Source organism: Arachis hypogaea, chromosome 5 (genome assembly GCF_003086295.3).
Source record: "Arachis hypogaea cultivar Tifrunner chromosome 5, arahy.Tifrunner.gnm2.J5K5, whole genome shotgun sequence".
Taxonomy (NCBI): Eukaryota; Viridiplantae; Streptophyta; class Magnoliopsida; order Fabales; family Fabaceae; genus Arachis; species Arachis hypogaea.
The window spans coordinates 28983330-29054660 of record NC_092040.1 but is presented as its reverse complement, the minus strand read 5'-3'; the positions used below and the strand labels follow the sequence as shown (position 1 = coordinate 29054660).

The window sequence follows — 71331 nt, the reverse complement described above, 5'->3', positions numbered from 1 at the left end:
GACTTAACCATAACATCATCGATGTAAACTTCCATAAATTTTTCAATAAACTCATAGAAAATAGTATTCTTAGCACGTTGATATGTCGCACCAGTATTCTTCAAACCGAATGGCATAACCACTGATAAACCACTATTTTTGGTTTATCTTGTATTGAATTGAGTGGATTTTATCCATTATTCTCACACTTATTCATAGAATTCACATGTTTACATTTTCCTTTCTAATTTTGTGCTATGATTGAAAACATGCTTCTTTGGTCTTAAATTTGCTAATTTTAATCCTCTCTTATTACCATTCGATATCGTGATATGTGTGTTAAGTGTTTTCAGGTTATATAGGGCAGAAATGGCTTAGAGGATTGAAAGGAAGCATCCAAAAGTGGAAGGAACACAAGAAATTGAGTATTTCAGAAGCTGGTAGTGACGCGTATGCATGGACGATGCGTACGCGTGACCGGTGCAGCAAGCTAGTGAAGCGTACGCGTGACAGAGTCCTACGTGCTGCAATTTACAGAAAATGCTCCGGACAATTTTGGGTCTATTTTGACCCAGTTTCAGGCCCAAAAATACAGATTAAAGGCTACAGAGTGGAGCTGAAACGGGAGAATCATTCACTTTACTTTCATTCACACAATTTTAGGTTTTAGATGTGGGTTTTAGGGTTTCTACTCCAATTTCTTCTTAGATTTAGATTTAATTTCTATTTTTATTTACAATTACTTACAATTTATTTTTCTAGCACATTTGTTCTTCAATTCTACTTGTTATTTCTTTCACTTTGTTATCCTTATGTTTATGCACTCTTAATACTTTGGATCTTTGTTAATGCAATTTATATGTTCATGTTGTTATTGCTTACTTCAGTTGTTATTGTTAGTTTCTTTCAATTGGTAGTTGTTAGATTTTATTATTGTTGCAATTTTACCATGCTTTTATTTTGTGCCTACCAAGTGTTTGATAAAATGCTTGGTTGGATTTTAAATTAGATTTTTGTATTCTTAGCTTAGATTGAGTAATTTGGAGAATCTTGAATTGTCAAAGTCTCTTGTTGGTTGGTGATTGAAAGTTTCTAGTTGGCTTGAGCTTCACTAATTCTAGTATTTGATTAGGACTTGTGAACTCAGGTTGATTTGCTCACCTGACTTTCCTTCAATTGTTAGAGGTTAACTAAGTGAGAGCAATTTGCAATTACCATCACAATTGACAGTGATAATGAGGATAGGAATTCCGATTCTCAACCTTTGCTAGGACTTTTCTTAGTTGTCAGTTTATTTTCTTGTTATTTACATTTCTTGCTTATTAAACTCAAAACCCAAAAAGATACAATCTCATAACCAATAATAAATACATTTCCTTGCAATTCCTTGAGAGACAACCCAAGGTTTAATACTTCTGTTAATTTTATTGGGTTTGCTTAAGTGACAAACAATTTAAACATTGATTGAGGTTTAGTTGTCGGTTTAGAACTATACTTGCAACGCGATATTTTTGTGAAAATCTTTACGAGAAACCTAAACCATACCTTGGCCGATTTTCTCGTATAACTCAAGACAACCCCACAAGGTATGTTCACGAGTTCTACTTCCAAAATCCAGCCTCTACAGTTTCACCAAGCATTCAACATCCACAATTAAGCTCCAATTTACATACACACACACACCTAACACATATTATCGCATATTCATACCCACAATTCAATACCTAACACACTAAATCAAGGAATTAGCTAGGGTTCTACGATTCTCACCTTACTCAAGCACCAATAAAGCAAGATTAAGCATTTTTCTCAAGCTAATTCGAACCTAAACACCAAAATTTAATAATTTTCAACATAATTGCTCATAATTTTTTAAATTGGGAAGGAAGAAATTAGAGCACAGAAGTGTTTTTCTTACCTAACTATTGATTGGGCTTTGTAGAGCTCGACGCTGCAGTCGTGTGATTGCAAACAGTGCGTCGATTGGATCTCGAAGCAAGAAGTTATATGAGATTGAAGTGGAAGTTAGGTTAGGGAGCTCTCCCTTCCCTTTTCTTGCATACTCCACGGGTTCCTCAATGAAGAAGAAGAAGAATGAGTTGATGCTCATTAATTTAATGGGTTAGTTGGGCCCACGGGCCCAGTTTAGGTCCGGTTCGACTGGTTCGGTCCGTTCAGTTCAATTTTGGGCCAAATTCTTTGAAATCAGTGTCAAAATTCTTGTTTTAATTAGCTCTATCCAATTAAACTATAAAATTCACATTTCTAATTTTTTTAATAAAAATTAATTTATTGATTAATTATTCGCTAATTTTACGGGATTTACAAGTAGAGACACCACTATAGTCGGTCACACAGATGTTGGTGGGGATTAAATCATCAAGATTCTTTCCCACCTTCATTAACATCCTCTCTGGAAATAGACTAATCACCGCTCCTCCATCATATAAGACCTTATTGAAGCTGTGATATGTAATGTGCGAAGATGAGATTTTTGTTTCTCAGAAGACCTTTGAAAGTAACCTGGTTAGTCCTCAGAACGAATGAAGGAAAAAACCTCCTCATCTTCAACGTTGTAGTCTTCACCAGGATTCCTGTAACAACCCAATTTTCAATATGTCTATATCATACCAGAAACTGAGTGCTACCAATTTTTCTTCCTAATTATTATCTATTATTTATCATATGAGCCTGATTCGTTGTTAAAAACGTACTTAATTTGCAGGGTATTTTTTTTAAAAACATTTGGATTAATAGACGGAATCATTCGTAATCAATTCACAACTGATAATAGATAAAACAATTATAAACAATCACACATAAAATATATCACAAGCAGTTAACAACATTCAGTGATCCAGCCTTTATTTAAGTATAGACTTTTAGTTAGAAAACCCCTAAATATAGCTAGATAATAAGTATATACATATATATACATACAACATCCCAGACCCTGACCTGTTCAACAAGTCCCTAAGCTGGCACCCAGGCTAGCATAGACTCCATACTCACCTAGTCCCTCTAAACTATTAAAGGGAGGGAAAGTACGTTCTAAGTCTTCAAAACTCAAGTCAGGTAGAACGTCATCAAAAAGTGGAAAATCATCATCTACTACTCCTATGCACGATCAGACATTGCCATATGACGTCTCTCTAGTACCTCATCAAGTAGCCACATAACAGGAATCTCGTACACAAGATTTAGGTTAGAGTTTGCATAAAAATGGTGTGCAGACGATGGCTGGTCTCACAATATATACATATAAACAGATAATAGAGTACACTCTAGCCTCAGAAGACTACCTAGGGTGGAGACCTTTTTGCAAACGATCGTCAGTGAACTACGAAAGGGTACTCATGCTTCCATCTGAAGAGGGAAGGGAGAGAGAAGAGGTAAGAACTAGGGAGTTCTTAATAGGGCCGGGGTTATTAGTTAAGTTCATTAATTCTGTGTTGTTTAGCATATTAATAGCAGAATACAGAAAAGCAGTAAATAGAAGATATAGATAAATAGAGAAGATAGAGAAAACAGATAGCAGAACACAAATAGAAGAATACAAGAAAATAACATAAACACAGAGAATATAATACAAACAAGGAAAGCATACGTTCATACAACAAACATAACAGAAGAAATGCACAACCATGTATAATGCATGTCTAGCCATAGTGCAAGTAATGGGCTCATTTGTCAGTTACATACCCGCTCTCGACGTTACCCGGAGTTCTTTGACCAGGTAAAGCTTCCCTATTGGCAATACCCCCTCGCAAGAGTCCTTTGACTTGCAGGGCGGCACTAGCAACCCACTACAAGAGTCCTTTGACTTGCATGGCAGAGCTAGTTAACTTATATATGCCCAACACACTCACTATAAGAGTCCTTTGACTTACAAGAGTATATGCTAGTTGTGTTTTCTCGATACCTCTGTAAGAGTCTTTTGACTTACAGAATAGCATTGTAGCAAAGTATCCCAGGAAAGCACTCTCAGTGGTCATACCACTATCTATCTGACTGCCTCTTTGCAGCAGATTCTTACATAATCATTCTCATTACTCGTCATCACTTTCACATTCTTATGCAGTACCTCTTTCTTTCTCTGTTCAATCATACTATACAAACTTTACAGCTTTTACTTTTACAACATCTTAGCTCAAACCATTTCTCTTTATCATATTACTCTTTTCTCTTTGTCTTTCTACTCTGATATGATTACTCTTTTCTCTTGATCACTTTACTCTACTCTGGCTATTCTGTTCTCTGTATCTCTTTACTCTGCTTATATTACTCTTTTCTCTGCTTAATGTATGTCTTTAAAGTTTATGTAAATTTCGGTATGAATAGTTAGCCTGTCCCAAGTATAGGTTTATTAAGTCTATACTGAAACAGTTAAACTTTTCATATTATACCTAACCCAGGGCGCAACTCAAGAACTAACTATGTTGCTCTTAGTTCATTTACTAATCTCTGTCTGTTTTTCTGTCATTAAAACTTTACAGACTTTTCTTTGGTGTTTATCTTTTCTTTAACTTTTTATCTTTTATTTATCTTTGCCTCACTAACATGTTATTACCACTCCCTAAGTGTTTTATGAAGATAATTATGAGATTCTGCGCTTAAAGTTGTCTTTCTAAAACTTTTACAGAAAATTACCTTTTCTGCATTATTTTATTATTTTTATTAAAATATTATTTTTAATTAAATATTATTATTTAATATTTTATTATTATTTATTATTTTATTATTAAATTTTCGAAAATTACCCTATTTTAACTTTTAACCTTTAATATTTACTTTTTACCACCCGTAACTTTTAATATTTCTATTTCAACCACCCTAACTTTTGAAAATTACCAAATAACCCCCCAAACACCAAAAATTTTACTTCCTTGCTCTTTTCAAGATCTAAAGCCTGTTCTTCCATGTTCTTCATCACACTCAAAGTGTTCTTCGTGTTCTTCGTAATTCTTCAGATTCTTTCTCTGTTTTCACCTATTTTTCAATCTTTTTAGTAACCGATTTTTACCAAAATTCATAATAAATTCCAGCCACTAAAACCCCATCCTTTCCACATGATTTCAACACAAATTGAACCAAAATTTAAGGGTTGGGGTTTCATTTTCCAGTAGCCCAAACACAAGTTCATAGCTTGAATTTTATCAAATTTCATCAAATTTTCACCAAATTTTCAACAAGAATTACTCATATAAACAATCAATTTCAAGCACAGCCAAACCATATCATAATCACACAACCAATCAAGATTGAATTCGTCAAATCCTACCTGGTTTTGTTGCTCCAAATTCGTTTATACTTTAAGGTGGTCCTTAAGCACTTTTTCCTCCTAAATCACATCAAGAACAACTTTAAATCCAAAAACCCTCTACTAATTGAATCTTACTCATCATGTTAGGAAGAGATTTCTCACCTTAAACTTTCTGGAAATTAACATTTCTTAGCCCTCAAGTCAAGTTAAGCATGATTTCTAAGGAAGAACATCAAGAAAACACATGTTTAAGCATGTTTCCTTGAAAACTGAATTGAAGAGGGAGGGAGACAGCCATATCACCTTATTTCCAGCCTTGATGTGTTATATGGTTATGTAGAGGAAGATGAGAGGATCATTTTGGTAAAATCGGAGTTTTGATTTGAGTTTTAGTTCAGAAGAAATCAAGCTTTGAAGATCAAAGTGTCATGAAAGTTTCTCTCTTTTCTCTCTTCTCATTTTTGGCCAAAGGGAGTAAATGACCAGAATTGGAGTTTCTTGGGGTGTAGGGTGAGTTGTGATTGGTTGGTTTGAAGGTGGATTAAAATAATATTAAAATATCTCAGGTGTATAACTACTAAAACTAGGTGTATCGGAACACTTGTAAAAACATCTCTAAAACTTCTTTTCTGAGCCACTAGCATAAATGAAACTAGTAACATATTTAATATGATAATAGAACATGTATGATGAGGCATTATCATTGTTAAAGTCATCAGGGAGTGCTGGTGCTAAGCTGCACCAATAAACTGTGAACCCGGTTAAACCGATTTCCTATTTCTAAGTAAAACAGACCAGGTAACATTATAATATCATTCTAACAGCTTCTAATACTCATATAATGATAATATTATACTATTATCTCTCTTCTCTCATAAATCGAGTCCGGTTTGTCAAACTGAGACTATTTACGTCAGAATTAAAACTCCTAACCGATACAGTTCAAAAACTAGGTTCTTCGCGATTGCGTTATCGAGCTTGGCTCAAAAGAGATTCTAGCTTAAGAATGACATAATGACTAGGGGTGGCAAAACGGGTCGAGCCCGTTGTGCCGATTCGCTAAACCCGCACCACCAAATTGGCGGGGCGGGGCGGGCCGGTCTGCCGAGCCGAATATTTTTATTTTTCATTTTTTTTAAAATAAAAGAGTGATTACTATTATAAAATTAAAAATTATAGAATTTTTAAACACTTTTTTTCATTTTTTGTTTTTATTCTTCTTTTAGTTATTAACTTTATTTATTTTATTTTATAATTTCATATATATGCTCAAATTATGTGACTTATTTTTTAAAATAAAGATGATTCTATTGACAAATATTATTTTGAATAATTTTATTGAAGTTAAAAATTTAAAAAAACTAGTAAAAAAATTATATTATAATTTGAGTATTTTTTATTTGTATTTGATTTTTTAATTATTATTTTTTGATTAATTTTAATGAATTTTATTTTTCAAAAAAAAAAAGAGTCAAGCGGGCTAGCCCGCCAACCCGCCAATCCACCATAAAGCGGGGCAGGCTAGCATTTTGAACCCATTTTAGTTGGCGAGGTGGGTTGGGGCGGGCCGGCCCGCTTTGCCACCTCTAATAATGACAATGAGGATTGAGATTCTCATGATATATCAGAGGTGTTCCCTTTACTGATCTTCTGGAGAAATCCATACCTTCAGAAAAGATCTCGCGTCCTCAAAAAATGGGGTTGTTACATTCTACCCTCCTAAAAGAAAATTTTGCCCTCAAAATTTTAGCTACGTGCAAGAATCCATCTTCAAGCGATCTATTTCCTTCAAGCCATCCTGACGAAGAGATCGGTCCGTTCCCTACAATATCCAAATCTCAGATAGCCATAGCCATGAAGATCATAACAGCTTTGAAGATAGCTGTGCCTCGCATCGATTCATCGTTCGGAACTCGATTAAACCATGCCTATTCACAGTCATTGAGGTCTTATCCGCACCAAATAATCAACATTAAGGTGATCAATCTTAATATCTCAAGTTAAGCAAGAACATTCCCAAAATGAGCATTCATAGACATTCATGCCCAATGTATCTTAAAGATACCCTAACAGCATGAGACACATAAGCAGAGTATGCAGTAAAGCATAGTCAGTCCACTCCCCAGGCTCTACTGGGAATGAACTGCTCTAATACCAAATTATAATGACCCAATTTTCAATATGTCTAGATCATACCAGAAACTGAGCAATACCAATTTGTCTTCCTAATTATTATCTATTATTTATCATATGAGCCTGATTCATTGTTAGAAACGTAGTTAATTTACGGGGTATTTTTTTTAAAACGTTTGGATTAATAGATGGAATCATTCGTAATCAATTCACAACTGATAATAGATAAAACAGTTATAAACAATCACACATAAATATATCACAAGCAGTTAACAACATTCAGTGATCCAGCTTTTATTTAAGTATAGACTTTTAGTTAGAACACCCCTAGATATAGCTAGATAATAACTATATACATATATATACATACAACATCCCAGGCCCTGACATGTTCAACAAGTCCCTAAGCTGGCACCCAGGCTAGCCTAGACTCCATACTCAGCTAGTCCCTCTAAACTATTAAAGGGAGGGAAAGTACGTTCTAAGTCTTCAAAACTCAAGTAAGGTGGAACGTCATCAAAAGGTGGAAAATCATCATCTACTACTTCTCTACACGATCAAACATTTCCATATGACGTCTCTCTGGTACCTCATCAAGTAGCCACATAACAAGAGTCTCGTACACAGGGTTTAGGTTAGAGTTCACATAAAAATGGGGTGCAGACGATGGCTGGTCTCACAGTATATACATATAAACAGATAATGGAGTACACTCTAGCCTCAGAAGACTATCTAGAGCGGAGTCCTTTTTGCGAACGGTCGTCAATGAACTACGGAAGGGTACTCATGCTTCCATCTGAAGGGGGAAGGGAGAGAGAAGGGGTAAGAACTGGGGAGTTCTTAATAGGGCCGAGGTTATTAGTTAAGTTTATTAATTCTGTGTTATTTAGCAAATTAATAGCAGAATACAAAAAAGCAGTAAATAGAAGATACAGATAAACAGAGAAGATAGAGAAAACAGATAGCATAACACAATGATGAGCGGATAATTTATACGCTTTTTGGCATTGTTTTTAGGTAGTTTTTAGTAAGTTCAAGCTACTTTTAGGGATGTTTTCATTAGTTTTTATGTTAAATTCACATTTCTGGACTTTACTATGAGTTTGTATGTTTTTCTGTGATTTCAGGTAATTTCTGGCTGAAATTGAGGGACTTGAGCAAAACTCTGAAAGAGGCTGACAAAAGGACTGCTGATGCTGTTGGAATCTGACCTCCCTGCACTCGAAATGGATCTTCTGGAGCTACAGAACTCCAATTGGCGCGCTCTCAATTGCGTTGGAAAGTAGACTTCCAGGGCTTTCCAGCAATATATAATAGTCCATCCTTTATTCGGGAATTGACAACGTAACTTGGCGTTGAACGCCAAGTACATGCTGCTGTCTGGAGTTAAACGCCAGAAACACGTCATGATCCGGAGTTGAACGCCCAAAACACGTTATAACTTGGAGTTCAACTCCAATAAACGCCTCAGCTCGTGGATAGATCAAGCTCAGCCCAAACATACACCAAGTGGGCCCCGGAAGTGGATTTATGCATCAATTACTTACTCATGTAAACCCTAGTAGCTAGTTTATTATAAATAGAACTTTTTACTAGCGTATTTGATCATCTGGGGACGATTAGTTCTCAGATCATGGGGGCTGGCCATTCGGCCATGCCTGAACCTTTCACTTATGTATTTTCAACGGTGGAGTTTCTACACACCATAGATTAAGGGTGTGGAGCTCTGCTGTACCTCAAGTTTCAATACAATTACTATTACTTTCTATTCAATTCTCTTTTATTCTTATTCCAAGATATACGTTACACTTAACTTTGATGAATGTGATGATCCGTGACACTCATCATCATTCTCACCTATGAACGCGCGTGACTGACAACCACTTCCGTTCTACTCTAGGCCGGGCGCATATCTCTTAGATTCCCCAACAGAATCTTCGTGGTATAAGCTAGATAGATGGCGGCATTCATGAGGATCCGGAAAGTCTAAACCTTGTCTATGGTATTCCGAGTAGGATTCTGGGATTGAATGACTGTGACGAGCTTCAAACTCCTGAAGGCTGCGCGTGATGACAAACGCAAAAGAATCAAGGGATTCTATTCCAACCTGATTGAGAACCGACAGATGATTAGCCGTGCTGTGACAGAGCATAGGAACATTTTCACTGAGAGGATGGGATGTAGCCATTGACAACGGTGATGCCCTACATACAGCTTGCCATGGAAAGGAGTAAGAAGGATTGGATGAATGCAATAAGAAAGTAAAGATCCAAGAGGAGTACAGCATCTCCATATGCCTATCTGAAATTCCCACTATTGATTTACATAAGTATTTCTATCCCTTTTTATTTTATTTATCTTTATTTATCCAATCTAATCACATTTGACTTTATGAGTCCACTTAACTGGGATTTACAAGATGACCATAGCTTGCTTCATACCAACAATCTCTGTGGGATCGACCCTTACTCGCGTAAGGTTTATTACTTGGACGACCCAGTGCACTTGCTGGTTAGTTGTGCGAAGTTGTGAAGAATGTATGAAAGCCATGGTATTGTGCACCAAGTTTTTGGAGCCATTACCGGGGATTATTCGAGTTGTGTGAAAGTATAAATCACAATTTCGTACACCACACAACCAGAAGAATACAAGAAAATAACACAAACACAGAGAATAGAATACAAACAAGGAAAGCATATGTTCATACAACAAACATAACAGAAGAAATGCACAACCAAGTATGATGCATGTTTGGCCCTAGTGCAAGTAATGAGTTCATTTGTTGGTTACATACCCGCTCTCGACGTTACCCGGAGTCCTTTGACCAGGTAAGGCTTCCCTGTTGGAAATACACCCTTGCAAGAGTCCTTTGATTTGTGAGGCAAACCACTGCAAGAGTCCTTTGACTTGCAGGGCGTCACTAGCAACCCACTGCAAGAGTCCTTTGACTTGCATGGCAGAGCTAGTTAACTTATATCTGCCCAACACACTCACTGTAAGAGTCCTTTGACTTACAGGAGTATATGCTAGTTGTATTTTCTCGATACCTCTGTAATTGTTCTTTGACTTACAGAATAGCATTATAGATAAGTATCCCAAGAAAGCACTCTCAGTGGTCATACCACTATCTATCTGACTATCTCTCTACAGCAGACTCTTACATAATCATTCTCATTGTCATCATTCATTATCATTCTCATTATTCGTCATCACTTTCACATTCTTTTGCAGTACCTCTTTCTTTCTATTTTCAATCATACTATACAAACTTTACAGTTTTTACTTTTACAACATCTTAGCTCAAACCATTTCTCTTTATCAGATTACTCTTTTCTCTTTGTCTTTCTACTCTAATCTGATTACTCTTTTCTCTTGATCTCTTTACTCTACTCTGGTTATTCTATTCTCTGTATCTTTTTACTCTACTTTGATTACTCTTTTCTCTGCTTAACGTATGTCTTCAAAGCTTATGTAAATTTCGGTATGAATAGTTAGCCTGTCCCAAGTATAGGTTCATTAAGTTTATACTGAAACAGTTAAACTTTTGATATTATACCTAACCCTGGGCGCAACTCAAGAACTAACTATGTTGCTCCTAGTTCGTTTACTAATCTCTGTCTGTTTTTCTGTCATTAAAACTTTACAGACTTTTCTTTGGTGTTTATCTTTTCTTTAACTTTTTATCTTTTATTTATCTTTGCCTCACTAACATGTTATTACCACTCCCTAAGTGTTTTATGAAGATAATTATGAGATTCTGCGCTTAAAGTTGTCTTTCTAAAACTTTTACTGAAAACTTCCTTTTCCATATTATTTTATTATTATTCATTATTTTATTATTAAATTTTCAAAAATTACCCCACTTTAACTTTTAACCTTTAATATTTACTTTTTACCACCCGTAACTTTTAATATTTTTATTTCAACCACCCTAACTTTTAAAAATTACCAAATAACCCCCCAAACACCAAAAATTTTACTTCCTTGCTCTTGTCAAGATCTAAAGCATGTTCTTCCATGTTCTTCATCACACTCAAAGTGTTCTTCGTGTTTTTCGTAAATTCTTCAGATTCTTTCTCTGTTTTCACCCGTTTTTCAATCTTTTCAGCATCCGATTTTTACCGAAATTCATAATAAATTCCCAGCCACTAAAACCCCATCCTTTTCACATGATTTCAACACAAATTGAACCAAAATTTAAGGGTTGGGGTTTCATTTTCCAGCAGCCACAAGAACACAAGTTCATAGCTTGAATTTCATCAAATTTCATCAAATTTTCACCAAAATTTCAACAAGAATTACTCATATAAACAATCAATTTCAAGGACAGCCAAACCATATCATAATCACACATCTCAAATACAATCAACCAAGATTAAATTTGTCAAATCCTACCTGGTTTTGCTGCTCTAAATTCGTTTATACTTTCAGGTGGTCCTTATGCACTTTTTCCTCCTAAATCACATCAAGAACAACTTTAAATCCAAAAACCATCTACTAATTAAATCTTACTCATCATGTTAGGAAGGAATTTCTCACCTTAAACTTTCTGGAAATTAATGTTTCTTGGCCCTCAAGTCAAGTTAAGCATGATTTCTAAGGAAGAACATCAAGAAAACACATGTTTAAGCATGTTTCCTTGAAAACCGAATTGAAGAGGGAGGGATATCTCACCTTATTTCCAGCCTTGATGTGTTATATGGTTATGTAGAGGAAGATGAGAGGATCATTTTGATAAAATCGAAGTTTTGATTTGAGTTTTAGTTCAGAAGAAATCAAGCTTTGAAGATCAATGTGTCATGAAAGTTTCTCTCTTTTCTCTCTTCTCATTTTTGGCCAAAGGGAGTAAATGACCAGCATTGGAGTGTCTTGGGGGTGTAGGGTGAGTTGTGATTGGTTGAATTGAAGGTGGATTAAAATAATATTAAAATATCTCAGGTGTATAACTACTAAAATTAGGTGTATCGGAACACTTGTAAAAACATCTCTAAAACTTCTTTTTTGAGCCACTAGCATAAATGACACTAGTAACATATTTAATATGAGAATAAAAAATGTATGATGAGGCATTAGCATTGCTAAAGTCATCAGGGAGTGCTGGTGCTAAGCTGCACCAATAAACTGTGAACCTGGTTAAACCAATTTCCTGTTTCTAACTAAAACAGACCAGGTAACATTATAATATCATTCTAGTAGCTTCTAATACTCATATAAGGATAATATTATACTATTATCTATCTTCTCTCATGAATCGAGTCCGTTTCGTCAAACTGAGACTATTTACAAAAATCAGAATCAAAACTCCTAACCGATACGGTTCAAAAACTAGGTTCTTCGCGATTGCGTTATCGAGCTTGCCTCAGAAAAGGTTCTAGCTTAAATATGACATAATGAAAATGAGGATTAAGATGCTTTATGATATATCAAAGGTGTTCCCTTTACTGATCTTCCGGAGAAATCCGTACCTTCAGAAAAGATCTCGCGTACTCGAAAAACTGGGTTGTTACAATTCCCCTCATACTCACCCAAGTATTTAGTTGGAATTATCGAAATGGTGCTCACCATTTCATCATCACTCTCTTCGAAGTATTCCTCATTCAGATCAGCATCTTTCTCCTTAGTAACTTCTGAAGTGACTATCATAGCTTTACCCTTATCCAGTTTAACAGGGGATGAAATTCCATTCGAATACGTTTCCCCATCAGCAGGGAATACCACCTTTGAATGCACAGAAGGAGTTACCCCCTTGACTTTTTCATTTTGAGACGCCCTTAGAGTTTGACGTCCACCCCCTTCCTCTTTGATATCCTCTTGCTCGACCTCGAAAATAAGGATAATGACCATGAGGAGGACCTCGATGGCCCCATTGTGGATTACGCCTGTATTGGGCATCTCTATTACGAAATTCTTGGCAATTCCGTATCCATTGGTCACCTAAAGCCTGTGAACGGCTCAAAGGTGCAGTAGGGGTTCTTTGAGGGCCACTAGAAATTTGCTCCTCTATCCTTCGATTTGGTTGCCTTTGTCAAACATGTTCTTCTTTGTGAGCCAATTCTTTCTTCATTCTTTCTTTTTCAAAGATTGCTGCAACCTTAGTATCGAAGACTGCATTACATCGAGGACACAGAGATACGTCCCGATCTTTCAATTTTTGCTACATTAGGAATTCCAACAGCCCATCACCTACTCCAGGATAAACCGCTCTAACATGGGAGTCGAAATCTCCCAAGGCAGTGTCAAAATCATAAGAAAAAACCAACCATATTTACACTAGAGTATGGTTCAGCAAAACTGGCCCCCGCATCGAATGGATCAGAATCAACCTTCATCTCTTTCTTTCCACATCATCGAATTTTAACCACCCTTCCATGATTGCTTCTTGTATCAAGACCCTGAAACAGACACAATTATTAGTCGAATGACTAGTTGCTTGATGAAACTTACAGTAAGGTTTTTCTTTTAAATCTTTTATCGAAAGCAAAGTTTTGCCTTTAGGTAACACTAACTGTTTATGTTTAAGCAACACATCGAATATTTTATCCGATTTTGAAATATCAAAACTATATTTTTTCCCACTCTTATGTTCGAATCACTCAATTGATCAATATTCGAGATCTTCTTAAGTAGAGAACAAACATAAGGCGGTCCTTTCTTTAATTCAACCAAATCGACTTCCGCTTCCAAATCGGATTCCTTACTCGAGGATTCCATTGCTACATATGATACCCTCTCGACTTGCTTTTCAACTTTCTCTCGTCATTCTTATGTTTTTCTTTTTCTTTCCTAAGAATTTTTACCTGGCACACCCTTTCAGCCAAATGGGCCAGATCAGGTATATGAATATTAAGCAACTTTCGACGCATATAAAAACCCAAACCCAGAGTTGCTATTTTCACTACTTCACTCTCAGGGAGAGACACATAGCACCGACTCCTGGCATTTTTGAAACGAATCATATAATCATCAATTGACTTTTCATCATCATGTTTCAAAGCCACCAGATCAGTAACTGCTACATTTAACTCCCCTCTATAAAATTAAGCATGGAAAGCACTTTCTAACTGTGCGCAAGTCGACATCGAATTAGGCTTAATGTTTGAAAACCAAGTAAATGCATTCTTCATTAACGAAGAAGGAAAGAACTTTATTTTCAAATTTTTATCATTAGCCAGGTTTTCGATTTCAACTAAATATCGGGCAATATGTTCGGTGGTTGATTCGCCAACATCTCTAGCAAATTTTGTAATTATCTTAGGATTCTTTACTTCTCTAGGCATTTCTGCCATTTGAACAACAACAGAGAAAGTAGAAACAAAATAGAGTCAATTCATGAAACCCACATTGAATCCAACCCTATTAAGCACATCCTCAATTATTCTTGTGACTTGATAGCGCTTACCAACTTGATTGACTCGCAATCGAGCCAACACATCATCAACATTTTGGCCCTGATGAATCATTTGAGGATTTTCCCTGCCCATGAGTACATTGTCATTCTCATTCTTAAACACATTTTCAATGCCCTCATGGTTTTCTTCCATGCGTTGCCTATCTCCCACATCATAATCGATAATTCGAGCAATCCACTCAACTTGCCTGGAAAGACGCTCAAACTTTGTCTCATAGTCTGCCATCGTGGGATTTAAGATTGTAGTCATTTGTCGGTCAACAAAGTAACCAAATCAAGATTACTCTCTTCTATATGTTGTTGAAATACTGTTATCAAATTAGAAGCATTCGATGTAGATACCACATTATAATCTCGAGAATACTCAGGATGTTGTTGTCGAAGTTGAATATTATTTATCCCAACTGTACCTCCAAAATAAATTGAAGGATCAAAACCACCTATTGGTGGTGTATAACCTGGAGGAAGGCCATAAGTAGGCCAACCAGTGGTTACTGGGGATTGAGTTTGTAATGTGTTACCATGTGGGAATGTATTATGCCCGTTATTCCCTGTTTAGGAACTGGTAACCACCACACTTTCACTCACCACATTTTCTTCTGGACGTAAAGTAACATTCGAAGATTATGCAACTACTAGTGCACTATCAATTGTGGATGAACCACCATTAACATTAGAAATCTCATCTGCCATACACTATGGCAACATACAATCATTTGACACACTTAAATTTTCAATCTGTCCCACCGGGTGTGCCAATTTGTTTTGTCGATTTTTAGCAAATCGATGATGGTTTGATATCTAGTGGTTTGGGAGTGAAATCTACTCTTTGTGAGTACCGGTTTTCTTAAAAGTGCATCAAAGGACCTTTCGATTGAACGAAAATAAAAAAAATTTGAAAGACAAAGCAATTTCGAAAATAAATTGATTAAAATTGAAATAAATTACATTGAATTTAAATGAAAGCTGTAAATTGCCTTTGATAAGATCAAAGGACTTTGAATTCAAAAACAAAGTGCTGAAAAATTAAATTAAACAAGAAAATTAAACATTGCTTGAAAGATAAATTTGCAGGAAAAGTAAAGATTAATTACTAAAAATATAAATGAAGATTAAAAACATGGAAGAAATCCTATAGAAAAATAACTCAAACGCAAACTCAAAAAATTTATGGGATGTGAGTGTACTTGAGTATTTTTTCTGAAGTAAAGTTCCAACCCTTTTTCCTTCTAGTCTTCTCATATTTAAAAGAGTCTTCAACTAATCAGATTAAGGTGTAACATCTACGTTCGTTAACTTTTAAACAACAGTTTCCGCTCTTTTTGCTTAACAAAATAACTGCTAGGAATAACCTTTGACTTCCTAAACTCTTTGCTTCGAACATATCAGTCAGCACCCTTGACTTAACTTCTCGACCAACTCTTGCTTTAAATTTCCTGTCATAAATTTTCTCGATATAGATCTTCATTTTAAAACTCAAGCTTACTAAATCTCGAATTCAACATTTTTTAAAATATAATATTTTTTATTAACACTATTATAATGGTACAAATTTAAAATGTCAAAATTAAACATAGGACTACTAAAATTAATCGATTGTGCTTGATTTATTGATTAAGTAAAGAAACAAAAAGCTACTAGTGGTATGCATGCTACCCTAGCTTATATAGTTTACCCCTATATCATCTCATTATGAAAATTGAAATGATGCACATTTGAGATCATTTATTCTCGATACATTTTTCTGAATGCTCATCATTAGATATTTGGTCCATTAGTTGAATTTTTTTTATATTTTGTAATAATAATGGCATCAATGTGACATCATAAGTTATTCTCGATTATGGAATATAAAATAATTTATTCCAACATTATGTACTCTAAATACTCTTTTGGTTTTAGGATTTTAGAGTTAATCAAGTGGAACCGCGCGCAACTAGGTGGGTCTCCTCCCATTTTAGGCTGAAATTAGATTAATTAAGTCACGATCTTGCTGTACATTAAGCTTATTATATATACCTGATTCTTGTACATTTCAATTATAATAAAAATATTAAAAACCTCCTCATCATTCAATGCATTTAATCAATTAACCCATTAACTTTTCTGTTTTATATTCATATTTTATCTCGTATTTTTACTATTTTGTCTTTGTTTTGAGTGAACCAATATGTCTCAAGCACCACTCCTATCAATTCATTATAATGAAACATTTTAAGAGTCGAAATGAATCTATTATATTTAATTTTGCTCGATCAATATTTACTTTTGGTTTAGTCCTCCTCGTAATGTGTAATGTTTTTAATTTTGTTATTAAATAGAACTAAAAGTTGTAAAGATATTATAAGTGCCTGCTTTGTGGCCCAACATCTATTTTAACAAAAAAAAAAAAACTTTTTTAAAAAAAATAAGTCAAATGATACTTATAAATTATAAAAAGCCATTAGATTTAAAACTAAAATAGTAAAATAGAAAATTTTTACATTGAGTTATAATTTGAGAGGGGCAGTGAGACATAATATTCAATTACAAAAAATTTTATAAGACAAAAAAGAGACAAATTTTAATGTCTTTTACTTTTAATTTTACACAAAAAATATTGCAACATAGATAAATATCCTCTCTTCTTTTTTAGATATATTTGAAAGTTTTTTAAATCTAAAAATATTTTCATAGATAAAAAATTCTCTTCATTGTATCTTTATCTTAGATCGGTAATAATATATCTAAAATACCTATAAAATGAACCGATACATCTTTAAAAGAAAGACAGAAAAAGAACAAGAACATCAACTAAAGAAAAAGAAAAAGGAAAAAAGGAGAAAGGCGAGTGAAAGAAAAAAAAGGGGACAATGAAAAGATGTGGATGGCGAAAGACTGGTAGTGATGAGAGATATGACTGGTGAATAGTGAACCAAGCTGTAAAAAAAGATGATGATCAATAGTAAAAAAGAGGAAGGCGGGGGGAGGGGGAAGAGAAAGAGATTAAAGAGGAGAGAAGAGAGAAGATAGGAGAGGAGAACCACATCCAAAACTCAGGCGACGATGACAGCCTTCAACAAAGTTTGGTGTTTGCTTGCTCTTCATGGGAGAAAGAGGTTTTTTCAACCAAAGAGAAAGACAACTTTTATCACCCAACATCTTTATTATGACATCTTTTATGGGTAAAATATGCTTTTTGGGTCTAACGTTTTTCAAATTTTTTAAAATTGTTCCTAACGTTTAATTTGATTCAATTTTATCCTTATCGTTTCAAATAAGTTTCAATTTTATTCCTGCCGTCAATTTTTTAAGTGTTAATAGTTAATAAATATTTTTCTTCCAATTTTACCTTATTCAAAATTCTAATTTTAACCCCAATCTACTTAAAAATTCTAATCTAATGCCAATCCCATCAATTCTACCCTCCATTATCTCATCTTCCTCTTTAATTATCATCAACATCTCTCTTCCATTAACAACCACCACCACCAATACATTTTCACCGCCACTTTCACCATCAACACAACCCAACTTCTAAATTTAAAATCATCATCATGAACTTCATTTATCATTGGCACACACAAATAGAGAGAAGAACGAAGCTAAGAACAGAAGAAGAGAAGAATCAAAGGAAGAAGAGAGGGAGGAGAGGGCACTGGTGGAGGACGTCATTACTGCCGCTACTGTTCTAACACATGCTAAAAGGGGAGAGAGAGAGAGAGAGAGAGAGAGAGAGAGAGAGAGAGAGAGAGAGAGAGAGAGAGAGAGAGAGAGAGAGAGAGAGAGAGGAGCTCACCGGTAAGGTGCTAGAACAGCCATTGCAGGTGTCTCTGGAAACATCGTTGGAGCTGCTTGTAGCCACTACCTCTTTGTGTCATTTGTCTCTTTCTCCGATCCTCTCAGACTCGCCGGTGGTTCAATGGCAGCGACAGCCCTTGGCCGGCAGTTCTTTCTTCATTTCCTTCCTCCTCTCTCTTTGTGTGATGCTGACAATGGTTATGATGCGATTAAATGAAAGAAGAAGATGAAGTTGAACAAGGAAAAAAGATTAAATTTTTAAATTGGCGTTAGACAATGAATGGGTTTTAGTCATGGGTTAGGTTGGATTTTTTAGAATTTAGGTAGGTTTGGTCTAGTCCAACTCGAATAATGTCCAAAAAAAATTAAGGTTAAACTTAGAATTTTGAATAAGAATAAAATTGAAAGAAAAATATTTATTAACTATTGACTTTTAAAAAATTGACGATAAATGTAAAATTAAAATTTATTTAAAACATTAAGAATAAAGTTAAATCAAATTAAACGTTAAAGGACAATTTTAAAAAATTTCGAAAAGGTTAGAGATAAAACCCATACTTTATCCATTTTTTTTCTAAACCCAATAAACTTCCATTTGCAATTTGATTTATTTTCTTTTTCTTTTTCATACGGTTAATTTTTCAAGTTGCTTTTTCTTCTCCTATTCTTCCCTTACTCAACTATATTATCAAATTCTTTAAAATTTTTAACTTAAAATTATTAAAACCATAATCATTATATACTAATCAATAAAACACTAGTAAGAATGGCGTAATTATATTTGCAAACCCTTTCTCCCATTTCAAAGTGGTTAGGCTGGCTCATTGAAGAATCCATCTAAAAAATTTTCATTGACATTGGTGATTGATGCACAACTACCCTAGCCTACTAAAAGCTAAATCCAGCTAGATACTCTCTGAGTGTAACTTTGATGGTTTCACTTGATATGGTTTAAACAATTCACCAAGTACTAAATTGTTTGGATTGCATGTACAGATAATATCATGAATTATTGTCGTGGTCTACAACTGTGTTTACCTCATTGTAGAACTGGCCATATTTTATATTTGCATGTTTTAAATTAAAAATCAGCTGTGTGGCAAGTTGCAACCAACTAATAGACCATTTTTATTTTTCCAATTTAAGGTAATTAATCACCCTCTTCCCTCGATTTTTCCTCAAGTTAAATTGGGTTAATTAATTAATTAATAATTAAACTAATTACAACATAGGCATATAATGATATAAACAATATCTCCACCTGGGAATATGGAATAAATAGTTATAATCCGTTAAAACAGTTAAACTAAATTAAGCTGTATGTAGAAGAAATGCTTAATTTGGTCACCAACTAACAAAACAAAAATATGTAAATAAGAAAAAATATATGAAAAGGTATAAAGAGAAAAGGGGTTGTATGTTGTTCCTTCATTCTCCATCCATTCAACGCATATTCCCTTCTTTACCCTCTCATAAACTTTCTCTAAACCTCGATCAGTGTTTATTTTGGTTCCGTCCACCATGAACACGATCTTCAACAGGTTCCGTAATTTAGACGCGTACCCAAAAGTCCACAAAGAATTTTATAACCGCACAATCACCGGCGGTGTCATCACTGTTGTATCGACCATCGTCATTGTTTTTCTTTTCATTTCCGAACTAAGTTTATACCTTCATACTTGTTAGGATTTGGTTGAATTAGTCCCACATTGCTTAGGATAGCAAATGGAGTGGGTGGCCTAGGCTATAAATATGAGGCTAAGTTCTCCATTTGTTTTTGCACCAGTCAGAAACACTTTAAGCTTGTATCTGATTTTTCTTTTCCTCTGTACTCTTTGATTAGAGAGTGTTGTGAGGTGTAGTTAGATATTTGCTTTGAAAGAGTGTGGGTGTACTGGGGTGCCGGTGAGAGAAAGAAGTCTATGTGTTGTAACAATTTTCACATAGTGATATTCTCTGGTTGTCATTTGACAACGGCCGTGGTTTTTTCTCCGGTAATTGGAGTTTCCACGTTAAATTCTTGTGTTGTGATTGTGTCTATTTTATTTCTCTGTCAAAGGTGTTTTCTCAAGGGGGAATTGTGTCTTATTCCCAACAAGTGGTATCAGAGCTTCGGTTCGGTGGGATTTATTCTTAGTATGCTCTGTGGTTGCAGCCTAGTCTGACCTTCCACATCAGAAAAGAATTTTGTCCTGTGGCTTGAGGTTGATCTTTGGTTGCTGTTGTTGTTGCTGGAAGGCAGTGTGACTCTGTGAGAGTGCAGTTTGGAAAAGGTTCTGGCTAAGGAAAGACTTGGTATTTAAGTGTGTCCATTGTGACCCACCTCTCTTTCCTGGGGACCCTTCCTAGTGCACGGTCTACAGTTGAGTTATAATATTCCAGTATACGGTTGCAACAATGTCAGGATATTCAAGTGCTGTGAAGCTTGAAATAGAGAAATTTGATGGAAGAATCAATTTTGGCTTGTGGCAAGTACAAGTCAAGGATGTGTTGATACAATCAGGTTTGCACAAGGCGTTGAAGGAGAAGATCTCTGGTTGCTCTCTCTATGAGAGAAGATGATGTTCTCTAGTAGACAAGAAGTATCCTCATGGTATTACCGCACTGCCATGGATAAGGATAAGTTGTGGCAATCAGGTCCACAATTGCACACGGGCATTGGTTGGCGTTGAGATGCAAGGTGTGTGGCGGAGTTAGGTCGATGGCTGAAGAACTTCCAGGAAAAGCCAATTTGGAAGTTGCACCATGAATTTTCAGCAAGGTTTCGATCTGTACCAAGGCGAAATTCTTGGAGTGGTCTAATTCCAAGTGAGTATACTTTCATGGTGGAGTATGATAGTTCTCTGAACTATGATTGTCGGTATAGACAATGGCAGCAAAGAATTGTCGGTGTTGACAATGGAAGCTGAAGATGTGTGACTATTTCAATCAAGGTGGAGATTGTTAGGATTTGGTTGAATTAGTCCCACATTGCTTAGGATAGCAAATGGAGTGGGTGGCCTAGGCTATAAATATGAGGCTAAGTTCTCCATTTGTTTTTGCACCAGTCAGAAACACTTTAAGCTTGTATCTGATTTTTCTTTTCCTCTGTACTCTTTGATTAGAGAGTGTTGTGAGGTGTAGTTAGATATTTGCTTTGAAAGAGTGTGGGTGTACTGGGGTGCCGGTGAGAGAAAGAAGTCTATGTGTTGTAACAATTTTCACATAGTGATATTCTCTGGTTGTCATTTGACAACGGCCGTGGTTTTTTCTCCGGTAATTGGAGTTTCCACGTTAAATTCTTGTGTTGTGATTGTGTCTATTTTATTTCTCTGTCAAAGGTGTTTTCTCAAGGGGGAATTGTGTCTTATTCCCAACAATACTAACACAGAGACTAAGCTTTTGGTGGATACTTCTAGAGGAGAAACCCTAGACATCAATTTTGACGTCACTTTTCCTTATGTTAGATGTTCGTTGCTCAGTTTAGACGCAATGGATATTACTGGCGAGCAGCATCGTAATATAAGACATAATATCCTGAAAAAAAGAATTGATGCTCATGGTAACGTGGTAGCAATGATGCAAGACGGAATTGGCGCCCCGAAAATCCAGATGCCTTTACAAATACATGGTGGCAGATTAGGGTACGACGAAGAGTATTGCGGTTCTTGTTATGGTGCTGATGGCAATTGTTGTAATTCTTGTGAAGAAGTTCAAGAAGCGTATAACAAAAAGGAATGGGCGTTGCCGGAGAACTTGGACTTGTTTGATCAGTGTCAAAGAGAAGGGTATGTTCAGAGGATAAAGGATGAAGAAGGTGAAGGATGCAATATTCATGGATCTCTTCAAATTAATAAGGTTGCTGGAGATTTTCATTTTGCAATTGGGAAAAGTATTCTTAACCATTCAACTTCTTCGTTTCTTGTTGATTTGCTTGCTTTACGAGATAATAATCATTTTAACATAAGTCATCAAATCAACAAATTCAGTTTTGGAGCCCAATATCCTGGATTAGTAAACCCTCTTGATGATGATGATGCAAAATGGGTGCAAGGACCTGTTCATGGACATGGAATATACCAATATTTCATCAAGGTGGTTCCGACAATATACGAATATGTTACAGGTCATGTTATCTATTCAAATCAGTATTCTGTGACAGAACATTTCACGAATACAACAGAGCAAGGTTCAGTTCCTGGAGTATTCTTTTCTTATGACATATCTCCAATTAAGGTTATTTTCAAAGAGAGCCATACTCCTCTTTTGCATTTCTTGACCAACATTTGTGCAATTATTGGAGGGGTGTTCACTGTTGCTGGAATATTAGATTCATCCATATATTATGGTCAGAGAAAAATCATGAAGAAGGTGGAGCTTGGCAAATATAGATAACAGATCAGATCCATGTGTTAACATAATATTTAGCATAATTATTGTTTCTGTATATTGGGAAATTACCACTTTTATAAACATAAGAATTGTTAGATTGAATGTTTTGTATCTGATAAATTTTGTATATACATCTTCTTTTTAACACCATACCCTTATTATATTATACATTCTGCTATCCAGAAAATTCTTTCCTTCAAAATATTCTACATAACTATGATGATATTTTGGTTTTTCCTATCTGACAGACTCAAATAATTTACATATCTAATAGCACTTTATTGAGAAACCAAATGAAGATAATGGAGGATTCATGGTATTAATTATTCAAGGATCAGAGACATGAGGCGTGGACCAGGATAGAGTGTTTGGTAGGGAGCCAAGATTGTATGTGAATTCATATGCTGCCAACCGACACAGTAGCATTACCATTGTTAAGTATAAAATGTTCTAATAGTTTTGGATGGGTATAAGCAAATAGTATGGTGAAAACTCATGTAAGGTGGATTTCACGTGAAATTGATATCTAAGAGTCGTTAGATGAAAATTTAGTCAAATCAGTCAAATAATTTAACGGCTCTCAGCTATCAATTCTACGTGAAGTCGACTGTAACTGAGTTTTCACCAAATAGTATTAAGTATAAATTGCAGGCGCATGCATTTACCAAAATATCACATAGAGAGGAATATATATTTTGTTTTTACACCTACTTATGCCAAAAATACCTCATAAAGATCTTTATTTAAAAATATATTTATTTATTTAGGTACATTTTAAATAAAAATAATAATTTTATAATATATTAAAATCAAATCTTATAATCTATTATTTAATGGTCAAAATAAAATATCTATACATAAAAATAACTATAAAATTTTTATTGGAATATCTATCATTTTTTTTGTCTCACAATCTCTTAATCTATCAAGTTAAGTATTATAATTTGTTTAAATTCAATTTTAAAATAAAAATTTATCATTAACGAATAAATTATTATATACAAAAAATAAAATTTGAACTTCAATACTTAAGCATATAAGTGATGAATGGCATGTGAAAAAATGAAAATAAACAAATATACATGATGAATTTTGAATTGATTGGTATATAAAATTATAACGGTCAAATGTGACGATCCGTTTTATTTAAGTAAATGGGTTAAAATTGGTTGATCCGTTTTAAATTATTTTATTTATAAGTCATAATTTTTTTAACTTTGAACTATTTATGACCAGTCTAATAGATTAAATAAGTTGGTCCATTTATCATTTTATTTATTTTTTTAAAAATATTTTAATAAAAAATATTATTTTTATGTCAAAAATTTAAATAAAGAATTTTTTTTAGTTAATAGATCAAATTTTTTAATCAAAACAAAAAAAATTGGCCAAAACTATCCGAAAATACTACTGTTTTTGAAATATATATATATATATATATATATATATATATATATATATATATATAAATTAAATGAACTGTCTTTTTGACCTATCATTTATTTTTTAGTTTTTTTTTTTTTGGTAGTCATTTATTTTTTAGTTAATCCAACTTAACCGATTTAAAAGTAAAATTTGCCCGTTTCAACAAATAAATGGGCTTGCAGTTTAGCCTATTTTAGTATTTTAGCATCCTATATAGAGTGCATGAAGTGCTTGACCTTGAGATATTACAGGCAGCACCGAGAAAGGAAGTAAGGAACGCATAATTAAGTCAATATGCATAAAATTTCCAAGGGGATGATGATTGTTATAGCGTGGGTAATAATAGTAGGAGAACTTGCCTATTACCCAAATCAAATTTTATAGTCACGAAATTAAAATATAATTACTAGTACTTTTATTAAAAGTTATAATAATGTGTCTAGATGATTAAAATTAATATAGGATCCACCTTTTCTTTACCTTCAAAAAAAAAAAAAAAGACAAGAGGGTCGTTCTCACAATAATATTTTGATAAAATATCTAATATTCCAGTATCATTTTTAAGAGTTTAATTTTTATACATAATGATATTATAATCTTTTAATTTGAATAAGAGTAGCAGAATTTATACACCCAATTTAGTATTTAATTATTTGATCAAGCAAATAATCTAAGAGTAAACAAAATAGGAAAAAATAATATTATGTTAACACAATTTAATTTATAGTGATAGATTTTTTTTTTGTGATATTTATAGTGATAGATTGAATAGTTATACATTTGTACACCAATTCTATGGTATACAAATAACATTTTCCTTCAAATAAATGATTTTATTTGAAAGACTTTCAAGTTGGTGGATGTTTGAACATTTTTGCTAATGTTTCAATTTATGATAAAATGTATTTTCATACACTAATCATGCATAAAAGTTAGATTTTTCCTGTTAATTCTCTAGTACCATATTTGTTTTTAAAACTCGTTAGTTGACTTTATTGAAATTGATAATTAAAAATTATTAGATAATAATTTATTTATTTAAATATATTAAATTATTTAATAATTTTTAATTATTAGTTTCATATAAAAATTCATGTGACATCTAACTGTCCGGCTTTTTGTTTTCTTGGTGTGCCATTTGTTTTTGGTATTCAAACCAGGTCAAAGCCTTAATACTTCAGGAGTCAGGACCCATATCATTTATGGTATGCCAGAAAAATATAAGAATATCTTGAGCCCAATATAAAAAAGAAAAGAAAAACATAAAAGTAGGAAAAATGGCGTCGCCCGGACTCGAACCGGAGACCTTCAGTGTGTTAGACTGACGTGATAACCAACTACACCACGACACCTTGTTGTTCGAGTTATTACAAATTCAATTTTAAATTAATAATAGTATATGTAATTTAAAAATGTTAAATTAGTTACACTCTTTTGTTTGGGTAACGATAAACTGAAGCAGCATGGAGGAGGAGCTGAAAATCGGAGAAGGAAGAAGCTATGCTCCGTTCAGCTTTGCTTTCGGCCCCCTACAATTTTTTGCCGGTTCGAGTGAGAACCGGCACGTGCCATTCCTTCGCTCTCGCACGTGCCTCTCAGGCTATCAGCTCCCCACTCTTTTCGCGCTTCGGTCTCCACTTTCATCGGTTCCGACAACCCCGTGTGATTTTACGCGCCGCGCGTCGTTCCCCTGTCACATCTTCGAGGAGGCGACGGCGTCGTGGCACGAAAACGAACGACGATAAATTCGATTACTACGACGACGACGAAGACTTTGAGGACGATGATGTAGTTTTGGGCGTCGATAATGAGTACTACGACGACGATGATGTTGAAGATGAAGACGAAGATGAAGAAAGTGGTGATGAAGAGGGAATGATGCCGTTTGAGAAGATGAGGAAGTGGTTGAAGCACAAACCCAGAGGGTTCGGTGAGGGGAAAGTGTATGATACTTCCGTTGAGGACAAGCTGCTCGACGAAATGCGTCAGAGCAGAGAAGCACAAGCTGCTAACTTGAAGAAGCTCAAAAGCGGTGTCGTTAACTTCAAAAACAGTGAAAAAAAGAAGAAAGGTTTAGTTACATTTGAAAACTGTTCGAATTTTATTCCAGAGTGATTGCTTTTGTTCTATTGTTCACTTGTTTGTGTTTCATGTTACTATGTTTGGTGAAATAATACATTCGTTTTAACCTTTAAGCAAATTTTGATGGTTTCTTAATTTTTTCTTCTTATCCTGAATTCTGTAATCTTTGTTGATTCAGAAGTGCAGATTTTATGGAGCCTGAAAAGAGAATATGAGAACTTGGTAATGGTCAATGGAAATTGCTAGTGGTCTAGTGTTGTTTATATGTTGTTGTTGTTGTTGTTGTTTGTTTGTTTGTGTTTGGCCTTTGGACGAAACAGGCCATTGTTTACTTCTTGTTTCTGCGGTGTCTACAATTTGGCATTTGACTATTACTGTTGTCATGAAATTTTGAAGATGCCCAAGTTGTTCCGATTGGTGGTCGAGTGCGCTTGGTGAATCTGCCGAAAAAGAAGAACATTCATAGGGATTTGAAATCTGCATTTGAAGGGATTCCAGGCATAGTGAATATCGTCCCGGCAGTTATTGGAAACAAGAAGACACGGGACCCTATTTGCAAGGGTTTTGCTTTTGTTGATTTCAAGTGTGAAGTAGATGCAGTTAGGTAGGTGTGTTCTAGAACTCTAGTCTATACACAGTGCATGGAGTTCTTGCAATGAGAGATATTATGGTGATAATTTCTTTGTGGTGCTGGGGTTGTTATTTGAGAATTTGGACTTTTAACCCAGCTTAAAAGTTTTTTCCCTTTTAGAAACTCTTATTTTGTTTATCACAGTGAAAATATGTAAAACTTTAAAAGATTGTTTTCTTCTCTTGGTTAACAAATTCAAGCTTCATTTCTTTTACTCGGGTGAAGTGGAATGATTTCAGATGTGTATTTCTAGGAATTAAGGATCTAGTCATAATGGTTGTTGATTTCTTGTACCATTATCAATGCCAGAAAGTGTAGCTGGCTCACAGTGATTTTAATTGTTTTTCCTGTGGTAGCATATTTTACTCAAATGATCATTCCTTCAGGTTTATAGAGCTATATTCTGGACAAAGTATTGCTTTTGGCAAGATTCAGAAGCCAATAAAATGTGAATTTGTAAATGCACATTCTTCCTCTCCTGTTTCTCTGAAATCAAGTGCAAATCTTAACACTACTCCACTTCTCATGGTCTCTGGTGTTGAAGAGGACTCAAATGAGGTTTCGAACGTGAAGGATTCTGCCCTTAGTTCTTGGGATGGGACCACTTCGGATGATTCAGATGAAGCAGACAATCAAATATACAGAGAAGGAGAAGAAGAGAGTTCTGGAGAGGAACCTGATTCTGCCACTGTGTTCAAAGGAGATTATGATGAGAGTGAAGAGGATGAAGAAGAGGGTTCTGTAGGGGATCAGGTTGCTGCCACAGCTTTCATGACAGATTATGATGATAGCGTAGAAGAAGAAGAAGAAGAAGAAGAAGAAGAAGAAGAAGAAGAGGGTTATGTAGAGGATCTGCATGCTGCCACGGCTTTCATGGCAGATTCTGATGATAGTGTAGAAGAAGAAGATGAAGAGGGTTCTATAGAGGATCAGGATGCCGCCACTGCTTTCATTGATGACGATGATGATGATAGTGTGGAAATGCAGATCAATTCCGAAATTGGCTCACTTTTCTTAGAGCAGATAGACAGAAACCCTACAGCTGAACCAAATTCATCTGCTGATGTTGGACAAGAGAGCGCGCAGAAGAAGAAGCGAGCTAAGAAACGGAAAGGCAAGAAGGTTCCGAAGTTAGATGTTCCTGGATCCGCAAAGAGGTAATTATCTCATTATCTGTGTGCATTTTTTATTTTACACACGTTTATCAGATGATGATTCTCATTCTTGCTTTTCATTCTAAAATGTTTATTCCATTGACACTGGTGCAGGTTAAAGATCAAGGAAAAGGCTGTACTAAGTGATGTTTTCGCCAAGTATGGATCAAAAGCTGCCGTAGCTGCTTCCAAGGAAAGTTAGTACTATGCCAAATTCGGGAGATTTGCAAGGCTAAACCCATTATCCAGCATGTTGGAAATTGAGAATCAGAACTAAAAAGCCACATTGCATGCAAATGGACTTTCTAGCTGGCCATAAATGCCAGTTTTTGGATCAGCGTACAATTAAACAGTTCTGTAGTAACATAGGGGCAGCATTATTTCTATGAATGCCAAATCATTCTTTATTAATATCATTTCTCTCTTCACATGAGTAGGAATCCAGATGTTCATCGGAAGCTTTGATATCGCAAACTGCCATATCAAAACGACGACTGATCTATTGGCCACTTGGAAAATCATACTACTAAATCTGATTGAAATCACACGTCTCAACAATAAAAACTGAGCATGCATCTATTGAAATAAGAATGAACTTCTAATTTAATTTGTACAAAAAATAAACTTAGAATTAATTAATTAAAATGAGAGTATTTTAAGTATAAAATATTATTAAAATTTTAATTTCTGTCTTCAAAAATTTTAATTTTTGTGTCTATTTTTTAGAAGTATTGAAATATTGAAATTTTAGAGATAAAAGACTAAAATTTAGTACCAATTTCTGAATAAACAAATATAATACTCAGTTTCATTCTCTAAGTCTCCGTTTCAATACCTTAAATGATTCTAATTCTTAAATAAGAATATAGTTGATAAATAAATGATTCCAATTCTTAAATGAGATTATTTAGTGAATGAAGTTTAGTTTAGTTGGATTAATAGTACCGTGCCATTTGTCATATTACTAAAAAAAATTGTTTGATTTTTTCGTTAACAATATTTCCTAAGACTAAGAATCTAAGATATTAAGAATTAAATCGATCTTCTCCTTTATCAACAGAAGAAAAATTTGCATCGGTTTTTCTCTTCTTTAAATAAGGTATTAATATAAATTAAAATTATAATTGTAAATGCTGGAGTAGCTCAGTTGGTTAGAGCGTGTGGCTGTTAACCACAAGGTCAAAGGTTCAAGCCCTTCTTCTAGCGTATTTTATTTTCTATGCGTATGGTCCATTTCTAGCGTATTTTATTTTCTATGCGTATGGTCCATTCGAAAAGAGACTTATGGAGCAAGAAAACCACTGTTTATGTTCTGGCCCCCTTCAGAACGCTTTCGAGGCAGTGACTGAGTGACACGCACACTTTCACATTCTCCCAATTCCCAAACCCTTGCATTCTCCAACCTCCACTGCTGAAAAGAAATATCTAGCAACAAAAAAAATGAACATTGTCCTTAAACGAGGGCTCCGAAGCTTATCAACTACTAAAAGCACTGCTGAACCTTCCTTCGTACTCTCACGTTCCTCACTTTGCTTTCTATCTTTCAAACCCTCCTCCAACTCCGTCGTCCCCAGCGCGGCAGCCAAGATCGCCGACTCTGACGATGACGATGAATCCGGAGATGATGTCACTCGTTCGCGCGGCTCTTCATCTTCCATTGTCGAACCACCTGTCACCCCAACCCTCCTTCAGCCGAGAGTCGTGGTTTACGACGGAGTTTGCCATCTCTGTCACGGAGGTTTATTCCCCTTTCTTGCCTTCTCTACTTTGATCATACTCATTTCCGTTTTTCAATATATATTTTATTTTATCTTTCAAATTTCTGAAGTATTTTTTTTATCTGATTCTGGATATTAGCGGTCTGGTTGAACAGAAATGAAATTTTATTAGTAGAAGCTGCGGGAAGAACTTTGTTGTATAAATTATGATGGTTTATAAACGCGTTTTTTGTTTATTTTATTTTATTTTTAAAAAATTAAAATTGTGTGTCTTTAATGCTCAATGGTTTTTTATTGTGTGCTCTGTTTTGTGGACCCTTGAGCCTTTTGTTTCTATACAGCCTTGTGCTCCAAGGGGAATTAGGAAACAACAATACTGGAGGGAATTCTCTTATCTTGGGGATTTCGTGAATACCAATGCATATCTAATTGGCATCCATGGTTTGGATTTTTTTTTTCAGATCAATAGGGATTGGACAGTTGCTTTCCCTTGTTTGTTGTTCCCCGAAATTTGTATCTTTAAAGTTTAGACTGCTAGTGTCCAACATTATCATTATAAACCCGAGCGGTGAGTTTTCCAGTAGGTTATTGTTACTTTGCAAATGCAATGGTGAAACTGTAGTATAATTTATCTAATCTCTTATAATTTATTTAATCTCTTGAGGATAATAATCTTATATGAATCACAAGTCACGCATGGGGGAGTTAAGTGTTGTTCATAGTGATTTGAGCACTACAGTATTAAAAATTGAACCTGGACTAATGAGTAATTTTTCTAAAATCTGGCTTTACTTGCTGGCCTGTCCCCCACGTTTTACTTTGTATGTGAAGAAAGAAAAGTCAATTTTGCAAGCCTTGTTTACCTCATTGTTCCACGTTTGATGTGTAGTCTAGTGTTTTGGTCTCTTATATCTTGAATTGACAGGAGTGAAATGGGTAATCAGGGCAGACAAGGACAAAAAGATAAAATTCTGTTGTGTTCAGTCTGAAGCCGCGGAGCCCTATTTGAGAGCATGTGGTCTTGAAAGAGAGGATGTACTCCGCCGCTTTTTATTTGTTGAATACCTCAACGCATATTCTCAGGGATCTACTGGTCAGAATTCTCTTATTCATTCTGTTTTAGCTTCACTGATATCCATTTTGTCCTTTCGGTTGTCTTAAATTATCTGGATGACATTATTTTTGGCCATGCCTATGTATGCATAATATTTTTAACATAAATCCAGCAGATTGCTAACTTAGAAGGGACCATTATGCGATTTGTCTTGGATGTTGGTCTTAGATCATGGATAGTAAATTTTTCTTGGCAAATCTTGCTTTCATTAATTTTTGTGTTGAATTGACTGGGTAATAAATGTGTTTCTATTATTAGAAAAGGTGATTAATGCATGTCTCCCACTAATGGTAGGACGGAGAGGACTAATTCACTTAGATGCACAGCTGTTGCTCACTGCCATATATGCCATCTTAAAATCAAAAGTAAAATACTCTGAGTTGTGCTGATGATTATGCTAATGGATCCAAAATTACAAACTATTTTCTTGGAATCATGATGGAGTTCTGGTTTTGTTTGAATAGTTAGGCAATTTAGGCTGTGAAAGAGTAGACCTTGCTTTATTTTTTATTTGAATATGCTATATACTCGAATAAATATTCTGTCTAGATCAGTTGTTACTCGGGGGAAGTCTCAGTGAATAGAAGAATTATTTGTGTCAATAAATTCGTCCTGTTAAACATATTGAGACTGTTTTCCACCATCCCCCTGCCCCTCCCTCCCTCCCTCTTGTTTTTGGTAAATACTTTTGTCTTCTGTGTAGGCTCCTATTTAGTGAATGTCTTCTTTCTCATTATGCTTACTGTTCAGATTAATAGTTTTCAATAGAGAAGATTAATAAGAGAATATATTGGTATGTTGTGATGTAAAGGATAAAATACTAACAGTGATCTATGAGAATACTAGACATAAGTCTTCAGACTGATTAATGTCAATATATATCTAATATTAAGGATATCTAATATCCTCATGATATTTAAGATAAAAGTATAAAACCATTACACAATTTACACAGGTGTTGAGGTATAGTTCATCTCTGATTCATGGGTGATACTTCTCATTCTAAGTTTTTTACTCGCTTAAAACAAGCTCATTAATTATGCTGTCCAATTGTGTGCCATTTCAAAGTTCCATTTGATTCTCAACATGTAAATTTCAAAGTTACAATCATGACAAATCTCTAAATCTAAACCCAGTTGCCTTGTCAATGACATTTGCATGATGCTTGGGATAAATATCAGAACATACATTTAGCTAGACATTAATCACAAATGAGCAATTGTAAAATATATTATCACCATTCTCTCTTGGTTTCCATGTGTGTGATCGTGTCCATCATTGTGACTCATGACTCTGCAGCTGCATTGAGAGTACTATCATACTTGCCTCTACCTTACTCTGCTTTGAGCGGACTCTGGGTGATTCCAACTCCAATCAGGGATGCGGCCTATGATTATGTGGCGAAAAAGCGGTATGAATGGTTTGGGAAGGCTGAAGATTGTTTGGTTTTGCAAGAGAAAGAGCTGCTTGAGCGTTTCATAGATAGGGAAGAAATGATGGGCCGGGATCAACACTTGTAGTTCTAGTTGGCTAGTTGTTGCTGCCAAAATGTATCAGCCATGCTCACTTTTCTGATATCTTCTCTTCAAGAGAGGTAAATTGTAAATTCCATTTGCCTGAATGAATGGTATCCTTTCCTTCATTCAGAAAACAATTTGCTTTTCAACGTAGTTAGGATTTGGACACGACATTCTTAAGATTTAGGTTATTGGCAGTTTAGAGTGTTGATATGTCAATCCTATAGGTGCAATCTAGATAATAATCTCAAAATAAATAAATAATAAAGAAAAAGAAAAATGTTATTTATGCCCTGAATCTAGTTCGCTCTCTATATGTATACGGCAAGAATTACACAACTACCATTTTTCTTTTTTTCTTACCCCAAAATAAAATGTAGTTAATATAACATAATTAGTTTTTAATAGCGAACAGTTATTTTAATAATGAACAATACCCCGAATCTAGATTTGCTTTCTCAACTTTATAGATTGCTAAAATGTTGGAGCTTACAAAGATTTAGTACCATGACTTTGAAGTTTGAACGCTTACTAAATTGTTGCAGGGTAGATCTATTAACGTGCAAGTCCTAAATTGTTACGCCCTGTAATGATTTATATAAATTAAAACAAAACAAATATGTAACTAAAAAACAATTAATAGGACATTCATGTGAGGTCAATTTTATCCAGTTCTCTCATAAATAGGAGATTAATTATCCTTTATGTTTTGTTCAATTGTTATTGGAAGAAATTATTTGGAGATAATATTCAAAATGGTCCATGACATTCTTAACTGTATTAAATATGTCCCCTACTTTTTAAAAGATCAAATGTATCCTCTACTCTTGGAAATACTAGTCTCTCTTCGTCCAAAAGTTACCGTCCAAGAGTTATCATCCGTATTAACATTACTAATGTGTATTCATAAGTGTCAAGTAGCACGTTGATATGGATAGACAATAAATTTAACTTAAATTAGTGTCTAAAATTTGTTTAAAAAACTCAAATTGGTCCATTCTCGATTTTAAAACCCTAACCCCCAAATCTTCATTTTTATCATTTGTTTTGATATGTTTTTTGTCCCCTCTTCTTCATTGTTTAAATTAAAATTTGATGAGTGCAATTATGAACGATAGCAATGATAAATGTGACGAAGAAAATGCTGGAAAGAGTGTATATTTTGTAACCCCATATAGCATACATCTGATTACACTAAAGGGCACAAGACCAATAAAAAAGACTATGAATGCCGATTGAAACTAGAGATGCAGTGGCCAGTATCCAATGGACAAGCTGTTGAAAGAGAAGCAATTATTAGCAGGTTACATTAAGTTTTCCATCATAGGCACATTAAGACTTAAAGAACCTTTGGAGGAATAAAAAAATGAGATTTGACATCAAAGCTTCTCCTACCAAGACACTTAAAGTGGATGAATATATGGCTTGCATGTCAAATATAGGTTCTTCAAAAAGCATTTCTTAACATTGACTTCAAATTTCACAATTCGAACCTCTTATCCAACCAATTGGGAGAGAATCAATAGATTCCTTTTCGGGAGCAATTCATCCTTTCCAAACGATATCAGCAAAGATAATTTATCTGCACAGTTGTTGTATTCTGGAATAAATTCCGAATCAGAGGTGTCATTTCAAGATGTCATCTGGTATCCATGTATCGCCCATCTTTGGAAATGTATTAAATGCATGCCCCTGGTAATCAACATGCAAGCAGAACAATTATCCTGACCATGAATATAGCAAGAATCACAATAATGGAGCCAAATGGGAGAGTAGTTGTGGCACCATAAGATATTACAATAATGTTGAGGATAGAGGCTAGGACAATGGTCCTGTGTAAAGAATCGCTGCTAAACTAACACTCCTTTCCTGGAATCATAATCAAATCACACAATAGACATGGAATGTTGATAGAAAAATATAATGAAACATCATTTACTTTTCATGTTAATTGCACATAGGATTACCCGTCCATTTCCAACAAACTGGCCATAAAAGGATGCTGATGAGTATCCGGCAAAAACATTTGAAAGGGCATATAGTAGGACAAGTAATTCAACAGTCCTCCACGGCTGTAGGAATAGAGGGTTCCAATAAATGCTAGAAATAGCAAGACAAAAAGCCTGCAAAACGAGTCGACATCTGACAAATGACGCAGCAAAATATATAGATAAAAAATAAAAAAATTGTATAATTTTTTTTAGAATTACAACTTTTCTCTATTACAAGGAGATTATAATAACACTCTCTTTTGACAAAAGAATAATACATCTCTTTTTTGTAATCTAGGAAAAAATCTCTCAAAGAAAAAACTCTATGTAACTCAATGCTACTATTATTCTCATTGGATGAATTGATTGAAATGAATTAAAAAAAAGCTCAATTTATAGATGAGTCTTGTAACATCCTACTATACAGAGCCTTAGGCTTAAGTCGTAAAGTAGATGTGGCAAGGTATTACGATCTCTAAAAGAAAAAATATTTAGATAGATATAATTGAAAGAATTTGTAACTAGGAGTCTTAAAAAAAAGTTTAAGCAAAAAATCGCAAGAGAAAAGCGCATCGCACTCGTAAAAGGATAGATAGATAAAAAGAAAGGATAAAGCTTATATACATAAAGAGTAGAATACCAAAAGATACAAAATATTAAGCTTCAAACTCGACCTGTGAAGGCAAGACCGGCCGGAGTATAAATACATATATACACCACCCAAAATATCCCAAAACAAAAAATTGACAATTTGTTTCTTCAAGTCAACCTCTAAGAAGGACAAACATAAAATATATACAGAGGAGAATCTAGTTATATATACATAGCAAAATACAGCATCCCAAAAATCAAACTTCGCTTGCAGAAGAAGTTCCAAACGTTCAGCGAGGTGCCTTTTAATCTGTATCTGAAAAATAACAATATATGTATGGAATGAGAATCGGGGGTTCTCAGCATGGTAAAGGTGCCAATATAGGAGTTTTCAACATGGTAAAAGGAACATAAGGGAGTACATTATGAAAATATCTCATCTTGCTTCTAAATTGAAAACACTAAAGTTAGAGTTGTCTGAGTATTTACTCATGCATTTCATTTTGATCTCTCTTCCTACACACTTTGGTCAATTCAAAGTGAGTTATAACACTCTAAAGGACATTTGGTCCCTAAACGAACTTATATCTCACTGTGTGCAAGAAGAAGAGATGATACAACGAGATAAGACTAAAGGGCTCATATGGTTTCATCTTCTTAGTATAAAAAAACGCGTGATAGTATGATACTACTGCGGATGTGCCTTCTCAGTAGAAAAAGGCTAAGAAACAGGATCAAGTTTCAACCTATTTCTTCTATAAGAAGGTGAGACACATGAAAAAAGATTGTACCAAAGAAGGATATGATTTTTACTTTCATTTGTTCTAAAACTAGTTTAAGTTATGCACCTATTGATACTTGGTGGGTAGATTCTGCTGCTACTACTCATGTAAGTGTTACTATGCAGGGTTACCTTTGGAGCTGACTACCAAGTGATGCTGAAAGATACATCTATGTGGCAGACGACAATATAGTTGCAGTCGAATCTATAGGAACCTTTAGATTCTGTTTCACAAGTGGATTTTACTTTGATTTATTTGAGACATTTTATGTACTGTGATTTAGACGAAATTTTATTTCTGTTTTTTGTTTGGACAAATCAGGTTATTTTTTGTTCATTCGAAAATAATAAAGTCAGTCTCTTTTATAATTCAAATAATATATATTTGCTTTGATCGTTTGATGGATAATCTATATAGGCTTGATTTGAATTCCTATAATAATAAAATACTGCAAAACAGGTACAAAACGAAAACTAAATGAAAACTCGGCATCATTATGGCACAAATGCCTAGGTCATATCTCTAAATAGGAAAGTCTGCATTGAGTGCATAAAAGAGAAAAGGACAAACGAAAAAAAATTAGGTACCGAAAAAGCTAAAGATGTCTTAGAACCAATATATACCGATATATGTGGCTCATTTCCTATTGTCTCTTGGAATGGATAACCGAATTTTATTACGTTCATAGATAATTACTCTCGTTATGAATATCTATATTAAATTTATGAAAAGTTCCGAGTCTTATGTTATCAACTCTTTCAAAGCTGAAGTTTAACTTCAACTTAGGAAAAAATTTAAAGCTGTCAAATCTGATCGTGGTGGTGAATATTACAAAAGATATGATGGTTTAGGTGAATAACGTCCCAGGCCTTTTGCGCTTTTTCTAGAGGAGTACGGTATTGCAGAGTGAAGGAACCGAACTCTTAAGGACATGATGAGAAGTTTGATTAGTCATTTTTCCTTACTTGAATCATTTTGGGGAGATGTCTTAAAGACCGTAGTGTACATCCTTAATAGGATGTTAGACAAAGCAGTTAACAAAATCCTTTATGAAATTTGGATCGAAAAATGGCCTAGCATAAAGTATTTACACATTTGAGGATGTCTAGCTAAGGCCCGATCTTATAGGCCGCATGAAAGAAAATTGGACTCAAGAACAATTAGTTGCGACTTTATTGGTTACGATGAGCGTTCATGAGGGTGCAAATTTTACAATCATTCATCAAAGTCTATTTTTGAAACAGAAAATGTAAGATTTCTTAAAGATGTTGAGTTTGGTGAAAAAGAAAATATTAGAAATATTGCTTTTGATGAGGACTCTGTAACTGATAATGATAAAGTCTTTATACCTATTACTGTTCAAGATGTAGTTACAATACAAGAGCACAATGAGAATCTTATTATAGACCCAATTACAGTACAAGTGAACAATGAGAATATTATTGTTGTTCAAGATACTGCTACAGTACAGGAGAATAATGAGAATCCTCCTCAATCCCAACCTATACAGCAAGCTCAACAACCACAAGAAGTGTCATTAAGGATATCTAACAGAAAAAGGAGAAGTGCAATTTCGGATGAATATGTAGTCTATCTCCAAGAACATGAGGATAACATTGATTTGACAGAAAATGACCCAATCAAATTTTTTTCAAACCATGCAAAGTTCTAACTCTGAAAAGTAGATCGATGCCATGAAAGAAGAGATGAAGTCTATGAAAGACAATGATGTTTGGAATCTCATATAATAACCTGAAGGTGTGAAACCAATTGGTTGTAAATGCATATTTAAAACCAAAAGAGATTCTAAGAAAAATGTCAACAGATATAAAACTCGTCTAGTCGCTAAAAGCTTTACTCGAAAGGAAGGCATAGATTATAAATAGACTTTCTCTCAGATATCATCGAAAGATTCTTTTAAAATCATAATGGCACTAGTAGCTCATTTTGACTTAGAGCTACACCAGATGGATGTAAAGACAACGTTTATCAATGGTGACATTGATAAAACGATGTATATGATACAACTGAAAAATTTTGTATCAGACGATTCAAAATCTATGGTTTGTAAGTTAATGAAATCCAACTATGGTCTCAAACAAGCTTCCCGTCAATGGTATTACAAGTTTCACCAAGTCATTACCTCATACGGTTTTGAGGTAAATATCATAAATGAATGTGTAAACCGCAAGTTCAGTGGGAGTAAATACATATTTTTGGTCTTATATGTTGATGACATTCTACTTCCTAGTAATGATATAGGCTTGTTGCATGAAACTAAGAAATTTCTATCGAACAAATTTAAAATAAAAGATCTTGATGCCTCTTTTGTATTAGAAATTGAGATACTAAGAGATCACTATCAAGGTATTCTTGGATTATCACAAAAAAACTATATCGAAAAGCTTCTAAGTAAATATGGCATAGAAAGTTGTAGACTAATAGACACACCTATAACTAAAGGAGACAAGTTTAGTCTCAAGCAATGTCCCAAAAATTATCTTGAGATGACAGCAATGTATGATAATCCTTATGCATCAATACTAGAGAACTTAATATATGCTCAAGTCTACACACGTCCCGATATATCATTCATAGTAGAAGTGTTGGATAGATACTTGAGCAATCCTGACATGGATCATTGGATAGCTGTTAAATGTGTAATGCGTTATCTAAAGAGAACAAAGGATTACATGCTTACTTATCAGAGATCAGAAAATTTGGAGATCATTAGGTACTCTGATTTCTATTTTACGGGATGCCAAGATAGTAGACGCTCTACTTCAGGTTGTGTCTTCATGTTGACTGGAGGAGCTATTGCATGGAAGTCTAACAAACAGACTCTAGTAGCTTCTTCAACAATGGAGGCAGAGTACGTTGCTTGCTTTGAGGCATCCAAACGTGGCATATAGTTGCGAAAACTTTGTCATTGAGCTTCGTATAGTAGATGATATTGAAAGACCATTGAAGATCTTTTGTGACAATAATTCAGCAGTACTATACTCCAACAACAAGAGCTCGACGAAATCGAAGCATATAGACATCAAGTTCTTAATTGTTAAGGAGAAAGTTTTAAAAAAAACAAATTTTCATAGAACATATAGGAATAGAGTATATGCTAGTAGACCCATTAACTAAGGGATTGACCCCTCAGGTCTTTCATGAGCACACTACTCGAACGGGTGTCAATATATGTGATGTCTTGATTTAGTAGGAGTTTATTTTATGCTATATGCCCTATAACAGATATTGAATTATCTTTTTACAGAATTAAGTTAGTGGTTTATTTCATGTTATGTACAACATTTATTTTACAATATTTGTTTTGTATTTGATCTCAATAAAGTTTTAAAGTTGGACCAATTAGAAATAGACATACACGAGATCACTTAGCATGTAATTTCCATATTACTCATCCAAATTTGATCTATGTCGTTGAATATATTAGTATAGTGATCGTCGTGATTCAGTCATGATACTAATTAATGTGATAAAAGCTACGGTAATTTCATAACTAATATATGAGACGAACCAGATTGTTAAAGTAATAAGAGAAATAGCATTCAGATGTGTGCATAAAGCTTATAAGATGTGATTATCTCAAAAAAGAATATATGTATAGCGCATGTGGGAGATTGTTGGGAAATTATTTAATTTTCTAATTTATTTGTGGGCAATATATATTAATTATAATCACAAATTATACTATTTCAAATTAAATAACTTATATAATGGTGATTTCATTTATTATTATAAATGCTAAATTGAATAAGTCATAATTACTTTCGATTAAATACAATGCTGAGAGAGGTAGAAAGGCAAGCCCTTGCATTTCTAGGCGAGGCCTCTCTAATGCCTACACTTCCCCTTAGGGAAAGGAGTGAGGATGATTGGTAGGTCCGCTTACAACGAAGCTACCTACCTGATGGAATAAGTCAAGCTAGAAGGAAAGTATTTTAGATCAGTTGTGAACTGGAATTAAATGAGAATAAAATCATATATTATCTTTATTTGGACTTTAGATACTATTTTTATTTGGGTTTTAGGGTTTAATACCAAAATCACTTTCGCAGAGAAGTTGCAATTCAACCGTGATACTGGGAATACAAAAGGTTTTGATTGAAGAAGAGTAAAACAACTCTTCTATTAATTTCTATGAATAAAGGTACACTTTCGCATTGTAACATATACTTTTAACGGTTTAATATGGATGATCTAGATTATAAAGCAATTAATTCTAACAAAACAGATATCCCATTGATCCTTCTTATCCCAGGATACTTCTTGATAGTGGAATGAATTTCCAAGTAATTCTCTAATAAATTCTTAAAGTAACATGGTCAAAAATCACAAATTTGAAACAAGCATCCATAAACTATAATATCATTAAACTATAATATCATTGGAGATGATAAATTCGTTTATAAAGTACAGTGAAGAAGAGTATTCTCATCCAATTGAAACATGTAGCATACTGAATGTAACATTAACAAAACAAAGGTGTGTAGACTAATGCCTTTTAAATCCATATTGTTACGAGGTTGCTGTTCATTCGAGAATTAAGATCATCTGACTACTGTCTTTGCCATCATTCCCATGATACAAGCAAATGACAACTCCTTCATCACAGTCCATGGAAATTCAGCAAGTTTATTGTGTGAGTAACTTTGAATCACATGCCACAATTTTAACTCTTCCAACATTCTCTTGACAGTCATCAATCTTAATCACTGCATCTTGTAACATGAAGGTCCAAACGTTGTCACAAAATCTGTATGTGTGGAGATGTCCCTGTGAAATTGGACAGACAAAAAGAAAAGGAAAACAAACAAGTCAGATTTTTCTTACAAAGCAAAAGAGGAAAGGAAGGGAAGAGTTATTATACCATTCTCACAAAGAAAATAAGTACGTACAAATCTATAAAAAAGGAATATGATGATTGGCTACCCCAAGGTTGCTTTGAGAATAGCTACTCAAATCTTCGGGTTTTTTTTTTTTTTTTAATTGGATAGAAAAGGAAGAACTTTATTAAGAGAGAAAGAATTTGCAAATGAAAATGGTTACCATGTAACAAAGCATGCCAATCCTTTTGCATGTTAGTTAATGAAACACCTTTGAGCAAACTATATGTTGAACACTAAAAGGAAGCGAAAAAAGTATTCCTCCCAAATAAAGTCAACAAACGGAAGGAATTGTTGAAAAATCTAGAGTTCCTGTGTTGAACCGGATTATTAACATGAAAGATCAACCCACAATCAAATTAAAATCAAAATTTAAAGACACATCAAACCTTGCCTTTTCAACATGCATTCAGCAACAGGCTCTAATAAAGTTAAAACACTGCATCAATTGATAAACTTTCAATCACATGCTTTCATTACGTCACCTTATATTCCATTAAAGTAGAAGAGTGATTGGAGAGCACTCTTCAAGCAAAAAGTTTTACTTTTTATACACAGAAAATAACAAATCTCCAGACAACCGATGTTGAAAACAGATCAACTATGAGTAGAAAAAATTATGCCAATTTGATAGGTTTAGACAGTTTTCTTTTCTCACCAAAAAGCCACTAAGAAAAACAACAAAGGGCAACTAAGAGCGACAAAGAAAGCTCTTCTTTCAGACTGCATATCAAAATATAATGTCTGCAAGCTTGGACTACATTTTATTTCAAATACAAAATGAAAATGCAACAGAAAAATGTCAATAACTGTACTTCTACCTTATCCAGATTATCAAGGACTCGACAATCAATATATATGCAAATTATCAATGACTCAAGATCTCTGTAATATAGATTCAATTTAAATCTAAATGTTTTCCCTCTCTTTATGCTAAACTACTAATATTCATATATCTTCATATGTCATAGGCATTCCTTGAGTTTCGGGGCTAGGATAACAAGTTGTCAAAGGGAATAAAAATCTTCATAACCCGAACTATCAATTAGCACTATCTTACAACTAGACCTCTTTGACCCGTTTGAGGAAAGACAATAAAATTAACACTTTTAATTATGAAAGCACTTATCATAGAGTATATTAAGTTTCACACATTTATTGGTTGCTAATTATACTTGAAGATTTCAAACATCAGAAGTAGTTAAGGGGTACAAATGGCATCATGACGAATAGTACAAAAATGGTTTATAAAAAAACTTTAAATAATTTTTGTCAAATGGTGTTCCTTTCATTTGCATTTCACTCATGATTCTATCACTCCATGTTTTCCATAAGCCGCATTATTCTCAAAAAAACCTTTGAAGTTGCTTCTCTGAGCCAAATAGTGTTATTCCTCAAACATTTGTTATTTACTATAAAAATCCAGCAATCAACAATCATTACTAGTTATAAAACTCATCAGGTTACCAAGCTTAACTAGCAGTACTCTCTGGTTACCTTATCGTGTTAACTACTATTAAACAGTTCTTGACAAGTCTACACCAACAATAACAATAGAAACAAGCAAGTCCATGTCAAATCTAATTTAACCTAAAAAACAATACTTCATGTTCATCAAATCTAAAGAGCATATTTTTTTGGTACCTTAATGGAGACCTTGCTCTTAACTTGCGTTTCCAATGCTTCAGCCATGGACTACAAAATCCACACGCCATTAAAATAAAAATAAAAAAACACTAAACACATAATATCATGAAGTTTTCAAAATTGAGGCCAAAAAAAAAAAAGAAGACTCAGAAAGATATTAAGAAAGAACCGAATCAAAGAGCATATATAGAAAACAAATTTTACCTTATCAAACTGAACAAGAACCTGAATAGCCAGCTCTGGGCTAAGGGTTCCGTTTTGAACCATCTCGTCCAAAGTCTCCGTCAGGCACATTCCTATTGTTGATCTACGGTACAACTCGAACGTCGCCATTATCGGACGATAACTGCAAAAATTCATGTTAAAAAAAAGGTGCATGTTAAAGAAGAAAACAGAGAATATAACAGAAAAGAAACATAACTAAAAGTAAAAAGGAGAAAAAACAGAGAGAAAAGATTGAAGTGATGGAAGGAAAGAAGAAAGATGCAGAAGTTGGAATACATGGTGAGAAATCGGGAAATGAATTTGGAAGAGTTGAGTGAAGCTTATTGTCGTTATAGTTTGTTGAGCTCTGCTTCAATTCTTCTTCCTTCTGTTAATCGGTTTTTCTTCGATTTGATTTGGGGCTTTTATATACCCTAGGATTCGGAGCTGGAGGTAGAAATGGGAAAGCATGAGGTCAATGTGCAATGACGGTTTTGCCCTCAATCTTTTCATCAGTTAATACCAAATCAGTTAATTTCAAAACACAGGGGCAGCCTTGTACCAAAACATATTTTAACAGTTTTTTTTTACAAATTTTGAATGGTATAGAAGAATTAAATTCTAGTAAAAATTGAGTTTTAGTTAGAATTAGATTAAATTTTAATATGTAGAATAAATTAATAAAATTATAGAATTGAATTGAAATTTAATACTTAAAATATTAATTAAATGAATTAAAATTTTATAATAAATAATTTTATTTTTTATTAATATAATATTATATTTAAATAATAAATATAATTATTTATTAAATTATGCAAAATAATTAAAATTTCGTATTTTTTAACTAAATTTTTTTCCAACTAAAACTTATTCACTTCTTTAAAAAAAGCAAAAATTAGATTAATCTAATAATATTAAATTAAAAAATATTGTTATTAATTAAAAAAATAAATAATATTCTATGGTTAATTTTAACGACAAACCAACAACAAAAAATAAATATAAGCTATCAAAAACTAACATGTTGAGTGGTCTAATGATATAATAAATAAAAAAAAATTAGTTATTAACAATAAATTATAGCAACTAATTAATGTTATTAAAATAAAACAAAATTATGCTATTTTTTGAAGTTAAACTCCAAAGTGGTCCGTGAGATTCACAAAATGCACCAATTTAGTCCCTGACTTTCTAATTGTACTAATTAAGTCCTCCAGATTGAAAAAAATGCATCAACGTGGTCCCCCTCATATTTTCGGTCATATTCTTTGCCGGCGGGAGTGACGTGGCGAATGAGTGCCACGCTAGAGTGTCTAACGGTTAGTTGATGTGGCAATTGAAAGTTTAAATCCCAATTTGGTCCCTGATCCCTTTTTAAACCCCAACTCAGAAGTAGCGCAGCACTTCTTCGTCTTCATCGTCATCTTCTTCTTCTTCCTTTTTCCCCACACTCTTCAAACGCATCCTCCATCCCCTTCTCCACCTCCACCTCTTGTTCCTCTTCATTCCCACCTAAACTAAACCGCACTCACTCTTCTCTTTTTTCTTATTATTTTTTTAATGATGTCTGAATCTCTTCTCTGCGTCTTAACCGAGGACCTCCTCGTCTGAGTCCTTCACCACCTCCACTCTGACGCCGACCGAAAATCATGGCGACTCATCTACAAGCACCTGAACCGGGTTGAATCCCACACCCAAACAACCATTCGGATCCTCCGGATCGAGTTCCTGCTCGCTCTGCTCCACAAATTCCGTAAACATTCAAGAACTTGACCTCTTCCTCTGCTCGCGGATCGATGACGGAGCTGTCAAGGTTATGCTGAGTTAGGGATTGCCTGGTTGGACTCGGGGGCTTAAGATGTTGGTGCTGAGTCGAGCCACCAGTTTGGGCCACTCAAGTCTGGAACAGCTGGTTCGTACGTGTCCCTTGTTGGAGGCCGTTGACGTGTCGCATTGTTGGGCTTTCGGTGACAGAGTGGCTGCGGCCATTTCGTGCGGCACGAGGTTGAGGGAGGTGAACATGGACGAGTGCTTGGGTGTCACTAATATTGGGTTGGCCAGGATTGTTGTTGGCTGCAGCAGATTAGAGCACCTCAGCTTGAAGTGGTGCTTTGAGATTTCTAATCTTGGCGTTGACCTTCTTTACAATGAGTATGAGAATGAGCAGGGAAGAAGAAGATGATGATGATGAAAATGAAGAAGTGCTGTGCTACTTCTAAGTTAGGGTTTAAAAATGGATCAGAGACCAAATTGGGGCTTAAACTTTCAATTGCCACATCAACCGACCACTTTGGGGTTTAACTCCTATTTTTTGCTAGTGTCATGATGACATAACTTCATGAAATGTTCAGACATAGCAAACTGACAAATGCTTGGTGTTATTAATCTAAGTTAAACACATAAAATTTATACGTATAGATTTTTTTTAGATCTACATAGTAGACCTTCCAAAAAAAAGTATATATTATATTAAGTGAGTTGAAGAAAAGAAAAGAGAATGAAGGTGGTGAGAGAAGAGAGAGTGTGTGTTGAAAGATGGGAGGCGTTGAGCGAAAGGGAGTGAGGAAAGTTAAAAAGAAGTAATTAGATTATAAGGATATTTTAATTTAAACATTTTAAATTTTAAGTGAAATCCCAATGGAATGGAATTTCAAATCAAACTTATTTAGGTTGAAATTGATTTTGAAAGAAAAAAATGAAATTGAATTGATTCTATCTAAACTAATTTAATTATTTTTGTTTCAAATACTGAAATTGAATTCTAAGAAATTTTCAAATATCCTGTAAAATCATAACAATAGAAATGTTTGAAAGCAATGAATGGGGTGATCGAAAGTGAGCATAAGCTGGAGAGGAGAAACACGTTGAGGAAGCCGGCGATGTTGGTGAAAGTAATAAGGGGGAGAGAGTGGGAACGGGTGCATCAAGGGTTAAAGAGGGTTTGAAAGGGTTTAAAATTTCGTTTAGGGATAAGGTTGTAGGGGGTTCTAACCCAAAACCTTTGGTAGTGGATAAGACTTTAGATGGGGACGACCTTGCGGTTGTAAAAGGAGGACAGAGTGATTTAGATCCTTCTCGTGTGATTTTCAACGATGAAGAGCAACGGGCATTGTCAGAACCTTATGATGGCTCATTTGTTATTAAGGTCCTAAAAAGGCATGTTAACTAGACTGCGATGATCCATAGGCTTAGAAAGTATATGACATGTTCGTGGTGGATATGAACTCATGAATACCAGGTATGGTTATTTTTTTTAATGAAGTGTGATTTGCTTCAAGACACGGAGAAGATTTTGTTAGGGGGTCCTTGGAAGTTAAGAGACCATTATCTGGCTGTTAAACTATGGACTACATCGTTTCACCCTCGCAAAGAGACTTTTGGTTTAATTAACCTTAATATTGGTGCATATCTCCAAATTAAACATATGGTATTATCATGAGAGAGCCATGAAAAGAATTGTATGGCCATAGATATTCCTATGAAGGTTGATTTGGCAACTAAGGAAGCAGAACGTATGAAGTTTGAACGTGTCTGTGTGTAAATTGACTTGGGTCGTCCGTTAGTATCAGAGGTAATTATTGATGATCACAAATACCAAATTGAAAACAAAAATATGAATCTCCTATGCAATTGTTGCAAGTGCTTCGGATATGATCGTGTGTCTTGTCCGAGAGTTACTAATAGTGGATCACAGGTCTCACATGAAGGTTAGGATTCTCAACCAGCAGTGGTGATTCAGGCCAAGGAAGATAAAAATTAAAAAAAAATTTTGAAAATCAAAATGAGAAGGAGAAATTCTCAGAAATTGATTTAGAAAATCAATTTGTTCTTGAAAAAGAAAAAACTTCTAAAGTGGAGAGCATTGGAAAGATGAATTTTCCCATGAACGTTGCATGGGAGTAAAGTAGTGAAAGCAGATTCATGCATGAGATTTTGTATGGGATTAATAAAGAAATGAAAGCTAATAATGATGATGATTAGACCCAAATGCTTTGAAAGAAAAAAACAAAAAATAGAGTTGGAAGAACATAGTACATGTAAATTCTGATAAATTAGTAAATAATTAACTAATAAATTAATTATTAATCAAATAAATTATAAAATAGAATTTTATGATTTAGTGAGGTAGAACTAATTAAAATAAGAATTTTGACACTAATTTTAAAGAATTTGTCCCAAATTTAGACCGAACAGACTTAACCGACTGAACTGAAGCCAAGTGGGTCCAAGCTCACTCACCTAACCCTTATATAAGGCTTGCCAACAGCCTTCTTTCTTCTTCATTCTCCATTTTACGCTGCAAGAAGAAGCAAAACCTAAAGCTTTACTCCCTTTCAAATTTCAATCCATCATAACTTTCAATCCGGAGCTCCGATTGACGAGCTGTTAGCGACCACGCGTTTTCTCAAAATTTTCTACAAAACTCACTGAACAATTTGGTAAGAAACTTTGTTGTTGTACCCAGCTTTTCTTTCCTATTCAGATTTTGTTTTGGGTTAATGGGTATTGAGGATTTTGATGTTTTGATGTATTAGATTGAATTAACTTGAGGAAATTGATGGGTTTTGTCAAAATAATTCATGGGTAAGGTAAAAAAAACTCTAAACCCTTGTGGTTATCCAATTATGTGAATCCTAGTTATTAATTTGGTGAATTTCATGGAATTAGATTGAGTTTATGCTAAATTGGAGATTTAATCGGTGAATTGGAATGCTTGAAATCAAGCTTTGGTGGCTGGACCTTGTAGCACTTGATTCGGAACCTTGGAGGTTTGAATTGAGGAGTTTGAGTTTGGGGAAAAATTCGCCAAGGTATAGTTTTGGTTTCTTGTATTTAATATATAATGTCTTGTGAAAACTTAGGCTAGTTGACCGTAGGTTAGGTTAAACCCGGATGACTTGTTAAAGTTTAATGAATTCGTAAAACTATGGAGTTGAATATGTTAATGTGTTGCTGAATTATTGAGTAATGATGAGGTTTGAGTTTGATTGTAAATGATGATGATGTTATATTGATGATTTATGAGTATTGTTGCTTTGGTTATGATTGTGTGGGTTAGAGTTGATGAAATTGAGTGTTGAAGTATTGTGGAATGAAAGAAATGGTTATGGAATTGTTTTCAGTGTATTTAATATTGTTTTGGGTTGTGAAACTTGGTTTGGAAATGAAAATTTAAAAACTAAAGGTTTTGAACTTTTTTGGTAAAAGCATATTTTTAATGAATTTCGGCGGTCCATAACCTGAGTCTCGGATATTGAATTTGAGTGAATTTTGATTCAAATTGAAGATAGTTTTAAAAGCTTTAAGATGGTATAAACTTTGTGAAAAACGGAATTTCATAGAGGAAGTTATGGACGTCGAAAGTTATGTGTAAAAACTAAATTTTCGAAGTTGTAGGAAAAACTAGAAACTCTGTTTAAGGTCTATTAGTTAGGTTTTAGGTTACGGAGTAAGGACTAGTGAGTGGGAGAAGATAGAATTAGTGTCAAATGAGTTGAGGAAGGGGATGCTTGATTTGATAGGAAAGCTGAGAGTAATGAGGATTTGTAGTTTAAAGAGATATACCGGCTAGTAGGCAGTGGTGTTGTCCACTTGCACCGGGTATGGGATAAGGAAGAAGAATTATGATAAATGAATTTAATTATGGAATTTGAATGAATGTATGTTTGAGATCTTAGGCAGTAGCAAGAATGGTGGTTCGTCCCGCTTGCTTCAGGTTAGTGATTATGACGCCTAGGTAGTAGCAGTAGTAGTGAATTATTCTGCTTGTTCCAGGTTGAGTTTTAAAACACCCGCTTGGGTAGTAGCCGCAGTAGTGGTTATTCCACTGGCTCTGGGTTAAGCGGGTAGTAATAAGGGAGTTGTAGCTCAAACCCACTTGCTCTGCAATGGGTGTTTCAATCCATAGTTAGCTATCAGGACGTATCGGGTTGGCTATATAACTGACAGATGATATTATCAACCATATGGCAGGCATTCATCATATGCATTTGTCTATTTTGCTTGGGTTTGCATTTCTTGGGATTGCCTAATTGATAATCAATGCTTACCTGCTATATTTACTACCTGCTGTAATTGTATTCTACTTGTGTTTGCCATTGTCTATTTGCTTGTCTGCGAGGTTCCACTAGAGTTGGAGGTTTTGGAGAAAAGTAGACGACGGAGGGTTTCCGTTAGAGTTTAGTTAAGAGTTAGAACCTTAGATGACCTACCCTATTTAAGGTCTACAATTTATTACCTTTAAGTTTATAATCTGAGTGTCCGTATTCTAGGATTGCCTCTGACTTTCCCGGAACTTTATTTATTATATATGTGGGCACCTTAACCATACTGAAAACCCTCGATTCTCATCCCATACAATATTGTTATTTTTCAGATGCAGGTAGAGATTTACCTCGAGAGCGTCTGGAGTTTCCTCTGTAAGCGAGGTTGGTTATTTTGGGATTACTGTATTTTATTTTATGCTTTGTATATATGTATATAGATTCTCCACCTTTATATTTTGTATTTTGTCCCTATTAGAACTTGACTTGGAGAAACAGGTGTTTTATCTTATATTTGGAGTTACTCTTTTAGGTTATATATATGTATATGTATATATTTATTTTGTCTGGTTCTAGTTTCGCGAGTCGAGTTAGAAGCCTTGTTATATGTATCTTTGGAATTCTTCTCTCATATTTATCGCTTACACGAGTGACACAATTTTCTGTTTAACACTTTACTTAATTTTTTTTTCACAGGCTTCTAGTTAAATTTTTTTTCAACTATTATTATATATTTTTTTACTTTTAGAATTTGTAATACCTTGTCACCTCAATTTTATGACTTAAGTATAAGATTTTATGTGATAAAGTATTACAGTACATATAATGAGCCACAGCATAAAAAACCTAATAAAAATAAAACAAAAACTCCTACAGGTTTTTATATTAGAAAAAATGTCAACGCTGATCCAAATTACTTAAAGTAAGGAAGTAAGGTTTTTTTAAAGGGACCTGTGATAGTATTTTATATAAAGGAAGGGACTGTAAGACTATATATATATATATGTTTTGATTTATTATGGAACATATTAAAAGTGAATCAAACGTATTGTTTGATTTTTTAATAAGAAAATTTTTGTAAGGTAAAAATAAGCAAACAGTAACTAAGTAGTGAAAATTATGGTCAATAATTTGATTAATAAATAATTTTATTATCAGCTAAACAATTAATCATCAAACTTTTGACGATATCACAGATTGTTAAAAGTAAAAAATTACGTGCATCAACTAAAAGTTTATATGAAGTACCTACAACTAATAGATATGTATTATTACAACCATATGATATTTTTAAAACCAAACCACTATCCGCAAAACACCCTTACCATGAAAAACCTATACCTATGAAAATAATAGCCTTAGAGAAAAAAATGGTACCTATAAAAATAATGGCCTTAGAGAAAAAATGGTTTAAAATAGATCGAAAGACCCTTTATAAAACAGTATTCCCAAATACCTTTCATTATCCACCCGTGAATATCCAAAAGACCCAAATTTTCTATGAGTTCATTCTAGTTGAAGCAAGATCAATTGAACTAACCCACAATAAAGACCCAACCACCAAAAACGTAATATACTCGAAAATCAAAATCATCAAGGTAATAACTCTGTAAAAATAAAAAAAAATCTCTCTTTGACTGCAAAAGTTTTACTAAAAAATTTGAGCCATAAAATTATTCCTATTATGATTATATAAATGCATAGTAGTTTATCCTGTACTTATCTTCGAACCCACATTCATGGTTCATATGGTTCTACAAGAAAATTTTTCTACAATTTTTTAAGTGGTTCAAAGTATGGTTACGAAAATTCGGACCAATAGAAGCTATTTTTTTTTTGAAGAAGGCTAACCTGACTTATGAATACTTTAAAAATAAGACCTTATTTTCAGATGGATACAAACTAATCTCCTTCATACCCACTATGAGGATGTGCTGGATAATGACGAAAATATGACTCAGCAGTATATAAAGACATTCTTAGTGTATAATATTTATTTCAAAACATAAAAATAAAATAGTAGAATAAATTTGATCACAACCTAATCAGTAAAAAGATCATTAATAATTGGATGACTATATCTCAAAAAAAATCAGACCCCAAGCCATAGTTCAGGGTTTGATAAAATGTCATATGAAAAAGAGACTCATTTTCTAACATACAAAAAATAAATGATGGCTGCTCTTGCAACGAATACCTTAAAAAAATTAAAAATCTTTAAAAGTAATAAAATCAGTCCCATCAAAAGAAGATGAAAAAGTTTAGTCTAATCCAGAATTATACATATTAGATACTCAAGACCCATTTGAACGTTAAAAAAATATTGTAATAAAAGAGGTAATCCCTCTACAAATAGAGAGGGAGAGAAAATATTAAAGCATTTGCTTTTACACACACAATCTCTTATGTTAAATAATATATAAAGTTTTTGTTGTAGTTTTTGTATTTTTAACAATCATCTTTATATTTTTTTGAAGTTTCTGTATTGCAATACAAGTTTGTTTTTCATTTATATTGTGAGTATTATTAGATAATAATTATCATAATTAGTTCAATAAATATTACTATGTTGTTAATATTGCTTTTGTTTAATTTATACCTTATTAATATAAATTTTTACTTGATTAAGAGTATATATATATATATATATATATATATATATATATAAAGAGAATATGGGACAAGCCCATTATTCTCTTTACTTTTCGTTCCAATTCTGAGGCTGCGTTTGTTTATTTATGAGAACAGTATATGATAAGACACTGAGAATAAGATATAAAAGACAGAGACAATAAAATATTGTGTTCTTATATTCTGTTTAGTGATAAACTAGAACAAATTATGAAAATCTAATTTATTTTTATTTTTTTCATTAAAAAAATTTAAGATGAAAAATATAATAATAAAAAATATAATTATGAAAAATTAACAAGAATAATTAAAAAAATAAAAATAAATTATTCAGAACTCTATCCTGATTGGTTGGGAAATCTTGTCTTTCTTGACTCACAAGTTATTCAGAACTGCCCGAAGCTGACGTTTATTCCAGCAAGCATCCGATCCCTTTGCAATTTGACATCTTTGTCAATCGGCGTTTGCCCAAAGCTATCTAATAGCTCTTGTTCTGAAAATTGATCACATTCGGTTATGTTACTCTGATTGGCTTTATCCATACTTTCGGATCAATAGAGAAGGTGATATAGTGGATCCTGTCTATTACTTTTTCTTTCTTTCCAATCATGGTTTGAAAATTCAGATCTTTTAGAGTTATCTAATTAGAGAAGATTTCAAGGATTTTGAAACAAAATTAAGCATTTTCGTATGGCTGCTCAAAACTCTACTATTCCTGTTTTATTCTCTCTATTCTATTTCATCCCATTATCCATTATGAAATTGTTCATGTGTGACTCATTGATTTTCTCCCTCACATGTTCTACTTCAGGACTAAAAATAACAAGGATGAAGCCAAAAACTCTTACCTTCACTCTTCTCAGCAATTGGTAGTCTATTCCATTTAAACTTGACATCTTTGATGTCTGCAACTGAAAACTATGTTATGTTTTATTTTCAAGAGTTTAAAGGACCAGAGATTCAATTGTTGGATCTTGAAATTGAAATGCTTGCTACAGGTAGTGCCTGAAGACTCCAATGACTTTTCTTCCGGCTGCATTTAAAATCAATTTTAGGATAAATTTCACAAAAATGATGTCACTATACATTGTTAAGAGATTTGTGTTGCTCCAAATTTTGCATGATTCCTTAATTTCCGTCTTGTTTTTTTGCTCTCTTTTTCCAAGTCAATGTTTGAAAAAGTGCATTTTGAGGGACCCTTACCATTGCTAGAAAGATTTGAAGGGCTAAGAAAGAAGCAAATACAAATGTAGCTTTAACTCGGACTCCATTATATTAGTTCCCATCTTTTCGTTTCTTTTATTATGTTTTCTGCCCTTAGAAAAAGCCTTGCAATTGAGTGGCCGTAGCTTATTCTGTTTGGCTCTTGAAATGCTCCAATTCTATTGTTCCGGTTTTTTATTAAATGGTTGTTTTCCATTCTGTTGCCGTTGCAGTTTTAAAATAATAAAATGTGATCTTAAACAAGAGAATGTGTACTGTTCAGCCATCTTTTGTTAGAAATTTGAGTCATGTAATTTCCTTGGATGATACTAAACCTGTGTTTTTTATCTGACTTTAAACCAAGGATTTGGACATGCTTGTGTTTGTGTGTGTGTGTGTTTGCATTGTTTTGAATTCCTGCAGATTCTAACCAGCTCTGGAAGAACCAGTATTAGTATTAGTGTATTACCAAGATATAACTTGTTCAAATACCAATTAAGATGAAGCACAATCCCTTTATGATATGATAAAAAAGTTCACGTCACAAGTTCACTATTACGAGTAGAATAAACATCCTAATTGGTCCCTAATAAATTCCAGATCAGACACTTTAATCTTTCAATATTTGTATTACTTTAAAAGTCTCCGATAATTACTCTCATCAAACATATTAATCTCTTTATTGCTTTCGAATAAAAGTTTTAATATACGAGCAAGATAAATAAATTTTTAATAAATTTTATTATAAAATAATTAAGTTACAAAAATATATCATTATTAGACATATTAGTCTCCCTTCAAAATAGAAAAATCAATCCGTTGAGTAACTTTCAAAGACTTCTAAAGTAATAAAAATTTGTTGGAGATCAAAATGTCTAATCCAAAATTCAACCAATTTAGACATTTACTCTATTTTTTAAACAAAAGTATTGGCTAAATGGTTATAGTAAGGCCCCATGATTCTTGCAACATTTTTTATCCAACAGAAAACTGTCATAATACTATTTCTTTACAAAATGAAAATGATTTTCGGGTAAATAATTATTAATAATCCGAGAAGAAAAAATTGAAATAATTGTCGAAATGAAAGATACGTAACACCAATTTGGTCCTACAAAAGTTTAGTGACATCTATATGGGTGCGCACTCAAGTGATTCTACATCTACTGTCATGTAATTTACATCTTAATCTGAATCTGATACAAGTCATCCTAACTAATCAATGGCTCAAAGCCTCAGACTCAATTTAAAGTTCTGAAAACAATCTAGCTGCTTCTAATGATCATTTCTCATTCACAAGAGAACTTTTCCAACAACTTCTGTAGCATCGTGACCAGTATTTAGCATTCCAAGGAGGGAGCTTGTGAAACACCCTATATCTTCACCAGAAGGGTGACAACATCAAAGATAGCAAGAGTCCTGAAAATGCATCCCAAACCCCCATCAAACATGAAGATAATTAAAGGCAAAAAAGGAGGATATGAATTGCATATAACAGTATGCCTAATACAGCTTTTGTTAGATGAGCATACCGCCCTAAAACTGTAACATAGTAACACTAATAGTGTCTTGATAGATGCAATGTCAAATGCCATGAATCATGATACCTTCACAAACTATTCACCATTGTATGCTTTTTTTTATATGTGTGGCATTTTTTTTCCGATATACATATATCTCATTTACATACAAACAAGTTCTATTTTGTTGGTAATAATAAAAACGTAAATTCCCACCCCCCCCCCCCCAAAAAAAAAAAAAAGAAACTTACATTGGTAAATATATATTTATTTTATTTATTTAAAAAAATAATCCAGACCAACCAATCACTGGCTTAGACAATATTACATACAACATCCATATGTTTATTAAACTATACAATAAACTCTCTTATACCTTAAGTTTATATGACACTTGGTACCCCTATAACACTAACCACTCTTATAAACAGAACATTAACTTCCTCAAAGGGAAGCTCAAACCATAAGAATAAAAAGTTAAGGAGCAATGTATCTAATATCATCTAACCTCAGGGATAATCATTTTAAGACTCTTGGTGGAAAGAAAAATGGGAGAAATTACCTCCAATAGCCAACATGGTTTGAACCTTCAATGCTGTTGTTCCACTCCAAGCATATCCTAATCATTAAACAAAATCAGGTTGAGAAATTCTTAATAAAGGTAGAGCAAAATGAAATTGTAAGTTCTAACCTCTTGCAAAACAATTAGTGGTAGTGTTGACACCATTCCTGCAAATACAAGCAAAAGACTTGTCCAAACTTTGAAACCCACACAACCCTCCACTGTCTTCACAGTTCCTACAATCATCAGTGTCATAGGAATAATTATACACCAATGATATCCCAAACTTCCATTTCATAGGGTCTCCTTGATCCACAAACTCATACACTGAGGCATAAGAGGAGCATTGAAGCTTAGGAAGATCCAAACCTAAACCTGCATTGGCCTCATAATCATAGACACAACAAGTGTTGATTGGTGCATGTTGTGGCAAACCAATGCCATTCACTCCTTTACAAGAATACAACCCTCTACAAACTCTTGTACCTGAGCCTGTGTCGCACAAATCTTCCTTTGGGTCAAAAACTGGAGAAGTTGTGGAGCAACCAAGGAGAACAAAGATGTTCTCTTTGCCAAGGCTAAAAGGGCTTCCACTATCAATGCCAAAGCTACCAGAGTTTTGCATTGAGGAACAGTTTGACATAAAAGGGTCATTGACCATGATGGTGTTACTAGGGTAGTCTATGGAGGAAATGGTGTAGGTGCCAGTCCTAGTTGAGAACAAAAGGGTTCCATGGTTGCAGCTTATGAAGCTTGAAAATGCAGGGTGGCCACAACCATAACCAGTTCCAAAGGGGTATTTGACTGGTATTGTGCCACATGTGGTTTGACATGTGGTGTTGTTGACAGAGATTATTGGTAAGGCAGCATTAGCATAGGAATTTTGAAGGAAGAAAAGAAAGAGAGAAATGGTTAGAGAAAGTGACATTGGTGAGGGTTTTGAAGGGTTGAAGTAAGGTTTTGGTGTTGGTAAAGTGATGTGAACAAGGGTCTTCTTTGGAGTGGTTTTGTTGCTTTTTCTTTTTCTTGGTCTTTTTGACTTTTAGTTGTTCCAATGGATGCTCTAAGGTACTGTTTGTTTTGAATGTAGATAACAACTATCAAGAACAGTGTCCAGTTTTTTTATTCTTAAAAAGAAGGGACTGAAGGGTAGGTTAAGTAATAAATTAGGTGGGAAATAGCTAGCAAGCTATCAAGTATGGACACTTTTTTTTTTATTTATTTCAGACACGACATTTATCCACACTCTTTGACACGCGTGTCTAACTATATTTTAATATAAAAAAAAATTTTGGAGGTTAATTTTTTTTATATGAAAAAAATACTGGTGTTTTTATTGAAAATTGGAGATGTGTGAATTTTTTAGGTGAGAAGTCAATACATGAGGGGCGTGTTGCAACACGTGGGGAGCGTGTTGGATATGTGGCAGCATTCTGACCAACACGTGGGAGCGTGTTGCACCACGTGGGGGTGTGTTGGACAATATCCACAATACTGTAAAACACTTCAAATATCAATATTCAACTAAAACACCATCTCTCTTTTCATATTAAAAATAATTTATGCATTTTTAGACACTTTTATATATACCTAAATATCATCACATGTCAAGGTATCCAACTTTATTGTTAATGTATATTCTTGAAATGAATTTAAAAATAATATATATAATTAAAAAAACATTAAAAATAATTAAAAAATTTATTTATATCTTAATATTAATAAAATATCAAAATATCATTATAATTTATCTAAAAAATACTTTATATTTTATATATATATTGTACTCTCATATTTCATAATAATTTTAAATTCGCGTGTCGACGTGTCTCATGTGGTGTCATGTCCCGTGTCCATGTATCATAGCAAATAAATACAAATGTTACTCAAGAACTAACATATAAAAAAGTTTTTAAATGTATCCAAAATATTTCAGTTATTTTAACTATTGATTTTAATTAATATATATTATATATATTTTTTATAATTGAGATCAACAGTTAAAATTGATTTTAATTAATATATATTATATATATTTTTTATAATTGAGATCACCAGTTAAAATGTATATCTCATACAGTTAAAATTCTTCCTAACATATATTTCAAGGGCAGAGCCGCAGACATATTTTTAATTTATTTATTTATTTTGAAATAAAATTTTAAATAATATTAAGGGTAAAGTATATTTTTTGTCCCTAAAGTTTGGCAAAAGTTTCAAAAACACCCTTAAGTTTTATTTTGTTTCAATTTTGTCCCAGAAGTTTTCGATTTGCATCAAATATACCCCCAACGGCTAAATTTTTTCAAAAAAATTAAGACCAATCTAATAATAATGCATGAAAATGATGCTTGATTTGCTTGTGTTGAAAGTTGTTCTTATGAAATTGTTGTTGAATTAGTCTTAAATTTTTTGAAAAATTAGCCGCTAAGGGTATATTTGATGCAAATCGAAAACTTCTAGGACAAAATTAAAACAAAATAAAACTTAGGAATATTTTTAAAACTTTTGTCAAACTTCAGGGACAAAAAATATACTTTACCCTAATATTAAATAAAAAATTGATTTTTCCTAAGAAGAGAAGGCTTTTATTAACTAAATTACTAATACAACTATCCGTCTATCACCCATGCACACAAAATCTAAAGAGTTATGACTTATGTATGTGATGTTTTATTTTTCCAAGAGGATAATAACCCTTGGATATAGGAGGATCCCGGAGACCCCTACCGAAGAGAAATCCGATGGTGAATGTGTGTCCTTTTTTGGTGATTTTAAAAAATAACACAAAATGGTAAATAATCCCCCCCTTCTTCTCTTCTCCCCCGCGGGGAAGGGGCCTCGTGACAAAACTAAAAAGTAAAAAGAACTAACCTTCAAACTCAGAATGCATTAACATTTCAAGAAACACATCATCACATTGAACTACTTTATACACAAAATATATAGTTTATATATATTTACAATTTTAGACATCCCCTCCCTTGCTACCCCCAACAAGACAAAATGGCCCCAATACAGACACCAAAAAAGAAGGCCTCCTGGATGGATAGATAATTAGATATTAGATACATCATATTCTGTAAGATTGGAATAAAGGGTGCATGGAAATCAGGAAGGAGACCACTTTCCAACAGCAAGCCATTGAATGTTTAAAGATTTCTTTCATGTGGTTCAAGCCAAGGAAAGCCCAAGAAATCAAACACCTCCTTCTCCGTATCAAATTTCAAACTTGCAATACCTTTTGCACCCTGCAAAACAAATTTGCATCAGAAGTCAACCTTGCAAATGAGGATGCAATTGTTAGAACCGAAAAGGGGTGAAGGAATCGAAGCCATACCCGTTTGCCTCCAGAACCTTGAGTAGCTGGAAACAAGCCTGTATCATCAAGCCGAAATCCTTTAGATTCAGCAAGCAGTCTCAACCTGCATCAAGCACGAGGGGAAAAAGCACATTATTCGTATGATATAGAAACACAATCTGCACAAAAACGCCAAAACTTCAGAAATGGAAAGTTATCTGCAAGGAGAAGCATGCATACCTCCTATTTAATACGTCGTTTCCTGTCCAAGCTATTAGTCCAAAAGCATATATGTCTCTTGGGTAGACCTGCCAAAACATTAAAATCAATAGTGTAAACTTGAGACGTTTAAAGTTTGCATACACTTATAGTTGGCTAAGCAACAAAGCATAACCAGCAACAGGATAGAAGACAATACCCCATGTTTAATTTGTAACTACTAAATATTTAACAAAAATTTAGAAATTGAAGACAATACTAAAGTTTGAATAGTCATTCTAGACCAAAAAAAAAAAAAGCCATGGCATGGCATGGCAGCAGCACATATGCAACAACAAATAACAGAATGACAAATTCTGGAAAAACCACAATGTTTTGACACTCATGAGCCTCCATCAGAGAATACACGAAAAGATGCCATAAATTACCTTTAAATCAATTCTGTGTCGCAACTCCCGTCCAGGATAAGTGCAAAAGCCAAAGTAAGTGTCAACACCAGAGTCAGTACCCTGTTCACATAGTGAAATGTTAACAAAGAAACTGAGTAACAGACATAAAGAAACATGTAACATATATGAAAACAGAAAATTATCAGATTTATTTTTATGTAGATCTAGAGTCTAGACATAATTATTTTAAGATTCTAGAAAAGATTTCACCAGCCTATCTGGTTGTGTATCATAATTTAGGGGGTGAAATCAGGACAAGCAGCCTGTCAAAGGCCTTGGGCCTGGCCTGATAAAAAAGAATTGCAGGCCTAGAATCATGCTAAAGCCTATTTGTTTTAAAAGGTCAAGCTTAGGCTTGTCAAGGGGTCTGCAAAACTTGTCAGGCCTGTTTGAAATTTTTGTATGCATATATTGTTTTCACCAAATTACCGAAAAAAAAAGGAAAATATATTGTTTTCACCAAAATGTTATGAATGAGGTTTGAAATCAAAACCTTTATGTTAAACACTTGACTACCAAATCTCTTTAATACATATATAATTCTTTGCTATTTGTATCTCATTAGTTGTTAGGCCCTTTCACATTTTTAGAACAATTTAGATTTTTTTCATTTGTTAAAAAGCTCGTTAACAGGCTTCAGGCCAGGTCAAGTATTCAAACAGGCCAAGCTCGGGCATTTAGAAAAGCCTCTAGCAAGCTACAGGCCCAGCTCTGGCCAAATAGCTGCAATATAGGCTGTTAGCAGTAAATTCTGACCTATTTCCATCCCTAAATTCATCTCAAACAAATATCATATTTTCCCTCTTTCCTCTTTATCTTTGCAAAGTTGTTCACTTTCAAAATTCATGTACTTTTAAGGTATAAAAATCACACACATACACACACACACACACAAAAAGAAGTTGAGATGTAAATAGCTCAACTCCCAATTTACAGCTGAAGAAACACTTTGTTTTTTGTTTTCTTGATGTAGAAGAAAACTTAATTTCCCTATATTCAATCATATATATACAACCCCCCTCCCCCCCCCCCCCTCCCCCAAAAAATTAAAAAATAAAACAAACACACACACACTCTAAAAAAAAAAAAGATATACTTCCTGTGTTGTGAAAGAAAGCTTAAATCTACCAAACTAAATTCCCATTTGTAGACAACAAATAATGCAGACATTACCTCTTCGCTATGAGTACTGAAAACTAAATCCTCTCTCAGGAAATCAATATCCTTTAAACACTGTACAAACTTTGGCAAAAATCCTTTGTGACTGCAAGCCATAAACATATCTACTGAGTCTCTAAATATAAATAAAGAGGTTTATGCATGCAAAATGAAAGAGTAGTGCAGAATTTCACTCAAATCAAATTCTCCTTTTCATGTAGAGAGTAATGTTTATCTTTCTCCACAAATGAACTAAAAAATAGCATGACTTAAACTAACTATTTAAAAGTTCAGAACAAACTATTCAAGCAGTAAAGAAAAAGTGTGTTCAAATTTAAACCAAACTTATATGAAGTAAAAGGAATGCTAGCCCCACCTTTGTCCATCAGGATGTGTTATAATAACATCAATGTCACCACAAGTAGCCTTCCCACGCCTATATGATCCTCCACAAACAATAATAACCTAAACAATATGATCACCATAACCAAGTTTTGGATATCATGCTTCAATTCAAAATGAGGGACCATCAAAAAATCTTATATCAGTCTGTATGAGTATATAGGAATTATCTGCAAACTCCGCGTGTGTCTCATACTCAGTCAAGTAAAAGAATTTTAATGCTCACCCCAGGCAAAACTTCCTCCCCAACTTTCTGCAAAATGCGCTCCATCTCTTGAACCTATCAGATCAAAAAGAGTATAAAATACTGTTTAAAAGTTATTTTTTATTCTTTTCTTTCGGAATCGAAAGTAGCATCAGACCTCATGGCGTGGAATTCGTTGCCTGATATCATCAAAGTATTTCAACCCTAACTTTTGTGCATTTGTAAGTGAATCATCATTCCTTAGATCATCTAATGTACGGTGTCCTTTCTCATACAATTTCAGTGCTGTGGCAGGACCAATACCCCATACTTCTCCAAATAAGGATATTGTCCGCACCTATGATTAAATAAGGTTAAAGAAGAGAAGGCAGCATGCTCAATAAAATGCCAAAGATATACATGTTATTATTATATTTAAGAATATCTGGCATGGCCTTTTAGTCTATTACACATGCACTATATATATACCCAAACAAATAAAGCACACATTAGACAGAACAGAAGTCAAAACCACAATTAGCTGAGAAGACTGAACTAAAGCATAATTCAAGAAATTGTAACCAATCATAATTACAGACTTCAGTAACAGGATGGTTAGTTATAAAATATCGCATGAAAAATTTGTGCGTGAAAATGTTTGCATATAATTATTTTGAAATAAATAAATAAATAATGAGATGATAATATATTAAATATGTAATCAAACAAGGATCATGAATAAAAATAAATATGGAAGATCAAGCTTAAAATACAATGAATTCTGCATACAATTTTTTTCAGGGATCACAAAATAACCTGAGTCTGCAGTTAAAATACCTTCTCATCAGTTTCAAAGTGTTCCAGTTTGGATAACTTCCCAGTAGTTATTATCTCCTGAACCTGCACATATTAAAACCAAATGCTTGAGCTTATTACTTGACCAACAATAAAAGAACGTCGATATTACCACATTAATACTGAATTTGTCTTCTTAGATGGTTCACCAAAATAACTAGACAAAATATACTTCTTTATTCCAACAATAATAAATAGCATCTGGTAGAATATCACGTAAGAGAATATCACGACTGATAAAAAAATCATATGCTAGATGATATTTTTCCATTAGAGATTGCTTGCATCTGAACAAGGAAAATTTAGTGGGAAAGAGCAACAACAAAGTTATTGCACTATAAGATAGCAGCCACTTTATCCGGACAAAATGTGTAGTCAAGTATCACTTACATGATCTTTCATTGATTTTCCAATAGAAGGCAGGTCTTTGATCTGGTCTGTGCTTTCAATTTTAAACGGCAACTTCTCAATCACTGCAATAGCCTTGTAATAGCTGAAGGATCTCCGATCATCACCCAGTGCTTTCAAAATCATTAAAACGACAAACAAGAACTTCAGAATAACAGAAGTTAAATAAGATAATAACCTGTAGAATTTATATGACCACATCTCACCTCTATATATGTTAACAAGTTTTCCAAATATCTCTGTTATATTCTTGTTGAGGTCAGGTGGACAGTATGGCAAGGACGACTGCAATGCCCTCCCATTGTTAGAACAGTTTCAACAGGAACAAAGAAACATAAAATGTATAATGTCTTCATCAGCATTTGCATTATTATCCATTTTGTCAACAGGCAGGAAAGTGCATGCATATTTTGAAAAAAATATTAGCACTGGCTCTTAAGCCAAAATTATGGAATTTTAATTTGTTAGAACTAAGAAGGTCATTTTAACTTAAAGAGCTATTACATGAAAGTTCTGAATATATTTTAATGAAATAATCTAGAAATGCAGACTTTTAGATCTTACTGCCTCACTTTCGGACTCAAGACTTTGACGTCTTGTGTTTGCATAATTAAAACTGTCAACTTCAGCAGGACTGCTTGTCGTGCTTGTGGACAAAAGTGGAGCATTTTCTGTTTTATTTTCATTACTTTTGAGATCTGCAACCTTTGTTTCTTCAGAAGATAACTTGATCTTTTTACTCGGTGATTGCTGAGAATCACTTGACAAGTTTCCATAAGTTGGCTTAGGGTTCAAAGGCTTATGAGGAATATCTGCACTTTGAGGATCCAACTTCAGCTCATACATGTCCTCAGATAGTTTTTCCCCAGATTTCAAGCTGTCCTCCAGCCATTGGTAAAGGATAACTTTCTGCAGCAAGCATCATTAACCCTTAAAATTAAAGATGACAAATTCCTCATTCTAACAGAAGCATAGTAAGCTATGCTCTTTAATTGTGATTGCAATGCAACAACAAACCATTATGTCCCAATGTCATACACAACATCAAGGTAATACATTTAAAAATAAATAAATAAATAAATAAATAAATAAATAAACAAAAGGAGTCCAGCTGAAAACATGAGTAAGCCCTTCAAATAATCAGAAGTTTACTTGGTCCTTCGAATATGCATTTGACATCAAATTGATCATCAATTTATATATTACTAAATTGGTCAAATTAGTCGCAAAGATATATCAGACATCTAATTGTCTCTTCACTATCAATTTGTTACATTTCTCCATAAAATTAGACCTCAAAAACACAAAATTGGTCCTTGATGAACAGAAAATGAATTATTAAAGAACCATTTTGATGCTGCTGACACAAATGAGCATCAATGCGTTGTCCCACGTACATTTGGAGGGCCATATTGAGTGATAAGTGTTCACTCCACGGTCCACTCAATCACTATATTCACATGGTCCCATTGAAACTACAGTAAACTCAAACCACTTGCTGTAACTTACATGTAATTAAAAAAAATGAAAAGGTTAAAATAGCTAACCCCTTTAAAACGTGACAAACGCTCCTTGTCCAGTTCTTTGAGAAGAGTATGAGAATCCATTGCAAAAACATGAGTGACCCGTCTGGAGAGGCGCTCCTCAATTACACCACCCATTTGCACCAACCTCTGCTTCCAAATCTATGAAAAAGAAAAGAAACAAACACACTTTGCCATTGAAAATGGGGGATGATTGAAACATGGAAAGTAGGGTTTTCCAAGATGAGGATTTTGGGGTTGTAAATTACCTGCAACCGACGTGGTTGGACTCCTTTGGGGACGAAGAAAACCACCATTCCTGAAAACATTCCATCAGGTTCTGACTCGGAGGAAGGGCTTCGCTTCTTCTTTGGTTTTGTTTTTGGCGCCATTTTTGCATGCGGTGTTGGCTTGTTCGGTGGTGTTTGTTTTTGTGTTATTTGTCTTTCGTCTTCTAGCTTCTTCAAGACGCCATGAACTTGAGAGTGTGAATGAGTTGGGAGTTTGGGGATGTTATTTGGGTGCAACTCATATATCAGCATTTGGTGCAACCTCATACTTGTTGTTCTACTACTCGACACGTGGATTTCCTTTTTCAAATTTTTTTTCCATGTGGTATTAAGATGGGCCAATCGCCAAAAGCCCAGCCCCATTTGTGCCGATTTCAATACACTGAGAAAAATAAAATTTAAAATCTCAGACCCATTGTTTTTGAAAAAAAAAAGAAAGAAAGAAAAACTAAACCAGTAGAAAAAGTAAATAATTATTTTGATGTAAATAAAGATTCATACTACACATTCATGTAAAATATATATCCAAGTTATCCAAGTTAGCTCAAACTCAAATTCACTCACGCATTAATGAAGCGTGATTCCACGCACCAAAGACATACGAAATGTCTCGTTGCTTCATTCGAGTTTCATTATGAAAAAACGTTATTTCTTCTTCAACACGAAATTACTACACGAAACCGCTCATTCTCTTCGAATCTCTCTCAAAATCACTCAAACTTCACTCATATTTTCTACGAAAACCACTAGTGGAGAAGAATCGTGAGAAGATTTCGCAAGGAACAAGCAAAAACGAACGAAAATAGCAACAAAGATTGACAAAGATATGAGAAAAACTACTGTTCATTTGAAATATTGCAATGTAGCGTTTCTCCTAGTTGCATTTTAAGTTTACTGGATTGATTTGCTTCCTTTAGTAGATCGACGTATTCTAATTGCATTTTTACAGTGTAACTAGGGCTTTGAATGAAATTAGTTCTTATTTTCATTCAGTTCAGTGGATAGTGTAACTTGGGCTTTGAACTTGATTGTTACTCTGTTTAGTAGACTTCTTTTACATGGAGAAATACTATTCTTGATGATTGAAAGTTTATAACGATTTATTCACCACATGAATGTTATTTGGTTCAGTGGGTTTGGTAATTTTCATTCACTTGATATTTAGTGTGTTCAGGGTTTAGGGTTATTCTGATTGGATTTTTATAGTATAACTAGGGCTTTGAACTTGATTATTACTCTATTAAGTGGACTTCTTTTGCATGGAGAAATACTATTCTTGATGATTGAAAGTTTATAACGATTTATTCATCACATAAATGTTGTTCAATTCGGTGGGCTTGGTGATTTTCATTCACTTGATATTTAGTGTGTTCAGGGTTTAGGGTTATTCTGATTGCATTTTTACAATGTAACTAGGGCTTTGAATGAAAGTTGTTCTTATTTTTATTCTGTTCAGTTGACTTCTTTTGTATAGACAAATACTATTCTTGATGATTGAAAGTTTATAATGATTTATTCACCACATGAATCGTGTTCGGTTCGATGGACTTGGTGATTTTTATTCACTTAATATTTAGTGTGTTCAGGGTTTAGGGTTATTCTGATTGCATGCAGCAATGCTTTTCTAGCTGTTTCATTATTTCAGTTGGGTTCGTTTCTTATGTAACTAATTCCTTTCGATTGAAATGTAGGAAGAGATTGATGGCTTCAAGCATGAATATGGTCTGAATATTCTGTTACAAGAAATGAACAAAATCAGAGACCAAGTGATTCGGGCATCTGAAGCAATAAGACTCTCGAAGCCATTTGCTGCCCTCTCTAGCCCTTATTGTAAATTCTCATCTGCGAATTTAGATAGTAAATAGGATATACTATGATTGACTGGTTATAATTAACAATATTTTGTTTAACTTGTTTAAAAAAGCAAACAATGCTTCTTTCAATGTACATGTGTGAATATTAATGTAAATGTTAATGTATATATCTAATCTTAATATCAATGTATATATCTAATGTTAACATTTATATCTGATTCAAGATGGATTACTCCTTGTCCTGTCGGTCTGATATATTAATTTATATATCTGTTAGAACTGTCTAGCTACTGTTTTGTTCCAGGTTCATAGTGAATGAAATCAGGGTATTTATCAAGACATTAAGAACCCCAAAAAACATAATGAACCAAAATTAATACACTGGATGAACTGAAAAAATTGCATATATCAATATAGCAGAGAGCTAATTATAAAAAAATGTTTAAATCAGTATTCACTTTCAGAAACATTTGAACTCTCTAACATAGCACAATAAATTGGCTATTTAATAAAAAAAAGTGACTTTGGAATAAAGAATTTCACAAAAGTTAATATCAAAAACCAAAAAAGTTATTATTCATTAAAGACTAACAACAGTGAGAAATTAAACCAACTATAACATCAGTGAATCGAAATTTGCTCATGGATGAAAAGAAATTTATATTAATAAAAATTAAAACTCATATAATCCTGTCTGGGATAATTCATATCCGGTGGATTATAAAGGTTGTAGCTTGACTGAATGTTTGATCTGCTGTCTAAAAGGTTCAACTGTAAAAGACATAATAAATCAAATATTAGCAAAATGCACAAATGAATTTTTTCCTAATCAAAAGCAAATCAATTTTACCTCGCTTGGAGCTGTCTTTTTCTTTTTCTTTGTGACCTTTGAGATATTTTTTTCCAGGTTTGATCCAAGTCTGTTCTTGGGCCGGCCTCTTCTTTTGACGTGTGGCGCGCTTTGAAGGTCGTTCACGTCGCTCAACATCGCTTCTTCGCGGGATAACGAACTTTTTCCTTTACTTCTCTCTTGATATTCTTGCATCTCATCCATGACCTTGTCAAACGCCCCGTGCAAAATTTCGGTTAGCTCCTCGGACTCGGATGCAAATTTGCATATATTGTGCGACCAAAACACCAAATCGTTAAATCTCTTGCTTCTCAACTCTAGTAGAGGCTCGTCTTGGCTGCTCTTGATGTGTGTGTGCCTTCTCTTTATGTTCTTGCTCTAGCGTTCCAGTATGTATTTCGGTGGCACGTTATCCACTTGCTTGAAGCTTAGGACGCTTAGGGAATGGCGGCACACTATGCCCCTTGACTCAAACAACAAGCACTGGCACTTTACCTCTCGTGATACTGTGTCATAGGTGACCATAAACTTGTCGAATTTGGAGTTGGAAACCTGCTCTACGACTTCGTATGTTGTGAAACCTAGGGTGGAATGCATTGATTTGATGATGTAGTTTACTTTACCTCTAAATTGTGCTTGAACTTCCCTGAACTTCTCGTGGGTATACACGTACTGAAACTGGGTCTCTATTGCTGATTTTGTTGCGCACGGTATCACGATGTGAAAATATGGAGCGTCGAATTCTCTCTCTCTCTTTGCTCTCTGCTTGCTAGGCAATTGTCGTATTGCTTCACGAATTGTCTCAGGGAGCTGTTACATGTGATGAACTTATTGAAAAATGCGTGCATGCTCTGGCTCCTTTGTGTGCTTCTCATCCCGGTCCAAAAGTGGTGATCCAGGTAAATTGGAATCTATATATGCTTATCCACGTACAGCTCTGCAGAATGAACCAAAACAATACGCTGTGGTAATCCGAAACATGTGCATGATTTGAAACAAAAAGATATGGGCATGAAAATAATTCGAATTGAAACCTTAGTTACCTGAGAGCCACTTGTTGCCTCTAAGGCCGTACTTTGTGAGGAAATCGTTCCAATTTTTGTCAAATGTGTCTCTCATGTACGAGTTTCAAACGACATGACTCATCTCTTGTTCAATTTTTTCGTGACCCTTGTAGCTATTTAGTTTATTTGGGATCTTCTTCATGATGTGCTAGATGCACCACCGGTGAATTATTGTTGGCATGCACATCTCAATTGCCCTTTGCATCGATGCACATTGGTCAGTAAGAATGCCTTTTGGTGCCTTCCCTCCCATGCAACGAAGCCAACACTTGAATAGCCATTTGAATGATTCGATGTCTCCATTTTTCATCAGCGTGCATCCGAGAATTGTCGACTGACCGTGGTGATTCACGCCCACAAAAGAACCTAAAACCATATTGTACCTACATAAATGGATGCACCCAGACAGTGATGAACCGAAATTTGTAAATTCACTGAACCTAAAACTATGCTGACTGAACGGAATACCTGTTTGTGTTATAGGTGGTGTCAAATGAAACCATATCTCCGAAATACTTGCATGCGGCCCTGCTTCTTGCGTCGGCCTGGAATGCATGTTTGATGGAGTGATCGCCTTCGAGGTTGAGCTAAAAAAAAAGAAATTTTGGTTCTTCTCTTTCATTCTTAGTAGGTACTTCCCGAATTCTTTGGCATCTTCTTGTTCGAAAACATTCCTTACTTCCCTTGTGATGTAATTCCTCACGTCTTTTTCTATAAAACTTAGTTCACGGTGGTTGCCGGCTGCTGCTACAAAGGATTGGTAAGTTTTGCTTGGTCTGATTTTGGCTTCCCCATTGGTTTCAATGGTGCTACGCACGAACATGCTTAACTCCCTATGTTGTTTGAGCATCTCTGCCCCGGTCTGGTGATAAACCCCATTTGTAGGGTTTATCTTGTGCTTGATTTAAGGGATTTTATGATCTTTTACCCACATTTATTCAATGAAATAGCATGGTTTTATAACTTCTCCCTTAATTGTGCTTAAGAGTGAAAACATGCTTTTTAGGACTTAAAATAGCTAAATCTAATTCTCCTTGATTCCATTAGATGCCTTGATATGTTTGTTAAGTGATTTAAGGTTTAGGAGGTAAAGATTGGATCAAGGGAATGAAGAAAGAAAGCATAAAAAGTTGGAGAACTCATGAAGAAATGAAAGAACCGGAAGCTGTCAAGCTGACCTCTTCGCACTTAAACGACCATAACTTGAGCTACAGAGGTCCAAATGATGCGGTTCTAGTTGGGTTAGAAAGCTAACATCCGGGGCTTCGAAACGATATAAGATTTGCCATAGTTTCTACACGTATGGTGGCATGTACGTGCATATTACGCGCACGCGCCGTTGCTGCCACCTAGTTCACTTAAAGCAAAACGTGGCCAGCGATTTTAGAAGTCTTGTGGGCCCAATCCAACTCATTTCTGATGCTATTTAAGCCAAGGATTGAAGGGGGAATGAAGATACTCTCATACTTTAGAAGTTAGTTACCATTAGTCATAGTTTAGTTCTAGAAGTAGTTTCTAGACAGAGAAGCTCTCACTTCTCTCTAGGATTAGGATTAGGCTTAGTTCTTAGATCTAGATTTCAATTCACCTTCTTCTACTTCTATCTCTCAACTTTTTGTTGCTACATTCATCTTCTTCTATTCTTTTGTTGTAATTTCCTTTATGTTGTTCTTGTGTTTTTGTTGTAGATCTACTTTTGTTTCTTCTACTTTCTTCCAATTCAATTCAAGGTAATTCATAATAGATGTGTTTCTTTTGATTGTTGTTATTAATTCTTTTCAATAATTGTTGTTAGATTCTACTCTTGTTATCAATTTACTATGCTTTTCTTTTGTACCCTCCAAGTGTTTGATGAAATGCTTGGTTGGATTTTAAAGTAGAATTTTATACTCTTGGCTTGGAAAGGTAACTTAGGAACTCTTGAGTTACTAATGTCCAAGTAATTGATGATTGGGAGCCATTTACTCTAGTTCTCACTAATTGAATTAGTGGAGAGTTAGGACTTATGGACTAGGATTGATATAGCTCATTTGCCTTTCCTTTACTACTAGTTAGAGGATGATTTAATGAGATTAATCCTTGCTAATTCTCATATTGTGGTTAGTGATTAGGATAGAGATCCTTGACCACCAACCCTTGCCAAGACCTTTTTAGGCCTTAGTTTACTTTCTTGCTATTTATCTTTCATGCTTCTTATCCAAAACCCCAGAACACATCACAACCAATAACAAGACACTTCATTACAATTCCTAGGGAGAACGACCCGAGGTTTCAATACTTCGGTTTATAAAATTAGGGGTTTGTTACTTGTGACAAACAATCTTTTGTATGAAAGGATTTTTGATTGGTTTGGAAACTATACTTGCAACGAGAATTCGTTTGTGAAATTCTATACCGTCAAAAATCCAATCATCAAAAATGGCGCCGTTGCCGGGGAATTGCAATGGTGTTATGTTATTGGTTATTGTATATATGTGAATATTGTAAATAGCTTGTTAGTTTTTGCTAGTCTTAGTATTTTGTTTCATTATTTCTTATTAGTTTTTATTTCTTATTCTCTCTTGCTACCATGAATTCTCATTTTGGCTATGAGTGTGATTACAACTATGTTGTAGGAAGTGGAGATTACAATGAAGAAGTGTATCAAGGATGGGACAATCAAAGGTGGGAAGAACCATATGCTTATGATCAATCCTCATGGCAACAACCCCCACCAATGCACTATGAAGAAGAGCCATTCTATGATGCATATCAATCCAATGACTATGGTGAATCACCTTGTGACTTTCAAGAACCACCACCATATGCCTATGAATCATCTCCTCAACATGATCATCAACCATACTCACAAGCCCCTTCTTACCAACCACCTTCATATGACCCTAATCCATACCTATCCTACCAACAACCATATGAGCCATATGAACCATATATAGAGCCACCACCATTCCAACATCAATATTTTCAAGAGCCACCTCCCCCACATTATTACCAAGATGAACCACCCCCAATATATGAAAATTTTCAATCACAAAATGAATTCTACCTTCCACCACAACCTCACATGGAAGAATATTCATGTCCATCGATCCAAGACCTATATGATCCCTATCATGATATCCAAGTAGAACAAGAGTCAAGGGATCGTCTCAAGGAAGCATTGGATCAATTTCAAGCAACCATGGAGTGTGTTGTGCAACAAGTGGAACGAGTGGAGAATATTGAACCACCACAGCTCTACCAAGAAGAACCATCTTCCTACTATGAACCCTTCCCCCAAAATGATGAATCCTTCCATCCACCCCAATCTCTAATGGATGAAACCCTTGGTGTTCTTGTTCAAGGGCAAGAAGAGATGAAAATGGATGTGCAAAATTTCATGGCTGCCTTGGATATGGTAACAAATCAATTAGTCTCCCAATGCTTGAACACTCAAGAAACTCCCATGGCTACATGTGGAGAATCAAATGAAGAACATAGCATGAAGGAGAGATTGGAAACTCCGGTGGGAAATGAGGGAAGTTGCTTTGTATTGGAACGATTGGAGGAAGCTTTAATTGTTGAAGACAAGGAAGAAGTGGTAGAAAACTTAGGAGATGCGGAGCCTCCATGGGAACATAGAGTTGAAGAAAACCCCTCCAAGATGATTGAAATTGATGCTAGGAAGGAAAGTGCACATCTTCCAAGGCATATTCCATATGAAAGCTTGGATGGGATAGAGAAAGAATTGAGTTCCCTTGGTGATGAAGATCAAGCATCAAGTCTTAGTGGTGAAGAATCCTTTGAGCATGAAGAACCTTCTCCGGTTGGATTTGAAAGTGTTGAGGAGGTAAATTTTTCTCACCCTCCCTATTATGATTTGAGTAAGGGAAAAGGTTTTGATAAAATTGTTGAACAAAGGATTAAGATTAAGAGATCTTGTGAAGAGGTGGAAGTCCCTAGAGATAGAAGAACGAGGGTTGGTTATGCTTTGTCAAGATCTTTGGAAGCATCTTTGCCTAGGTTGCCATCTACTCTTTCACTTAAGTGGGTAAAATTCATTTCTATTAGCTTTATTGTACCACTTGAGTATGGCTTGCTTGAAACAGATGGTCAACTTAGGATGCTTTGTGGGATGAAGCGTAAGCGAAAGATGTTTCGTGGTTGGCGTTGCAAATTAA

The 71331-nt window shown here is 34.3% G+C and overlaps 6 protein-coding genes, 1 long non-coding RNA gene and 2 other non-coding genes across 10 annotated transcripts; 5 read left to right on the top strand and 4 right to left on the bottom strand.

Annotated features, from left to right (window-relative positions):
- Positions 1-20038: 20038 nt before the first annotated feature.
- On the top strand, positions 20039-22937 carry LOC112799633 (uncharacterized). Its single transcript, XM_025841705.3, has 2 exons — positions 20039-20244; positions 21928-22937. The coding sequence occupies exons 1-2, from the start codon at positions 20085-20087 to the stop codon at positions 22935-22937; spliced, it is 1170 nt and encodes a 389-aa protein (XP_025697490.1). The 5' UTR covers positions 20039-20084.
- A 2700-nt stretch (positions 22938-25637) lies between these two features.
- On the bottom strand, positions 25638-25711 carry TRNAV-AAC (transfer RNA valine (anticodon AAC)). Its single transcript has one exon. It is a non-coding gene; the product is annotated as a tRNA-Val (tRNA).
- An 82-nt stretch (positions 25712-25793) lies between these two features.
- LOC112801056 (uncharacterized) lies at positions 25794-28656 on the top strand. The gene is made up of 4 exons (XM_025843583.2): positions 25794-26430; positions 26838-27045; positions 27459-28229; positions 28341-28656. The coding sequence occupies exons 1-4, from the start codon at positions 25860-25862 to the stop codon at positions 28426-28428; spliced, it is 1638 nt and encodes a 545-aa protein (XP_025699368.1). The 5' UTR covers positions 25794-25859; the 3' UTR covers positions 28429-28656.
- A 702-nt stretch (positions 28657-29358) lies between these two features.
- On the top strand, positions 29359-29432 carry TRNAN-GUU (transfer RNA asparagine (anticodon GUU)). The gene has a single exon. It is a non-coding gene; the product is annotated as a tRNA-Asn (tRNA).
- Positions 29422-32873, top strand: LOC112801055 (uncharacterized). The gene is made up of 3 exons (XM_025843582.3): positions 29422-29964; positions 30870-31037; positions 32358-32873. The coding sequence occupies exons 1-3, from the start codon at positions 29667-29669 to the stop codon at positions 32576-32578; spliced, it is 687 nt and encodes a 228-aa protein (XP_025699367.1). The 5' UTR covers positions 29422-29666; the 3' UTR covers positions 32579-32873.
- A 7420-nt stretch (positions 32874-40293) lies between these two features.
- On the bottom strand, positions 40294-43181 carry LOC112801054 (transcription initiation factor IIA subunit 2). Its single transcript, XM_025843581.2, has 4 exons — positions 42989-43181; positions 42692-42833; positions 42485-42535; positions 40294-40730 (listed from the first exon to the last, which is right to left on the bottom strand). The coding sequence occupies exons 2-4, from the start codon at positions 42818-42820 to the stop codon at positions 40590-40592; spliced, it is 321 nt and encodes a 106-aa protein (XP_025699366.1). The 5' UTR covers positions 42821-42833; positions 42989-43181; the 3' UTR covers positions 40294-40589.
- An 8645-nt stretch (positions 43182-51826) lies between these two features.
- LOC140184570 (uncharacterized) lies at positions 51827-52835 on the top strand. The gene is made up of 2 exons (XR_011881640.1): positions 51827-51932; positions 52181-52835. It is a non-coding gene; the product is annotated as an uncharacterized lncRNA (long non-coding RNA).
- An 841-nt stretch (positions 52836-53676) lies between these two features.
- Positions 53677-55717, bottom strand: LOC112801053 (uncharacterized). Its single transcript, XM_025843580.3, has 3 exons — positions 54784-55717; positions 54655-54711; positions 53677-53991 (listed from the first exon to the last, which is right to left on the bottom strand). Exons 1-3 carry the CDS (start codon positions 55580-55582, stop codon positions 53954-53956), a joined length of 894 nt encoding a protein of 297 aa, XP_025699365.1. The 5' UTR covers positions 55583-55717; the 3' UTR covers positions 53677-53953.
- Positions 55718-57524: 1807 nt separating this feature from the next.
- LOC112801052 (DNA polymerase lambda) lies at positions 57525-63821 on the bottom strand. 2 transcript variants are annotated; one of them, XM_025843578.2, is made up of 14 exons: positions 63423-63821; positions 63178-63315; positions 62195-62539; positions 61837-61915; positions 61613-61743; positions 61205-61267; positions 60546-60725; positions 60410-60463; positions 60158-60246; positions 59797-59887; positions 58603-58683; positions 58196-58263; positions 57995-58079; positions 57525-57905 (listed from the first exon to the last, which is right to left on the bottom strand). In XM_025843578.2, the coding sequence occupies exons 1-14, from the start codon at positions 63804-63806 to the stop codon at positions 57807-57809; spliced, it is 1887 nt and encodes a 628-aa protein (XP_025699363.1). In that variant the 5' UTR covers positions 63807-63821; the 3' UTR covers positions 57525-57806. The 2 variants fall into 2 exon arrangements, 1 of the variants encoding a protein (XP_025699363.1); XR_003201719.2 differs by lacking the exon at positions 59797-59887.
- Between the last annotated feature and the right edge of the window lie 7510 nt (positions 63822-71331).

Excerpts from the sequence above, each read along its gene's own strand:
- LOC112799633 (XM_025841705.3), top strand. The coding sequence starts at position 20,085 with ATGAACACGATCTTCAACAGGTTCCGTAATTTAGACGCGTACCCAAAA. Across the intron at positions 20,245-21,927 it reads AAGTTTATACCTTCATACTT|ACACAGAGACTAAGCTTTTG; the intron begins GTTAGGATTTGG and ends CCAACAATACTA.
- LOC112801056 (XM_025843583.2), top strand. The coding sequence starts at position 25,860 with ATGCTCCGTTCAGCTTTGCTTTCGGCCCCCTACAATTTTTTGCCGGTT. Across the intron at positions 27,046-27,458 it reads TGTGAAGTAGATGCAGTTAG|GTTTATAGAGCTATATTCTG; the intron begins GTAGGTGTGTTC and ends TCATTCCTTCAG. Across the intron at positions 28,230-28,340 it reads GTTCCTGGATCCGCAAAGAG|GTTAAAGATCAAGGAAAAGG; the intron begins GTAATTATCTCA and ends ACACTGGTGCAG.
- LOC112801055 (XM_025843582.3), top strand. The coding sequence starts at position 29,667 with ATGAACATTGTCCTTAAACGAGGGCTCCGAAGCTTATCAACTACTAAA. Across the intron at positions 29,965-30,869 it reads TTGCCATCTCTGTCACGGAG|GAGTGAAATGGGTAATCAGG; the intron begins GTTTATTCCCCT and ends TTGAATTGACAG. Across the intron at positions 31,038-32,357 it reads ATATTCTCAGGGATCTACTG|CTGCATTGAGAGTACTATCA; the intron begins GTCAGAATTCTC and ends ATGACTCTGCAG.
- LOC112801054 (XM_025843581.2), bottom strand. The coding sequence starts at position 42,820 with ATGGCGACGTTCGAGTTGTACCGTAGATCAACAATAGGAATGTGCCTG. Across the intron at positions 42,536-42,691 it reads TTCTTGTTCAGTTTGATAAG|TCCATGGCTGAAGCATTGGA; the intron begins GTAAAATTTGTT and ends TGGATTTTGTAG. Across the intron at positions 40,731-42,484 it reads AGAGCAAGGTCTCCATTAAG|GGACATCTCCACACATACAG; the intron begins GTACCAAAAAAA and ends CCAATTTCACAG.
- LOC112801053 (XM_025843580.3), bottom strand. The coding sequence starts at position 55,582 with ATGTCACTTTCTCTAACCATTTCTCTCTTTCTTTTCTTCCTTCAAAAT. Across the intron at positions 54,712-54,783 it reads CACTAATTGTTTTGCAAGAG|GATATGCTTGGAGTGGAACA; the intron begins GTTAGAACTTAC and ends TTTAATGATTAG. Across the intron at positions 53,992-54,654 it reads AACCATGTTGGCTATTGGAG|GACTCTTGCTATCTTTGATG; the intron begins GTAATTTCTCCC and ends ATGCATTTTCAG.
- LOC112801052 (XM_025843578.2), bottom strand. The coding sequence starts at position 63,806 with ATGGGGCTGGGCTTTTGGCGATTGGCCCATCTTAATACCACATGGAAA. Across the intron at positions 59,888-60,157 it reads ACACATCCTGATGGACAAAG|TCACAAAGGATTTTTGCCAA; the intron begins GTGGGGCTAGCA and ends TATGGCTTGCAG. Across the intron at positions 58,080-58,195 it reads AACGACGTATTAAATAGGAG|GTTGAGACTGCTTGCTGAAT; the intron begins GTATGCATGCTT and ends TGCTTGATGCAG.